Genomic DNA, 72,089 nt, shown 5'->3' on the forward strand with positions numbered 1-72,089 from the left:
ATAGAGGTGCAAACCTCAGTTGTAAATCATCCCAAAATCACTCAGAGAAGTGTAATCAAAACCTAGATAGTGTGTGAGTTTTGAGAGTTTTTTGTAAGAGTTTTGTAATACTCTGTAAATCTATTCTTGTGAGTAATAGAGTTGTTTTTCTCTCAATTTTGTATCTCCCAACGTCCAGGCGATCCTCTCTTCCTAACAAGTGGTATCAGAGCTTGGTTAGAGACGTTGGTTGAGTTTTTGGGTCTACTGAAGTTTTCTCAAAATTCAATTTTGAGTGTACCATTGGATTCGTCTCGTCGAACCGAGTCCAACGCAAAAAACAGCGACTTAAACGGAGTTATAACGAGCCCAGAAAACACGGTCAAAGTTTGGTCAACTCGCCGGAATCTCGCCGAAGAAGACGACCGGTGCCGGAATTTTCGCCGGAGAAGAAAGTCCTGTAGCAATTCACTGTAGCAGCGGCGGCACTGTAGCAAGTTCCTGTAGCAGTACTGTAGCAAGTTCCTGTATCAGTACTGTAGCAATTCTGAAATTTTACAATTTGGTCCCTGAAATTTTCAGAAATTCATTTTTGGTCCCTGAAAGTTTTGAAAATTATAATTTTGCCCCATAAGTGAAATTTGAGCCGCGAAGTGTCTATTCCACCATTTTCAACCGTTCCGGATGTAACGGTGATATCTGTTTTCTAAAATTCAACCCCATTAGTGTTGAAAAATCATTTGTAAGGTGATAATGTCCACAGAAGAGTCAACATCATCTTCTGGAGCTATGATTATGCTCACAGCCACAAACTACACGCTGTGGAAACCTCGGATGGAAGATCTCCTCAGCTGTAAAGATTTGTTCGATCCTATTGAATTGAAGGGTATAAACCCTGATTCTGCCAAAGAGAAAGAGTGGAAGAAATCAAACCGAAAAACTATTGGTCAGATCCGTCAATGGATTGATCATAGTGTCTTCCACCATGTTGCACAAGAGACAGATGCATATGTCCTCTGAAAAAAGTTGGAGGACATGTACCAGGCCAAGACTGCTCGGAATAAAGCCCTGTTGATGAGGCGTTTAGTCAACATGAAGCTCAAAAGTGGAACTTCAGTTGCCGAGCATACCAGTGAGTTCCAGAGCTTGATCAACCAGTTATCGTCTGTAGAGATGCCGCTTGGCGATGAAGTTCAGGCGCTATTGCTACTTAGTTCCCTTCCCGATAGCTAGGAAACGCTGGTCGTAACACTCAGCAACTCAGCTCCGAATGGCAAACTTACCATGTCAATGGTCAAGGATGCCCTATTTAGTGAAGAGGCAAGGAGAAAGGACATGGGCACAGATCAGACCCATGCCTTTGTCATAGAGAATCGGGGGAGACAGCGAATGAGTAGTAAAAATAAATGGAGAGGCAGAAGCAAAAGCAGGGGCAGGTCAGCTGATGGCAGAAAACCAACATATAAATGCCATCATTGTAGATTAGAGGGACATATGAAGAAGAACTGCTATAGATTGAAACAGGAACAAGGTCAAAGCAGTTCACAGCCGAAGAATAAGGGTGAACAAACATTAGTGACTATCTCTGGTGATGTAGCTTATTGTTCAACCCATGATGAGACATGCCTTCACGTCTCACGAGAAGAAATAGAATGGGTGGTAGATACTGCAGCTTCCTACCACGTGACTCCATACAAGGAATACTTCACAACATACAAAGCTGGTAACTTTGGAGCTGTGAAGATGGGAAATTCCAGTTCCGCTGAGATTGTCGGAATTGGTGATGTCAAGATAAAGACAAGTTCCCGGAGCACAATAATTTTGAAGGATGTCCGCCATGTGCCAGATCTTCGGCTGAATTTACTTTCTGGGGTAGCTCTCGACAAACAGGGCTATGATAGTCATTTCAGTAGAGGCACGTGGAAATTGTCAAGAGGCGTTATGATAGTCGCTCGAGGACACATTTGTGGCACACTATACAAAACACATGTGAAGATCTGCACAGACAGCCTTAATGTTGCAGAAAAGGAGGCTTCACAAAATTTATGGCACCAGAGACTCGGTCACATGAGTGAGAAAGGGTTGTCTACCCTAATAAAAAAGGAGCTTATCAATGTAGACAAGGATGCTGCACTAGATCCTTGCAATCATTGTCTGTTTGGTAAGCAGCATAGAGTCTCGTTTAATTCCTCTTCAACGAGAAAATCAGAGTTACTCAGTCTGGTACACTCTGATGTTTGCGGTCCCTTAGAGGTTGAATCAATTGGCGGCAATCGATACTTTCTGATGTTTATCGATGATACTTCTCGAAAGGTGTGGGTATATTTCTTGCGGACGAAGGACCAGGTGTTCGATTACTTCAAACAGTTCCATGTCATGGTAGAACATGAGACAGGAAAGAAGTTAAAGTGTCTTCGATCCGACAACGGCGGTGAATACTCTTTCAGGCAGTTCGATGCCTATTGCAGATCATATGGCATCCGACATGAGAAGACGGTCCCACGTACCCCTCAACATAATGGTATAGCAGAAAGAATGAACCGAACAATCATGGAACGTGTTCGAAGCATGCTCAGTATGGCTAAGCTGCCAAAGCCATTCTGGGGAGAAGCAGTCAGAGCCGCTTGTTATTTGATCAACCAATCTCCATCAGTACCACTGAATTTTGAAGTTCCGGAAAAACTTTGGTCTGGAAAGGATCCATCATACTCTCACTTAAGAGTATTTGGATGTTTGGCGTACGCACATGTATCCAAGGAGCTCAGGCAGAAGCTGGATGCAAGGACCACTCCATGCATATTCATAGGCTATGGAGATGAAGAATTTGGATACAGATTATGGGATCCAAAGGAGAAAAAGGTGATCAGAAGTAGGGACGTGGTGTTCCATGAAAGCCAGACAATAGAAGATATTGAAAAGCCCACAATATCTCAGAAGTCAAATGTTGCTGCTCAGATGCCAGAGACAACAATGGAATCATTCATGAGAAATGAATTTTCAGTGCAAGAAGAAATGCCAGAAGTAGAAGATAATGAGAAAAATGACGGTGCTGAGCAGGGGGAGCCACAACCCAATCTGGCAGACGTTCCAGCACCATCACAAGGTCAAGATGATGGTGGATCTCCTCAGAATGTTCCAGAAGTTCGTAGATCTGAACGAGGTCGGATTCCATCGAGTAGATATCCAGAATCCGAGTACCTTCTACTTACTGAAGATGGAGAACCGGAGAGTTTTCATGAAGCAGTAACTCATAAGGATAAAGAAAAATGGTTGCTCGCAATGCAGGATGAGATGGATTCTCTGCAGAAAAATCAAACTTATGAGATTGTAGAACTTCCACGCGGGAAGAAGGCACTGAAAAATAAATGGGTGTTCAAGCTGAAAAAGGATGGTAGTGGAAAAGTGGTTAAATACAAAGCACGACTTGTAGTCAAAGGATTCCCACAGAAGAAAGGGATTGATTTTGACGAGATATTTTCACCAGTAGTCAAGATGACTTCAATTAGAGTCATACTTGGATTGGTCGCAAGTATGAACTTGGAGCTTGAACAGATGGATGTAAAGACAACTTTTCTTCATGGAGATTTACATGAAGAAATTTACATGGAGCAGCCAGAAGGTTTTGAGGTTTCAGGAGATAACCTCGTATGCAAGCTGAAGAAAAGTTTGTACGGTTTAAAGCAGGCACCTAGGCAGTGGTACAAGAAGTTTGAATCGTGCATGGTGAGTCACGGGTACAAGAAAACTGCAGCAGATGAGTGTGTCTACATTCAGAAGTTTTCTGAAGGAGATTTCGTTGCTCTTCTACTTTATGTAGACGATATTTTGATCGTAGGGAAAGACGCAATGAAGATCAACCAGCTGAAGAAGGAACTCTCTAAGTCTTTTGACATGAAAGACTTAGGACAGGCTCAACAGATTTTGGGAATGCAGATAACCCGAGACAGAAAGAATAAAAGGTTATGGCTATCTCAGGAGAAGTATATTGAACGAGTGCTTTCACGTTTCAATATGAACAATGCCAAACCTGTTAGCATTCCATTAGCTAACCATTTCAAGTTAAGCAAGAGTTCTTGTCCCTCATCCAAGGAAGAGATCGGGGAGATGTCTTCAATACCATATTCTTCAGCAGTTGGAAGTTTGATGTATGCGATGGTGTGTACAAGGCCCGATATTGCTCATGCAGTGGGAACGGTGAGTCATTTTCTCTCGAACCCCGGGAAAGAGCATTGGGAGGCGGTAAAATGGATTCTCATATATCTTAAAGGTACAAAGAATCTATGTCTTTGTTACGGGGGAGCTGATCCAATCTTAGAAGGCTATACAGATGCGGATATGGCCGGAGATCCTGATAGTAGGAAATCTACTTCAGGATTCATTTACACTTTTGCAGGGGGAGCTGTTTCATGACAGTCAAGACTATAGAGGTGTGTTGCATTATCCACAACTGAAGCAGAGTATATTGCTGCCGCAGAAGCTGGAAAAGAAATGTTGTGGTTAAAGCGTTATCTTCAAGAATTTGGAATCAAGCAAAAGGAGTACAAGGTATATTGTGACAGTCAAAGTGCTATAGATTTGAGCAAGAACTCCATGTACCATTCTCGTACAAAACATATTGATATTCGCTATCATTGGATACGCGAGGTAATTGATCGACAACTGTTGAGACTAGTGAAGATCCATACAAAGGAGAATCCTGCGGATATGTTAACAAAGGTGGTGACTCGAGAGAAGTTGGAGTTATGCAGAGACATAACTGGAATGTTCGTGGATTCGGCTGGAGGGGGAGAATTGAAGATTTCCAGCCTACAATATAGAAGCCCACCTTCTAGATATTCAAAGTAGGCAACCTTGAAAACTCATATGGAGGTAGCAAAGTTGATAACGATGACGGCCGCCAACCTTCTCCGTTCACACCATTCCACCGCCATAGAATTTTTACTATAAATAGAGGTGCAAACCTCAGTTGTAAATTATCCCAAAATCACTCAGAGAAGTGTAATCAAAACCTAGATAGTGTGTGTGAGTTTTGAGAGTTTTTTGTAAGAGTTTTGTAATACTCTGTAAATCTATTCTTGTGAGTAATAGAGTTGTTTTTCTCTCAATTTTGTATCTCCTAACGTCCAGGCGATCCTCTCTTCCTAACACACCCAATATCAACGGTAAATATTATCGATTCTGTGTGACACGTGTACGATAAGGATTAAAGGCCATCGAGCCAGGCACAATTACTTTTTCCTATATATACAGAGTTTTAACCTCACTTTGAATTTTGACCTTCATTCACTTTCCTTCTTCGAAAATCAATTCACAAATCTGACACCAACTTAAAGGAAAAAGTCTTCATCAAAACTGGTGAACTACAAAAAATATTCTGATGAAACCCTCAAGTTGGTGTTAAGATATCTCAAGTATAGACCAAGCAAACTTGAAGATCTAGATGAAATAATGATGATTATAGGAATTATCAAACAAATTCGCAATCGACTCAAACTTCGAGATTACACAAGATACTTCGAGATCTTTCGCGGTTTAAGGGAGAGAAGGAAGTTCAAAGAAATGAATGAATATCCAACTTTTCCTGGTGATCCTAGAATAAGTGGCGACCATGGACAATGTTTGAAAGTCACTCAAGGACCACTAAAAACAATTAGGAGTATTTTTCTTTCACAGTTAACACTAAGGAGAGATTGTTAGAACCCTAAGGTCTAGTTTTGTAGTGTAAATTGTGAGACTCACTAAATGTAAAGGGGGTATAAATGGGGGCTATATATATCACCTAAGTCTCCTAGTCAATTAGCCATTGTACAGGAAGTTGTGCAGGAAGTTGCATTTTTATTTTGAGAGTTCATGGGTCAATTTTTGTATTGCAGATCATGTTTTGTTTCTTATATGGGCTTTCTTGTTTGGGCCTGTTATTGTACTCTTTGTCCTTTCATCTTTTCGATGACTTAGGATTATTTATATCAAATTCTATTTTTTCGCCGAAAAAAAAAATTAGCCATTGTACTTCAAACGAGTTTAAGAAGCTGTGAAATTTATTTGTTTTTTCTTTGTCCATTTACTTGCTTCTGTCCGTTTTACTTGTCCGTGTTTGTTCTACACTTATTAATCATTCGATATCTTCTAAACATGTAATCAGGACCTTAAAGCTTGAATCAAGATTAAAGTGTTAATGTTTCTTAATTAAAAAGTCTATGTATATATGTTTTATGTGTTATTTCCTTCGTTTAGTTTATGGGAAGCAACATGTGAATGTTTTCTAACTAACATTATCTATCCTTACGTTTACCTATAGGTTTGTGATAATTTATTGATTCGTATTGTTGTTTCATTAATTTATCTATGCGTTTAATACTTTGTTTTATGGTCAATTACAATTTCTCTACATACTATTAGCCAAAACCTCATGACTAGTAACCATTATTTTAAATAACTATTTATTTATTTTTGTTTTTCTTTTCTTTTATTCTACTTACTAGTTTAATATCCGCAACCTTACGGGTTTGAAACAGATTACTAGTAATTGAATTCATCATTATGGTAACATGCATATAGGAAAGATATTGCACGAGCTACATTTAATCAACATTCTAGCACACGTCATCCACATTGCTTACGGAGTTAATGGGCCAAAATAATAACATCATAAATGGTGTTGATATATGTACGTTTCATCACCTACTCCCCGATCATCCGTTCGATCCATCCAACTTCACGGTAAATCGTCCCTTTTCCGACACCTATTCCGTCATCGATTTACTTAATGCCGTCGATAATGGCCCATCTGGTGGGTTTACACTTCCAGCAGTTTACTCCGCTATTCCGACTAATAGCGAAGATTCTTCATGTGTTATTTTTATCGGAAGACTTCCTTTGGGTTTCAACATATCAGAGTTACATGATGCTATCGGTTCATGTGGGTCTATTACTGAGATGAAGGTATGGTCAGATCGACGATATGCTTTTGTGGAGTATGAATCAGGCGTTATCGCAGATGCGGCTATCAAGAAGATGAATGATGTTTCTCGTTTTGGTAGGATGTTGTTTGTTGGAACTGCATCCCGTAACCTTAAATGTGGATCAAGTTTTGTCTCTCTCAACCGGGTTTGTTCGTCGATTTTAAGGGTTAATCTTTGCGTCAATTACGATATTCTGAACAGGTCACGTGATTAAGCATAGAATAGTCAAGTTTGGTTCGGTCCATGTTTGACATCAAAGAAGGGAGATTTAAGGGTCAATTGAGTTTAAATCTCCAGTCCGGAGTACCGTGAATAACCCCTTGCTAGATGAGGATCTCAGCAGGGGTGGTTAAACATAGACCCACCATCGACGGGTCGTCCGGTTAATGATGGCTCGCGCTGGGTTATAGGATTTGTGTTCGTAAAACGTTACCTGTATATCGAGAATTTTTAGTGGGGTGCTGTATGTCCGGTAGCGCGGGTATAATCGCGCTATATAGATAGCGCTGCTAGTTCGTACCTTAATACCGAAAATAGTATAGGTGTAAATCCCAAAAATGGATCGTCCCCTGCCTTGTGATTCGAGTCCGTTATTTATAGCTACAGTGACGTTTGTTTATTGGAGCCACGTGTTCCATGTTGCTTTCTTGCCTGTACTGCCTGAACGTTTAGGAGAGGGGACCAGGGAACAGTGCTATTACTTTGTGCTGGATGTCTGTACTTTGCAGAGATCGTGTTAAGTATAGGACACGTCATCCTTTTACAGCGCGTGCTAGACATACCTAGCGCACATTTACTTGTGCCTGGAGTGCCATAGTGCGAGGGCTGTGCACACATGCTGCAATTGCGATGCGCAATACGAGCTAATCGGGTATGCCTATCATTAAGTCCCCAGTTCGATATTATGCGCAAGTATTGCGCATGGTGTCGAACTCAGCTACTGTTAACTCTATAACAGATGTGATGTGACAGCTGTCACATCACCCGCTTCATTGCATTGAATTCTAACCTTCTTTCTTACACATATTCTGACACGTGTACGGTACGGAGCATTTACAGCCGTCCTTTTTCATTCTATAAATAGATCTTCCCCTTTCATTTTTCACTTTTCCTTCACTTTCAACTTTCGATATGTCTTCTTGTGCGGATCTTTCCAATGTTGGTTCCATTTCTTCATCTATCACGCCTCAATACGTAGCGCATCTTGCGAAGCGCTATCCTCCATTGGGGTCATTATCACCCATTGTTCCTGGTCGTGTAGACCGAGCCAACCGCTCTCCTGGAGGGAAGGTGGTTGTATATAGCGTAGTTTTTGAGTGGGGGAATCTGCGTATTTCGCCTACAAATTTCTTTACGCGCGTTCTTTCACATTTTAACATTGGTATGGGTCAGCTAAACCCTGATAGCTCCCGTCGTCTTATTGTTTCCCAAATGTAGTGTAGAGTGCATGATTTTATCCCGACGGTGAATTTGTTCAAGAACATATTTCTTTTTGAACGACTCGATACTGGATGGTTCAGTTTTCGCAATAACATTTGTTTTGCCATTGGACCGGTGGAGGAACCTCCGTCAAACTGGAAAGAATGCTACTTCTTCGTGGATAACACGTTTATCCCTCTGGAGTTTTCAAATGTGGGCTCCTAGCAATACGATTTTGATGAGAGTTTATACTCAGCGCCATCTTTAAGTTCTAGCGAGCAGTCAATGCTGGACAAGTGTGTGGGTCGCGCCATACCGTTTCGTGCGTATAGTAATAACATTTTGTATGCGGGTGGTATATCCAAGCATTGGCCAAACCCCAACTACTATCCTCATTTTAGCCGCCATCTTCAAGGTATACAGGACCTTCAACTTACCTTTATTTAATTGCCTCCTTAATGACTTCGTTTATTTTGGCAGCGATATCATTTGGCGAATATCTCGAGTTTTCATCATCCGCGTCTGTGGCGGTGGATCGCATGCCTGTGGGGAAGGGATTTTCAGCTAAGCACCCTGTTATGGCAGATTCTACTTCTGGTTCTTCGCGCAAGAAGAAGAAGAAGGCCTCAGCGCAGTATGCCGATCTGCCAAAACGGTGTTCTCGCGGGAAATTGGTTCCGTCGCGTGATGTCACGCATGTTCAGAAAAAATGAAAAAGATCGACCGCTCCTTCTTCATCAAAACGCACTTGTAATGGTATGTTTTGTGTCTCTTTCTCTACGGGTCACTTATCCCTTTACGTTATTGATCCTTGTTTTTTCGATCAGTTGGTTGTGGACCCAGTGTGAAAGAGAGCGCCGATGGGCCTCATCTGTCCCCTATTCAGGTAGATAGCGATTCTTCTTGGGAAGGAGGGCGCACTAGTCGCATGGGTTCTCCGAAAGGTAAGAATGTCCAAAGTCCTAGTCCCTGTGATGGGTCTTCTGGCGACGAGATGTCCATAATGAGGGACACGTTGATGCGCCTTTGTGGAAAACTTGAGAAGGTGCAGCATGTCAACGAGAAAATACAAAGCAGAGCTAGATCGCGCGAATCGTCGGAATAACGATCAAGAGCAAACTATTCGCGTGCTGAAGGCTCAGTATGCCGATTTAGAGCAGCGAGCGAAGTTAGCTACTCTTGAGTTTGGGGCACTAAAGGCAGGTCTCCCTCGCATAGTGGGCCATGCTTTGAACAGCGATGCCGTGAATGATCGCTATGAGGACGCGTTGAAGGCCATACAGGTTGTTGAGCGCCTTCACTTCAGGGATATTATAAAGGAACATATTCAGATGCCCGCCATTCTCCCTAAAGTGTGACGCCCCGTACAAAACCATCATGTACGAATCGTCAACAACAGGTCCATTACACGGCATAATACTACATGCTGTTTTAAAACAAGTTTTGCATTCATGAAAGGATAACGTTTTACAAAAGATAACGTGACACAAAGGTTGTTATAAAGCCATTATTCAAAATAACATAAGTTGCGAATGTAAAATAAAAGTTCCATGATTGAGACATCTCTAAGTAATGCAGCGGGAGTCTAACACAGCGAGTTTGTAACAACAAGTCTATAACACCAAGACAGCAAGTCTAACAGCGGAAGCAACAACGTCTAAGCACCTGAGAAATACACGCTTAAAACATCAACACGAATTTTGGTGAGCTATAGTTTGTTTGTAATCAGTAATGTAATGTAGACCACGAGATTTCGTATTCAAACATTATGAAAAGTATATCCTTATCCGTGGGCACTCGGTAACTAACTTAACGTAATATTACCCCCTAAAAGTACACTTAGCGAGTGCGTCTGTTTACGAAGTATTAAACACCCTTTGAATGCTAGCGCAACTAGCCCGAGTGGGGATGTCAAACCCTATGGATCCATATCTAAGATTCGCATTCACCGATTCATAAACCAATGTCTAAACGTTACCTAGCTAAGGGGAATCTTTGTGCCGTTATGTCACCCACACATATATGAAGTGTAAGTACTCGTGTCTAGTATGTAAAACATAAAAAGCGCATGTATTCTCAGTCCCAAAAATAGTATAAGTAAAAAAGGGAAGCTATAACTCACAGTGAATGTGAGGTAAAAGTCGATATGAAAAGTATGCAGGTAGTAAGTCGGTCCGAAAGGTCGTCAACCTAAGTCAAAGGTCACTAAGCCATTATATTGTCCCCAAAAGTTTAAAAGTGAATAAATTAAGTCTTAAGTATCATCATCATCATCATTCGTAAAAGCTAAAGTAAGTTTTCAACAAGAATAGAGATCGAAACAAAAGGCTGACTTCGGACAGCTGCTACGACCTCTATACAAATCGAAAAGACGCGTGGTCACTGGCCAAGGCTCCGTATGTGAGTTCTCTAATGAAATGTCCCATTCATATCGATTATAAACGTTCCATATTAATTGATTTCGTTATGAGGTTTTGACCTCTATATGAGACATTTTTCAAAGACTGCATTCGATTTTTAAACAAACCATAACTTTTATTTTATCAATAAAGGTTTAAAAATATTACGAAGATTATCAAATAATTATAATCTAAAATATAGCATTTTCACACTATTATTACATAATGGTTTACAATAATATTACACATCAATTTAAATCTTCGAATGCAGTTTTTAAACATTATTATACAAGCATACTGACTCCAACTCTTGTCCATAAATTAGCATGCAACAGCGGAAGCTCTTAATAGTCACCTGAGAATAAACATGCTTTAAACGTCAAAAAAAATGTTGGTGAGTTATAGGTTTAACCTATATATATCAAATCGTAATAATAGACCACAAGATTTCATCTTTCAATAACATACAATCTGTATAAAAATCATTCATATGTTGAACACCTGGTAACCGACATTAACAAAATGCATATAGAATATCCCCAAAACAGAAATCCATATGTATTAATAACTCGAAGTACTAAAGCATACCATTTTTCAGTATGGGGGAGTTAGGGCCAGTAGATCTACCTTTAGGATTCGCGTCAATTAGGGTGTCTATTCCCTAATTCTTAGGTTACCAAGCTAAAAGGGTGATATTCGGTATTCATAATCCAACATAGAATGTAATTTCAAGTACTTGTGTCTATTTTGTAAAACATTTACAAAACTGCATGTATTCTCATCCCAAAAATATTAGATTTAAAAGTGAGACTATAACTCACTTTCACAGATTTTTACTTCGTCGGGAAGTAAGACTTGGCCACTGGTCGATTCACGAACCTATAACAAATATGTACATATGTATCAAAGTATGATCAAAATATAATTACAACATTTTTATTACGTTTTAATGATTTGAGTTTGTTAAGTCAGCAGTCCTCGTTATTAACCTACAACTAGTTGTCCACAGTTAGATGTACAGAAATAAAGCAATATATATTATCTCGAATCAATTCACAACCTCGTGTATATAAGTCTCAGGCTAGATCACAACTTAAAGTATATATAATATTTTGGAATCAACCTCAACCTTGTATAGCTAACTCTAACATTACTGCATATAGAGTGTCTATGGTTGTTCCGAAATATATATATAGATGGGTCGATATGATATGTCAAAACATTGTAGGTAAACCTACTGGAAGTGACAAAAATTGATCTAGCTTCAAAGGATTCTTGGATGGCTTGAAAGTTCTTGAAGTAGAATCATGACACGAAAACAAGTTCAAGTAAAATTTCCACTCGAAATAAGATAGTTATAGTTATGGAAATTGAATCAAAGTTGGAATATGAGTATTACTTTGTATTAGAAAGATATATTACTGTAAATAAGAAAGATTTCTTAAGCTTAGATGATTACTTGGGTTGGATTAGAAAGCTTGGAAGTAATCTTGCAAACTTGATAGTATTCTTGATTTTATGAAACTATAACTTATAGAATTTATGAAGAACACTAAGAATTTAAAGATAGAACTTAAGAGAGATCAATTAGATGAAGAAAATTGAAGAATGAAAGTGTTTATAGGTGTTTTTGGTCGTTGGTATATGAATTAGATATAAAGGATGTGTAAGTTTGTTTTCATGTAAATAATTCATGAATGATTTATAATATTTTTTGTAATTTTGTGAGATATTTCACGCTAGTAGCCAAATGATGATTCCTACATGTTTAATGACTCACATGGGCTACTAAGGAGCTGATGATTGATTGTATATACCAATAGTATATACATCTTAGAAGCTGTGTATTATACGAGTACGAATACGGGTGCATACGAGTAGCATTGTTGATGAAAATGAATGAGGATGTAATTGTAAGCATTTTTGTTAAGTAGAAGTACTTTGATATATGTCATGAAGTCTTCCAAAAGTGTATTAATACATCTTAATATACTACATGTATATACATTTAACTGAGTCAGTAAGTCATCGTTAGTCGTTATATGTAAGTGTTGTTTCAGAACCTTTAAGTTAACGATCTTGTTAAATGTAATTGATCCATTGTTATTACACTTAAATGAGATGTTAAATTGTTATGTTAACATGTTAACATGGTGTATTAATATATCTTAATATCATATAAATATGCGTAAAATACTATTACAACGATAATCATTACATATATGTATTGTTTCGAAATCCTTAAGTTAGTAGTCTCATCTTACTCGTGTAGTTCATTGTTAATACGCTTAATGATATATGTAATTATCATTTCATGATGTTAAACATAGTTTATTAATATCTTAACATGATACATATGTATTTAGTAAGACGTTGTTGTAACGATAGCCGTTATATATATCGTTTCGCGTTTCTTAATTCACTACTTTCATTTTATGTATATAACTCATTGTTAATGTACTTGGTGAGATACTTACTCATCATAATATCATGTTAAATATATATATATATATATATATATATCATGTTGTTTTTACAAGTTTTAATGTTCGTGAATCGCCGGTCAACTTGGGTGGTCAATTGTCTACATGAAACTCATTTCAATAAATCAAGTCTTAACAAGTTTGATTACTTAACATGTTGAAAACTTTTAATCATGCAAATATAGTTTTCATTTAATATATAATCATGGAAAAGTTCAGGTCACTACAGTACCTACCCGTTAAATAAATTTCGTCCCGAAATTTTAAGCTGTTGAAGGTATTGACGAATCTTCTGGAAATAGGTACGTGTATTTCAGCTTCATTTGATCTTCACTCTCCCAGGTGAAATCGGGTCCCCTACGAGCATTCCATCGAACCTTGACGATCGGTATCTTATTTTGCTTGAGCCTTTTAACCTCACGATCCATTATCTCGACGGGTTCTTCAACGAATTGTAGTTTTTCATTGATTTTAATTTCGTCTAAAGGAATAGTGAGATCTTCTTTAGCTAAGCACTTCTTCATATTCGAGACGTGAAAGGTATTATGTACATTGGCGAGTTGTTGAGGTAATTCAAGTCGGTAGGCTACTGGTCCGACACGATCTAAAATCTTGAATGGTCCAATGTATCTTGGATTTAGTTTCCCCCGTTTACCAAATCGAACAATGCCTTTCCAAGGAGAAACCTTAAGCATGACCATCTCTCCAATTTCAAATTCTATATCTTTCCTTTTAAGGTCCGCGTAGCTCTTTTGTCGACTCTGAGCGGTTTTCAAACGTTGTTGAATTTGGATAATTTTCTCGGTATTTTCTTGGATTATCTCTGGACCCGTATTCTGTCTATCCCCCAATTCATTCCAACAAATCGGAGATCTGCACTTTCTACCATAAAGTGCTTCGAACGGTGCCATTTCGATACTTGAGTGGTAACTGTTGTTGTAGGAAAATTCTTCTAATGGTAGATGTCGATCCCAACTGTTTCCAAAATCAATAATACATGCTCGTAGCATGTCTTCAAGCGTTTATATCGTCCTTTCGTTCTGCCCATCAGTTTGTGGATGATTGGCAGTACTCATGTCTAGACGAGTTCCCAATACTTGATGTAATGTCTGCCAAAACCTTGAAAAAAATCTGTCATCCCTATCAGAGATAATAGAGATTGGTATTCCATGTCTGGAGACAACTTCTTTCAAGTATAATTGCGCCAACTTCTCCATTTTGTCATCTTCTCTCATTGGCAGAAAATGTGCTGATTTGGTGAGACGGTCGACTATTACCCAAATAGTATCATAACCACTTGCAGTCCTTGGCAATTTAGTAATGAAATCCATGGTAATGTTTTCCCATTTCCATTCCGGGATTTCAGGTTGTTGAAGTAGACCTGATGGTTTTTGATGTTCAGCTTTGACCTTAGAACATGTCAAACATTCTCCCACATATCTAGCAATATCGGCTTTCATACCCGGCCACCAAAAATGTTTCTTGAGGTCCTTGTACATCTTTCCTGCTCCGGGATGTATTGAGTATCTGGTTTTATGTGCTTCCCCAAGTACCATTTCTCTCACATCTCCAAACTTTGGTACCCAAATTCTTTCAGCTCTATACCGGGTTCTGTCTTCTCGAATATTAAGGTGTTTCTCCAATCCTTTTTGTATTTCATTCTTCAAATTCCCTTCTTTTACAACCCCCTGTTGCGCCTCCTTTATTTGAGTAGTAAGGTTAGTACGAATAATTATATTCATAGCTTTTACCCGTATAGGTTCTCTGTCCTTTCTACTCAAGGCATCGGCTACCACATTCACCTTCCCCGGGTGGTAACGAATCTCGAAATCGTAATCATTCAATAACTCAATCCACCTAGGCTGCCTCATGTTCAGTTGTTTCTGATTAAATATGTGTTGGAGACTTTTGTGGTCGGTATATATAATACTTTTGACCCCATATAAGTAGTGCCTCCAAGTCTTTAATGCAAAAACAACAGCGCCTAGTTCCAAATCGTGTGTCGTATAATTTTGCTCGTGAATCTTCAATTGTCTAGATGCATAGGCAATTACCTTCGTTCGTTGCATTAATACACAACTGAGACCTTGCTTTGAGGTGTTACAATATATCACAAAATCATCATTCCCTTCAGGCAATGACAATATAGGTGCCGTAGTTAACTTTTTCTTCAACAATTGAAATGCTTTTTCTTGTTCAATCTTCCATTCAAATTTCTTCCCTTTATGCATTAATGCAATTAAGGGTTTTGCTATTTTGGAAAAATCTTGGATGAATCTTCTGTAGTAACCAGCTAGTCCTAAAAAATTAGCGTATGTGTTTCGGAGTTTTTGGGGTTTCCCATTTTTCAACGGTTTCAATCTTTGCCGGATCCACCTGAATACCTTCTTTGTTCACTATGTGACCGAGGAATTGAACTGCTTCCAACCAAAATGCACACTTTGAAAACTTAGCGTACAGTTTTTCTTTCCTCAACAACTCTAGCACTTTTCTCAAATGTTATTCGTGCTCTTGATCATTCTTTGAGTAGATAAGTATGTCATCTATGAAAACAATGAAAAACTTGTCAAGATATGGTCCACACACTCGGTTCATAAGGTCCATGAACACAGCTGGTGTGTTAGTCAAACCAAATGGCATAACCATAAACTCGTAATGACTGTAACGCGTCCTAAAAGCTGTTTTCGGAATATCATCCTCCTTCACCCGCATTTGATGATATCCAGAACGTAAATCAATCTTCGAATAAATCGACGAGCCTTGTAGTTGATCAAATAAGTCATCGATTCTCGGTAGTGGATAACGGTTCTTGATGGTAAGTTTGTTCAACTCTCGGTAGTCGATACACAACCTAAATGTACCATCCTTCTTTTTGACAAAAAAACAGGAGCTCCCCATGGTGATGTGCTTGGTAGAATGAAACCACGCTCTAAAAGTTCTTGTAATTGGCTTTGGAGTTCCTTCATTTCGCTGGGTGCGAGTCTGTATGGAGCACGAGCTATTGGTGCAGCTCCTGGTACAAGATCTATTTGAAATTCAATGGATCGGTATGGAGGTAGTCCCGGTAATTCTTTCGGAAATACATTGGGAAATTCTTTTGCGACGGGAACATCATTGATGTTATTTTCTTCGGTTTGTACTTATTCGACATGTGCTAAAACAGCATAGCAACCTTTTCTTATTAGCTTTTGCGCTATCAAATTACTAATAAGATTTAGCTTCGCGTTGCTCTTTTCTCCGTACACCATTAAGGGTTTTCCTTTTTCCCGTACAATGCGAATTGCATTTTTGTAACATACGATCTCTGCTCTCTCCTTTTTCAACCAGTCCGTGCCAATTATCACATCAAAACTTCCTAACTCTACTAGTATCAAATCAATCTTAAATGTTTCACTAACTAGCTTAATTTCTCGATTTCGACATATATTATCTGCTGTAATTAATTTACCGTTTGCTAATTCGAGTAAAAATTTATTATCCAAAGGCGTCAGTGGACATTAATTTAGCACAAAAACCTCTACTCATATAGCTTATATCCGCACCCGAATCGAATAAAACATAAGCAGATTTATTGTCAATGAGAAACATACCCGTAACAAGCTCCGGGTCTTCCTGCGCTTCTGCCAAATTAATGTTGAAGACTCTTCCACGGCTTTGCCCATTTGTATTTCCTTGGTTTGGGCATTTACTCTTGACGTGGCCCGGTTTTCCACATCCATAACAAATAAAGGCGGCATTACTTGTCCCGACATTACTCGTTGCATTATTTTTGTTAATCACGGGTCCGTAGATTTCACACTTCGTCGAGCTATGACCACCTCTCTTACACTTAGTAAACGTTGTCGTGCAGAACCCAGTCGGGTGGTATCCTTCACACCTCTGACATGGTTTTTGCCTTTTGTTATTATTGTTGGGATGGTTGCTGTTGTGGTTGTTGTTGTTGCTATTGGGACGTTTGTTGTAGTTATTGTTAGGATTGCGGTTATTGTTGCGATTGTTGTTGCTGTTGTTGGGATAGTTGTTGCAATTGTGATTGTAATTGTTGTTGTTGTTGTTGTTGTTGTTGTTGTTGTTGTACTGGTGACTCTTGTCACCGTTTTCCTCCCACTTCCTCTTGAGTTATTTCGTGTTGGCTTCTTCGGCCGCCTGCTCTTTAATTCTTCCCTCAATCTGATTTATGAGTTTATGAGCCATTCGACTTGCCTTTCGTATGGAAGCGGGCTCGTGTGAACTCACATCTTCTTAAATCCTTTCTGGCACCCCTTTTACAAACGCGTCGATCTTCTCTTCTTCATCTTCGAACGCTCCCGGACACAATAGGCACAACTCTGTGAATCATCGTTCATACGTGGTAATGTCGAACCCTTGTGTTCGTAACTCTCTAAGCTCTACCTTGAGCTTATTGACCTCGTTTCTGGGACGATACTGCTCGTTCATCAAGTGCTTGAATGCTGACTACGGTAACGCATAGGCAGTATCTTGTCCCACCTGCTCGAGATAGGTATTCCACCATGTTAACGCAGTACCTGTGAAGGTATGCGTAGCGTACTTTACTTTGTCTTCTTCAGTACATTTACTTATGGCAAACACCGATTTAACCTTCTCGGTCCACCGTTTCAATCCGATTGGACCCTCGGTTCCATCAAATTCCAAAGGTTTGCAGGCAGTGAATTCTTTGTAGGAGCATCCTACACGATTTCTTGTGGAATTAGTTCTACTGCTAGAACCAGAGTTATTGTTGTTATTTTGCATTGCGGCCTGCACGGCGGCTATGTTCGCAGCAAGGAATACATGGAAGTCTTCCTCGCTCATGTTCAAGTTCTGACGAGTAGTCGGTGTCATTTCCTTCAAAAATAGCCAAAAGAATTAAGTTAATCATATAGAATATTAAGAGTAGTCAATAGTATTTCGTAGCATAATATGAACTTATTTATAAAAGCTTTTTCTTAATATTAGCATTTTATAAGTTTTAATTCGGGTAGTACCTACCCGTTAAGTTCATACTTAGTAGCTAAAATACAATTTAACTACTACAATTCTATATGAAAAACTGATTACAATAAATTTCACGTTCAAACTTTTATACTATATTTTACAAATTTACAATACCGCTATTTTACATATAGCATAAAATATAGCACACAATAATTTTGATACAAAACAGTTGTGACAACAATCCTAGTTAATACGCAAGTCGTTCAGCAAAGGCAATAAAAACACGTAATTCATAAGTCCAGAAACAAGTCATGCATTTTGGTTGTACTAATATTATTTCCCATCCTTGGTTATGTGGCAGATAACCATTATAACCGTTAGCTAGGCAGTATGTTGTAACGTTTTCAAAAGGACGAGGGTTTCGTAATGCCCAACAGCCCCGTAACAATCTAAAAACCTTATTTCTCACCCCAACTACCGAATCCGTCACTTGTGGGACGGTTTTATTTAAAAGTTGTAATCCGACGTTCTTTTTCTCACTTTGGTGAGAAGCGAACATCACTAACCCGTAAGCATAACATGCTTCTTTATGTTGCATGTTAGAAGCTCTTTCTAAAGCATGAAGTCCTATGTTGGGATTTGTTGAGTCAAAATAGGTTCTTAACCCGTAGCGTAAAATTTCACTTGGGTTCCCGCATTTAACGCTTTAAAGAAAACATGGCGTAACTTAAGGTCTCCCCAATGTGATATACCCCATCTTTCAAAAGAAAGCCTTTTATAAACTAAGGCATGCCTGGAACGTTCTTCAAATGTTCTACAAACTAATTTTGCCGTAAACAATTGTGCTGACGAATTCTAACCGACTCTAGACAAGATTTCATCAATCATGTCCCCGGGTATGTCTTCTAAAATTTTTGGTTGTCGATCCTTAACATCCATTTTGTGTTTTTATACTGTAAAAATAGACGAGGGTTAGATTCATAAAAGATACTTAACAAATAATACAAGCAATTTTTACATTTATCATAAAAGTACAAGCACACTATATTACATATATTACATCACATGATTACAACTCTTTATTCCGACTCACTTGTTTCTTCTTCTTCGGACTTGGTTTGTTTTGCTAATTTTCTAGGGATATATGGTGCTCCCCTAATACGAGCCGTCATTTTCACAAATGGTTTAGAAAAACCTGGTGGCTTAGTGGTTCCCGGGTTATTGTTAAAATTTAAGAAGTACGGGTGTTTATGATATATATATAAAGTTCATCGGGGTTGTAATCAGGTTTCTCTATTTTGATACCTTTTCCCTTATTGTTTTCTTTTGCTTTTTAAAATTGGGTCGAGGTAATTTCTATAACATCATCGGAATCCTCGTGGGGATCCGATTCATCAGAAAATTGGTAATTTTACCAATATTTTGTTTCTTCGGCGGAAACACCATTGACCATTATTAACTTTGGTCCGTTGGTTGAGGATTTTCTTTTATTTAATCGTTTAACTGTAGGTATTAATATTTCTTCCTCCGAAACCTCTTCTTCTTTTGGTTCCTCCTCGGGATTTTGTGAATCTTCCCAAAATATATTCGACTCTTCATTATTATTAGGTGAGTCGATAGGATTTGTACTAGAAGTAGACATCTATCACATAATATCAAACACGTTAAGAGATTAATATATCACATAATATTTATATGTTAATAATATATAGTTTCCAACAAAAAGTGTTAAGCAATCATTTTTGAAGAAAACACGGTCGAAGTCCAGACTCACTAATGCATCCTAACAACTAGGTAAGACACACTAATGCAAAATTCTGGTTCTCTAAGACCAACGCTCGGATACCAACTGAAATACAGTGGGGACAACCACCGTCCCACCCAGTGCCTTCCCAGCTAACCGCCTGGTGACCACTGAGTGTACCTCAGATACGGATTTTAGGGCCTGCATCTCGGCTACTGCCAACCCTCGTAAGGGATCGCAAGGAGTAAGAGCCAATGCTTCACCACAGGTCACACTGTAGAGCGAATGATTTTATCCCGACAGTGAATTTTTTCAAGAACATATTTCTTTTTGAACGACTCGATAATGGATGTTTCATTTTTCGCAATAACATTCGTTTTACCATTGGACCGGTGGAGGAAACTCTGTCAAACTGGAAAGAATGCTACTTCTTCGTGGATAACACATTTATCCCTCTGGAGTTTTCAAATGTGGGCTCCTAGCAATACGATTTTGATGAGAGTTTATACTCAGCGCCATCTTTAAGTTCTAGCGAGCAGTCAATGCTGGACAAGTGTGTGGGTCGCGCCATACCGTTGCGTGCGTATAGTAATAACGTTTTGTATGCGGGTGATATATCCAAGCATTGGCCAGACCCCAACTACTATCCTCATTTTAGCCGCCAACTTCAAGGTATACAGGACCTTCAACTTGCCTTTATTTAATTGCCTCCTTAATGACTTCGTTTATTTTGGCAGCGATATCATTTGCCGAATATCTCGAGTTTTCATCATCCGCGTCTGTGGCGGTGGATCGCATGCCTGTGGGAAAGGGTTTTTCGGCTAAGCGCCCTGTTACGGCAGATTCTACTTCTGGTTCTTCGCACAAGAAGAAGAAGAAGAAGGCCTCAGCGCAGTATGCCGGTCTGCCAAAACGGTGTTTATGACAACCCGAAAATTTCTGACTAAATTTAAACCTAACTTTTAAATGATTCCGACGATTCACGAACAATTTTATGTATATATATATATATATATATATATATATATATTAATTAAAAACGTTACGTGTTATAATAATTTCTATTATTTAAACGTTTTTAAAATAAACTTTAAAATATAATTGATTTTGAAACACTAAATATTAAATAAATATTTCAAATATATATTTTGAGATATATATATATATATATATATATATATATATATATATATATATATATATATATATATATATATATATATATATATCAATGTAATGAATTAGTAAAAAAAAAATAATACTTATCATGTAGTAAATGTAATAATAATAATAATAATAATAATAATAATAATAATAATAATAATAATATAATGAGACTAAAAAGAATCCTAAACAAATACATCCTTATGTTGACTAAAAATAAAATTATAAACTAGTATACATATAGTCAATTTTGGTACATAAAGTATGTATTTTTATATTTAAATTTTAGGCTATAAATACTCATGAATGCAAGCATTAAACTTGCACCATTTCTCACACTTACAAAGTGTTTCTTTCTTTCTCTCCATTATCATCTTTGTTCTTACACTTCATTATTAGTATTCTTAATCAAGAATCAAACCACTAAAGGTAGTTATAAGCCTACTGAATTATAACATATTATTATTTATACATAAAATACTACGACGAAGTCATGAGCGGGTCATTTCAAAACGGGTTTTATGAGCGGGATAGAGCTAAGGAAAGTATGGGTTATAGCTATGGAGGTTATGGGTATTGTTCGTGAGGTCAACCTAGCATTTGTAATGTCCGTTACATCTGCGTACTTTTTCCTGCAATATTGAGTCACAATATTGATACGTGAGTGATGTTTCCATTTTCAATTATTATTATTATTACTATCGTTATTATCACCAAGGTTATAATCAAGATAACGTGCACTATATATGAACCTCAACGCTACTTAAGGCCTAGGGTGATCCTTGGTACCATTATGGGACGCTTGTGGATCTCGAATGCCAAACATAGATTTTGGTCAAGAGATCCTGGGCCAACCGGTTACAACTGATCATTCAAGTGACTTGTATGATAGCAATGAGATTTGAGATTGTATTACAACGTCTTGTTACAGATTATAACCCGAACTTTCTATAATTGGAAAGTTACTAAAAGTGAAAACTTTCCATAGATAGTAACCTTTTCGAAAATGGAATTTCTTTCAGAAAACCATTATCATTGGTATAGTTACCATACTTATGTCTATTAGACAACATCTGATCATACATTCTATCTCTAGGTTGAGATCCCGGTCACTTATTTCCATTCATTTCATTCCTTTCAATGAATACTTCAACTGCTATTTAAGGTGAGTTTTCATAGCTCCCTTTTTATATATTTTTGGGCTGAGAACACATGCGCAACTTTTATAACTGTTTTATACGTTAGACACAAGTACCAACTGTTAAACTATGCTATGTCCGACTAAGTCCCTACAGTGATATTTTTAATTTCTCGTTAAATGCATTCTTAATTATTGGGGGTAGGCCTATCGAGAGTAACGTCCCCGATACATTTGACTAAGTCTTTGTATTACTTAATAATGAAATTAAACCTACAAGTATAGACACAACTTGTCATTGGGGCAAACTTTGAACGTTTAGTCTAAATATCATGAACTGGCATAACTTTTGGATCTGCGAGATCTACTTCTATATTAAATCTTGTGATCTATATCTATTACTGAAATCATTATTATGATAAACCTATGAACTCACTCAACCTCGTGTTGACACCTTAAAGCATGTTTATTCTCAGGTACTTAAGTATTGCTTCTACTGTGTATTTGCTAGTTGAAAGCAACATTTCAACGAGTCATTCATGGATAATTTGAAAGACTTGCATTTGCTAAACTGATGATAATTGCTTGCTATGCTTGGAGTCTTCATCACATATCATATTAACTAAAGACATTTAATGCGTTGTTCATTATATACAATGTAACTTATTTATCTTCCGCTGCAAAACTCAATATAACGTCTCATATAGAGTCGTTCTCATTTATACAACTGTGATTTGATATAATTAGTCACAAATACCCCAGGCCCTATTTGGGGGTGTGACAGAGATTGGTATCAGAGCAGTTTGTTGTAGTGAACCAGGATTGCATTTTATGTGTGCCTTATACAATTAGGTACCTTAGAAATGTAGGACTACAACTTTCCTTGACTGTAGTGCCTTTAATTGTTGCCTTTAACTGTTAAATGCTACACTATATTTTAGAAACTTTACTTATCTTAGAATGCCGAGCCAATCTAAGAACTCTGCTCACTTTCCTAAGTACTATCCAATTCTGCCACCGCATTTAAATGCAACACCATGATTTCAGAAATTCTTGACATTCCTATGTCATTTATCATGGTTTTGTGTATTACATATGTATTACATGAAACATTATCCATGATTTTTGAAACTCCTATAATTGTTACTATTCATACTCAAACGTATATAACTCCCTGTTATATATCACGTACCTATATGCCTTATGCCTTTATGCATCTGTTTGCGAACCGGAAAATGTCATTGGGTTATCACAATATACGAATTGAAAGTCTTTAATCGAAAGATTATTAGATTACATACTTATCATTTTATGATCTCGACACGTCATACTGCCATTATTGGAGTATAGACAAATCATATCTTATCATATCTATCCCAATAGACTTTGTCTAACACTTTCGCTAAATTTCCTCCGTAAATTACGGAAATCTTTTTGCTATATATACATATACAAGGAGACGAATATATCATACAACATTCAACACCCATTTCATATTAAACCCTAATTCTAAACACATAATATGGATTCTTCGAACTCCTCGAGCTCCAATGGCAGCGTAACAGGAACAAACGAACCAATCAGCTATCATATATTCTGGATGAATTGGGGATGGGTTCGTAGTTGACTCAATCAATGGAGAAGTGAAGAAGGTGATCCTTTTCACCCACCACTTTGTCCTATTGGAGAAGAACCTGAAGCACTTACCGGCGAACCAGTCCGAAACACCATATTCACCCTCATTTCCAGGATATCCTGTCACAAATATATAATATCTAGAATTCTAGATCTTATTCATCCGCTAGTCCGAACTGCCAATCATTCCGGAGTAAGAGAAGAAGTCAACGAGCTTCGCACTCAAGTGGTGGCTCTGGAGAATATGGTGCGAATTCGAATTCTACAAGCATCAGCAGCATCAGCAGCATAACCAGCACCACCAGTACCATCAGCATCACCACCAACAGCATCAGCTTCACCAACAACAACATTCGCATCCCACGCCTCAACATCACACTCGGTACCTCGGATATCAACATCATACGCCCCTAGATACCAAGGAATATTAATAATAACGAGTTAAGATGTATTGACTCATTCTTCCTGAAGAATTATATATGTATACTTTATATATATATATATATATATATATATATATATATATATATATATATATATATATATATATATATATATATATATATATGGTTTAGAACAATAATAAATCTTTTCGTACTAAGCTATTACGTGTGAATCTTAACTAGTATGTACTACTTGGTTAATTCATATCACTAATATTCTATAATGTACATCTTTCGTTAATGACTTAACAATCGTTAATCACTGCTTCAACACAATAAACTCCATTTCATAATAAACCAAGTGTATTACTCAAATACATGATTGATTGTGTTCTTTCATTTTTGATGTACTCGAAACTTTCTAGAAAACATCATTCGTGCCTTACGAATTTCACAAGAATTTCACGAGCACCAACATCATATACCGAGGTATATCAATAACAACAAAAGATGAAGTATTGATTCATAACTTCATTAGCGAAATACTTCGTGACAATTATGAAATCTCTAAAGTTTTGGAGATTATTTATTCTTGTTTCAACCGAAAATCAAATGAGTTTAATATTATATTAACTCATTAATCTATATTATATCTGAAGAATACATATATGAACGTATATTTTCTTTTTTGTACAAACTGTTAATTGTGAAAATATTTTAACGGGTAGGTAAAACCCGAGAAATATTTATATCTCACATTAACATGTTACATTGTACATTCTTCAATTCTGATTCAATAATCAGTAACTATACTACTTACATCCACATATATAACCGTTCACTAAAGAACAACCATTTTCAATTACATATTCTGATTTTGACATATCAGAATTTAAGTAAAGCTTTAGCAAGTGTTATCTTCCTAAAGATCACTACATTCATGAATTATATTCATTCGTATTCTATGATGAATTATCACATCAAACCACTGAAATTATCATTCATTACTTTTGAAATCAACAACACCTATTCGTCAACCATTAGATCCGTTGACGATTACAATCAGCGTTTAATCATCTAAAAACGAAATTTCTTGAAACCATCTCGGATTGATAACCAATGATTCAAATATGGTTGCATTAAATGCAGAGAAAATATTGTAGAAGGTCTTAAGGGCCAAAAGTTTGATGATAAAGAATGGTATAAACTCATATTTGGAACTTGAAAATGGATTGAGAAAACTATGAAGGAAGCTATGGAAAAATCACAAGGACTAAACCTGCCTTCAAAGAATCCAAATGATTCAGTATCTGCTGAAGTCATTAACGAATACCTTGCTCCTGACTCTAAACTTTTACGGACAAATCTTCTTTATCATCCTTCGATATTAGAAATTCTAAGATATCATCGTATCCTTCGCTATAAATATCCTCAATATTTCTGAATATATCTTCATAACAATTCTTGTTCGCAATTAATTATCTCTTTGCGATATCCTTATCACATCATAAAGAAAACTGTTTTAGTTTCTATATTCTGTAAAATTCAAGTTTAAATTATAAATGTTTTGAAGTAGTGTTGGGGATTGAAGCATGAGTTAGTATAATATAATGACGTCAGGCCAACGTGATTATATTACAGTAAGTCATGCTAAATTTTTAATGGAAGATGATGATTCATAGACTTTATAATCATCATTTGCCATGTTACACAACTTTTACATTCTATTTAACCTCTAAACATATCAAGAAAATATTTTTCTTGATGATTCGGTCTTTTCCGGATATTCTGGTAATTTGACAAATCAAATCGTGCTATTACCTTTCCTTTCTACTTTATATATATTATGATCATTTGAAACTTCATACCTACAAATTCTGGACCATTACTCGCTTTACTTAGAGTCGAGAGGAGAATAAAAAGGCTAAGAGCTCTGACATATAAGGGAAAATACAAAGCCCGATAACAACCCCGAAATTACAAACCGTGTATATCAATGCGTATAGCAACATAAAGACACGGGAGAATTAAAAACACTATAACCCCAAGGTAATTGTAGAAGTAAACAGATTCCTCTGGGGGTAAATGAAAAAGAAGAATGACTGAAACGATAGTCAGATAAATATCCAGGATGAGAACTGGATGGATCATATTCACAATCTTTGAAAGTATGAATTTAGGAAGAAAGTATAGAAGTGGTGAGGATAATGAAACGGAAGAAGCTAATTTATAGCAAAATTCCAAACACAGCAATCGAAGCAATTTACCGCATTTAATCAAAGAAATCCTAATTTCCTTAATTACCGGAGAATCAAATTTTTATAAGGATTTCGAAGATTTCTTTAAATCCCTTGAATTCCGGAAATCAACTTTAACCATATCAAAAGTTAAAGCGAACATTTAATTTCCTCATTTAAATCTCTTACGATAGCTTCGTTTATACTCTTCCTATAATCGAATCATTTTATCCATATTATTTAATGATGATATAACTCTAATTTTCAACTCATATTCATCATTCTTGTTGTAAAGAATGACAATCTCTATCAAATTTCAGGACTATGATTTTCACGAACTCCTCTTTGTCTTATCTGCCCCAATATTGTGGCATAAACATTCAAGGTTTTAAATAAGCTCAATATTATTCATAACACATTTCATGTGTTCAGTTTACTGAAATGCTTGTATAGCACCATCATTCCTTTTGAGGATAACTTAGTCAAATAACACTCTTGTTAATCTTTAGATAACTTCCGCAATAATGATAAAATGTACTTCATAGAAGAACCTATAGAAATTATGGTTCATATGATTTAAACGCTTGAAACAGAACAATATTCTATCCGTTGGAATTCACAAAAGGCCCCGAGCATACCTGGGAACGTGAAGACCAAATAAAACAGAAATATCCTCACCTGTTTACTAAAAAACGCCGATTGGTGGCAACAACTAAATTTCGCGACGAAATTTCTTTTAACGCGTAGGTACTATGACAACCCGAAAATTTCTGACTAAATTTAAAACTAACTTTTATATGATTCCGACGATTCACGAACAATTTTATGTATATATATATATATATATATATATATATATATATATATATATATATATATATATATATATATATATATATATATATATATATATTTCAATGTAATGAATTAGTAAAAAGAAAATAATACTTATCATGTAGTAAATGTAATAATAATAATAATAATAATAATAATAATAATAATAATAATAATAATAATAATAATAATAATAATAATAATAATAATAATAATAATAATAATAATAATGAGACTAAAAAGAATCCTAAACAAATACATCCTTATGTTGACTAAAAATAAATAAAATTTAAAAAAAAAGGAAAGTATAAACTAGTACATCCTTATGTTGACTAAAAATAAAATTATAAACTAGTATACATATAGTCAATTTTGGTACATAGAGTATGTATTTTTATATTGAAATTTTAGGCTATAAATACTCATGAATGCAAGCATTAAACTTGCACCATTTTTCACACTTACAAAGTGTTTCTTTCTTTCTCTCCATTATCATCTTTGTTCTTACACTTCATTATTAGTATTCTTAATCAAGAATCAAACCACTAAAGGTAGTTATAAGCCTACTGAATTATAAAATATTATTATTTATACATAAAATACTACGACGAAGTCATGAGCGGGTCATTTCAAAACGGGTTTTATGAGCGGGATAGAGCTAAGGAAAGTATGGGTTATAGTTATGGAGGTTATGGGTATTGTTCGTGAGGTCAACCTAGCATTTGTAATGTCCGTTACATCTGCGTACTTTTTTCTACAATATTGAGTCACAATATTGATACGTGAGTGATGTTTCCATTTTCAATTATTATTATTATTACTATCGTTATTATCACCAAGGTTATAATCAAGATAACGTGCACTATATATGAACCTCAATGCTACTTAAGGCCTAGGGTGATCCTTGGTACCATTATGGGACGCTTGTAGATCTCGAATGCCAACCATAGATTTTGGTCAAGAGATCCTGGGCCAACCGGTAACAACTGATCATTCAAGTGACTTGTATGATAGCAACGAGATTTGAGATTGTATTACAACGTCTTGTTACAGATTATAACCCAAACTTTCTATAATTGGAAAGTTACTAAAAGTGGAAACTTTCCATAGATAGTAACCTTTCTGAAAATGGAATTTCTTTCAGAAAACCATTATCATTGGTATAGTTACCATACTTATGTCTATTAGACAACATCTGATCGTACATTCTATCTCTATGTTGAGATCCCGGTCACTTATTTCCATTCATTTCATTCCTTTCAAGGAATACTTCAACTGCTATTTAAGGTGAGTTTTCATAGCTCCCTTTTTATATATTTTTGTGCTGAGAATACATGCGCAACTTTTATAACTTTTTTATACATTAGATACAAGTACCAACTGTTAAACTATGCTATTCCCGGCTATGTCCGACTAAGTCCCTACAGTGATATTTTTAATTGCTCGTTAAATGCATTCTTAATTATTGGGGGTAGGCCTATCGGGAGTAACGTTCCCGATACATTTGACTAAGTCTTTTTATTACTTAATAATGAAATTAAACCGACAAGTATAGACACAACTTGTCATTGGGTCAAACTTTGAACGTTTAGTCTAAATATCACGAACTGGCATAACTTTTGGATCTGCGAGATCTACTTCTATATTAAATCTTGTGGTCTATATCTATAACTGAAATCATTATTATGACAAACCTATGAACTCTCTCAACCTCGCGTTGACACTTTAAAGCATGTTTATTCTCAGGTACTTAAGTATTGCTTCCGCTGTGTATTTGCTAATTGAAAGCAACATTTCAACGAGTCATTCATGGATAATTTGAAAGACTTGCGTTTACTAAACTGATGATAATTACTTGCTATGCTTGGAGTCTTCATCACATATCATATCAACTAAAAACATTTAATGAGTTGTTCATTATATACAATGTAACTTATTTATCTTCCGCTGCAAAACTCAATATAACGTCTCATATAGAGTCGTTCTCATTTATACAACTGTGATTTGATATAATTAGTCACAAATACCCCAGGCCCTATTTGGGGGTGTGACAGTGTTCTCGCGGGAAATTGGTTCTGTCGCGTGATGTCACGCATGTTCAAAAAAATGAAAAAGATCGACCGCTCCTTCTTCATCAAAATGCACTTATACTGGTATGTTTTGTGTCTCTTTCTCTACGGGTCACTTATCCCTTTACGTTATTAATCCTTGTTTTTTCGATCAGTTGGTTGTGGAACCAGTGTGAAAGAGAGCGCCGATGGGCCTCATCCGTCTCCAATTCAGGTAGATAGCGATTCTTCTTGGGAAGGAGGGCGCACTAGTCTCATGGGTTCTCCGAAAGGTAAGAATGTCCAAAGTCCTAGTCCCTGTGATGGGTCTTCTGGCGACGAGATGTCCATAATGAGGGACACATTGATGCGCCTTTGTGGAAAACTTGAGAAGGTGCAGCATGTCAACGAGAAAATACAAAACATAGCTAGATTGTGCGAATCGTTGGAATAACGATCAAGAGGAAACTATTCGCGTGCTGAAGGCTCAGTATGCCGATTTAGAGCGGCGAGCGAAGTTAGCTAGTCTTGAGTTTGGGGCACTAAAGGCAGGTCTCCCTCGCATAGTGGGCCATGCTTTGAACAGAGATGCCGTGAATGATTGCTATGAGGATGCGTTGAAGGCCATACAGGTTGTTGAGTGCCTTCACTTCTGGGATATTATAAAGGAGCATATTCAGATGCCCGACATTCTCCCTAAAGTGTGTTTTAAAACAACAGGTCCATTACACGGTATAATACTACATGCTATTTTAAAACAAGTTTTGCATTCATGAAGGATAATGTTTTACAAAAGATAACGTGACACAAAGGTTGTTACAAAGCCATTATTCAAAATAACATAAGTTGCGAATGTAAAATAAAAGTTCCTTGATTGAGACATCTCTAAGTAATGCAGCGAGAGTCTAACACAGCGAGTCTGTAACAGCAAGTCTATAACACCAAGACAGCAAGTCTAACAGCAGAAGCAACAACGTCGAAGCACTTGAGAAATACACGCTTAAAAGGTCAACACGAATGTTGGTGAGCTATAGTTTGTTTGTAATCAGTAATGTAATGTAGACCACGAGATTTCGTATTCAAACATTATGAAAAGTATATGCTTATCCGTGGGCACCCGGTAACTAACTTAACGTAATATTACCCCCTAAAAGTACACTTGGCGAGTGCGTCTATTTACGAAGTATTAAATACCCTTTGAATGCTAGCGCGACTAGCCCGAGTGGGGATGTCAAACCCTATGTATCCATATCTAAGATTCGCATTCACCGGTTCATAAACCAATGACTAAACGTTACCGAGCTAAGGGGAATCTTTTTGCCGTTATGTCACCCACACATATATGAAGTGTAAGTACTCGTGTCTAGTATGTAAAACATAAAAAGCGCATGTATTCTCAGTCCCAAAAATAGCATAAGTAAAAAAGGGAAGCTATAACTCACAGTGAATGTGCGGTAAAAGTCGATATGAAAAGTATGCAGGTAGTAAGTCGGTTTGAAAGGTCGTCAACCTAATTCAAAGGTCACTAAGCCAGTATATTGTCCCCAAAAGTTTAAAAGTGAATAAATTAAGTCTTAAGTATCATCATCATCATCATTCGTAAAAGCTAAAGTAAGTTTTCAACAAGAATAGAGATCGAAACAAAAGGCTGACTTTGGACAGCTGCTACGACTTCTATACAAACCGTAAAGATGCGTGGTCAGTGGCCAAGGCTCCATATGTGAGTCCTCTAATGAAATGTCCCATTCATATCGATTATAAACGTTCCATATTAATTGATTTCGTTGCGAGGTTTTGACCTCTATATGAGTCGTTTTTCAAAGACTGTATTCGATTTTTAAACAAACCATAACCTTTATTTTATCAATAAAGGTTTAAAAATATTACGACGATTATCAAATAATGATAATCTAAAATATAGCGTTTTCACACGATTATTACATAATGGTTTACAATAATATTACACATCAATTTAAATCTTCGAATGCAGTTTTTAAACATTATTATACAAGCATACTGACTCCAACTCTTGTCCATAAATTAGCATGCAACAGCAGAAGCTCTTAATAATCACCTAAGAATAAACATACTTTAAACGTCAACAAAAATGTTAGTGAGTTATATGTTTAACCTATATATATCAAATCGTAATAATAGACCACAAGATTTCATCTTTCAATAACATACAATCTGTATAAAAATTATTCATATGTTGAACACCTGGTAACCGACATTAACAAAATGCATATTGAATATCCCCAAAACATAAATCCATCTGTATTAATAACTCGAAGTACTAAAGCGTACCATTTTTCAGTATGGGGGGAGTTAGGGCCCGTAGATCTACCTTTAGGATTCGCGTCAATTAGGGTGTCTGTTCCCTAATTCTTAGGTTACCAAGCTAAAAGGGTGATATTCGGTATTCATAATCCAACATAGAATGTAATTTCAAGTACTTGTGTCTATTTTGTAAAACATTTACAAAACTGCATGTATTCTCATCCTAAAAATAATAGATTTAAAAGGGGGACTATAACTCACTTTCACAGATTTTTACTTCGTCGGGAAGTAAGACTTGGCTACTGGTCGATTCACGAACCTATAAAAAATATGTACATATGTATCAAAGTATGATCAAAATATAATTACAACATTTTTATTACGTTTTAATGATTTGAGTTTGTTAAGTCAGCAGTCCTCGTTAGTAACCTACAACTAGTTGTCAACAGTTAGATGTACAGAAATAAAGCAATATATATAATCTCAAATCAATCCACGACCTTGTGTATACAAGTCTCAGGCTAGATCACAACTCAAAGTATATATAATATTTTGGAATCAACTTCAACCCTGTATAGCTAACTCTAACATTACTGCATATAGAGTGTCTGGTTGTTCCGAAATATATATATAGATGGGTCGATATGATATGTCAAAACATTGTATTTGTGTCTATGGTATCCCATGATTACATAATATATGTTAGAATACATGTATAATACAATATAAGTTAGTTAAGTTATGATTTGTATAAATTTGTTACAAATTTCACGTAGCTACAACAAGCAAAAATTATCCAATCTTGTTTTACCCATAACTTCTTCGTTTTAAATCCGTTTCGAGTGATTCAAGTTGCTATGGTTTAATATTGAACTTAAGTTTATGAATCTAAACAGAAAAAGTATAAGTTTATAGTCGAAAATACAAGTTACAAGTCGTTTTTGTAAAGGTAGTCATTTCAGTCGAAAGAACGTCGTCTAGATGACCATTTTGGAAAACATACTTCCACTTTGAGTTTAACCATGATATTTGGATATATTTTCATGTTCATAAGCAAAATAATTTTCCCAGAAGAATAGCTTTTAAATCAAAGTTTATCATAGTTTTTGATTATCCAAACCAAAACAGCCCCCGGTTTTACTACGACGGCGTATATCCGGTTTTACGGTGTTCTTCGTGTTTTCAAGTTTTAAATCATTAAGTTAGCATATCATATAGATATAGAACATGTGTCTATTTGATTTTAAAAGTCAAGTTAGAAGGATTAACTTTTGTTTGCGAACAAGTTTAGAATTAACTAAACTATGTTCTAGTGATTACATGTTCAAATCTTCGAATAAGATAGTTTTATATATATATGAATCGAATGATGTTATGAACATCGTTACTACCTCAAGTTTAGTAGGTAAACCTACTGGAAGTGATAAAAATTGATCTAGCTTCAAAGGATTCTTGGATGGCTTGAAAGTTCTTGAAGTAGAATCATGACACGAAAACAAGTTCAAGTAAGATTTCCACTCTAAATAAGATAGTTATAGTTATGGAAATTGAATCAAAGTTTGAATATGAGTATTACCTTGTATTAGAAAGATATCTTACTATAAATAAGAAAGATATCTTGAGCTTAGATGATTACTTGGATTGGATTAGAAAGCTTGGAAGTAATCTTGCAAACTTGATAGTATTCTTGATTTTATGAAACTAGAACTTATAGAATTTATGAAGAACACTTAGAACTTGAAGATAGAACTTGAGAGAGATCAATTAGATGAATAAAATTGAAGAATGAAAGTTTTTGTAGGTGTTTTTGGTCGTTGGTATATGGATTAGATATAAAGGATGTGTAAGTTTGTTTTCATGTAAATAATTCATGAATGATTTATAATATTTTTTGTAATTTTGTGAGATATTTCATGCTAGTTGCCAAATAATGGTTCTCACATGTTTAATGACTCACATGGGCTGCTAAGGAGGTGATGATTGAGTGTATATACCAATAGTATATACATCTTAGAAGCTGTGTATTGTACGTGTACGAATACGGGTGCATACGAGTAGCATTGTTGATGAAAATGAATGAGGATGTAATTGTAAGCATTTTTGTTAAGTAGAAGTACTTTGATATATGTCATGAAGTCTTCCAAAAGTGTATTAATACATCTTAATATACTACATGTATATACACTTAACTGAGTCAGTAAGTCATCGTTAGTCGTTATATGTAAGTGTTGTTTCGGAACCTTTAAGTTAACGATCTTGTTAAATGTAATTGATCCATTGTTATTACACTTAAATGAGATGTTAAATTGTTATGTTAACATGTTAACATGGTGTATTAATATATCTTAATATCATATAAATATGCATAAAATACTATTACAACGATAATCGTTACATATATGTATTGTTTCGAAATCCTTAAGTTAGTAGTCTCATCTTACTCGTGTAGTTCATTGTTAATACGCTTAATGATATATGTAATTATCATTTCATGATGTTAAACATAGTGTATTAATATCTTAACATGATACATATGTATTTAGTAAGACGTTGTTGTAACGATAGCCGTTATATATATCGTTTCGCGTTTCTTAATTCACTACTTTCATTTTATGTATATAACTCATTGTTAATGTACTTGGTGAGATACTTACTCATCATAATATCATGTTAAATATATATATATATATATTGATAATGCTAAAAACGAACATATATTTCATAGCATTATTCCTCAAGAAAGACAAGCTTTTAGTTGCAATTGTTCTATTTACAAGTGATATTCGTTTGTATAATAAAAGGTGAAGACAACAGACAGATTCGACGAATTGAAGACGCAAACGACCAAAAAGCTCAAAAGTACAAAAGACAATCAAAAAGGTTCCAATTATTGATAAGAAACGTCTCGAAATTACAAAAGTACAAGATTCAAAACGCAAAGTACAAGATATTAAATTGTACGCGAGGACGTTCGAAAATCCGGAACCGGGACCAGAGTCAACTCTTAACGCTCGACGCAACGGACTAAAAATTACAAGTTAACTATGTATATAAATATAATATAATATATAATTAATTATATTAATTATATATATATATATTATATATATAATAAAAACCGTCGGCAGAGAAAACTCCAAGATGTGAGCTGTAATTTCTATCTCCGCGACTCGCGGAGTGTGAAGGCCAAAAGGGCCGCGAGTCGCGGAGCCCCAAAAATCACAAATCCCTATAAAGCAAACCGAATTCTGATCAAAATTTCATATTCTATTTTCTCTCTTCTCTATCTATACGATATATATATATATATATAATTTATATTTTAATTTTAATTTTAATTATAATTCTAATAATAAGGGTATGTTAGCGAATGTTGTAAGGATGTAAGTCGAAATTCTGTCCGTGTAACGCTACGCTATTTTTAATCATTGTAAGTTATGTTCAACCTTTTTATATTAATGTCTCGTAGCTAAGTTATTATTATGCTTATTTAAAACGAAGTAATCATGATGTTGGGCTAATTACTAAAATTGGGTAATTGGGCTTTGTACCATAATTGGGGTTTGGACAAAAGAACGACACTTGTGGAAATTAGACTATGGGCTATTAATGGGCTTTATATTTGTTTAACTAAATGAAAGTTTGTTAATGTTAATATAAAGATTTACAATTGGGCGTCCTTATAAATTACCATATACACTCGATCGGACACGATGGGCGGGGTATTTATATGTACGAATAATCGTTCATTTAACCGGACACGGGAATGGATTAATAGCCACTAGAATAATTAAAACAGGGGTGAAATTACATTCAAGGGTAATTGGTGTAATTGTTAACAAAGTAGTAAAACCTTGGTTTACACGCAGTCGATAACCTGGTGTATTCATTAAACAAAGTATTAAAACCTTGTTACAATTCGAATCCCCAATTAGTTGGAATATTTAACTTCGGGTATAATAATAATTTGACAAGGACACTTGCAATTTATATTTATGACTGATGGACTGTTATGGACAAAAACCAGACGGACATATTAAATAATCCAGGACAAAGGACAATTAACCCATGGGCATAAAACTAAAATCAACACGTCAAACATCATGATTACGGAAGTTTAAATAAGCATAATTCTTTTATTTCATATTTAATTTCCTTTATTTTATATTTAATTGCACTTCTAATTATCGTACTTTTTAATTATCGCAAATTTTATTTTATCGCATTTTTATTATTCGCAATTTCATTATCGTTATTTACTTTACGCTTTAATTTAAAGTCTTGTATTTATTTTATATTTTACATTAGGTTTTAACTGCGACTAAAGTCTTAAAATCGACAAACCGGTCATTAAACGGTAAAAACCCCCCTTTATAATAATAATATTACTTATATATATATTTGTATTTTTATAAAAGTAAACTAATATAGCGTTGAGCTTTGTTTAAAGATTTCCCTGTGGAACGAACCGGACTTACTAAAAACTACACTACTGTACGATTAGGTACACTGCCTATAAGTGTTGTAGCAAGGTTTAAGTATATCCATTCTATAAATAAATAAATATCTTGTGTAAAATTGTATCGTATTTAATAGTTTTTCCTAGTAAAATATAAACTATTTTATATACACCTCGCATGACATCATATATATATATATATATATATATATATATATATATATATATATATATATATATATATATATATATATATATATATATATATATATATATATATATATATATTTCATGTTGTTTTTACAAGTTTTAACGTTCGTGAATCGCCGGTCAACTTGGGTGGTCAATTGTCTACATGAAACTCATTTCAATAAATACAGTCTTAACAAGTTTGATTGCTTAACATGTTGGAAACATTTAATCATGCAAATATAGTTTTCATTTAATATATAATCATGGAAAAGTTCAGGTCACTACATCTAACTGCTGTCCAATTTTTAGATCCTAACTCGATGTCGTTTGACAGTGGCGACGGTTCAAGCGCGAGTAGGTCATAATTTTGAGCACATCGTTACAAAGGCGTAGTGATTTTCGGAAGGCTATAAATCATAAACCGTATATCGGATTTAGGCGAGTCCTAAATGAAAAGTCATCTACTCGAAACGAACTATCTAAAAATAAATTTTTGAGAAGTCCTAGGAGTCTAATCAGACCCCGAAAAAGAGCAAACAAGTGCTCCAGTGGGTTTCTTGGTGCTTGATGCTCATCACGGTTCTCATCCTTGATGCGTGTAAGCTTCAAGTGTACAACTCTTTGATGTTTTAGAATCACTTTGACCAAGTTTCAACCATCAACACACAACTAAGAGTAAAAGCTAGCATTCTACAAGTTTTGAACATCAAGGTTGTCTCTTTATTGCATAAACACAATAAAGCTTCAACCTTTGTCCTTTTGACACAAGTTTATGCATCTTCATCATAGATGATGATGAAGACTTGATTTTTATCACCATAAAAATCATAAAAAGGTTCCAAGTAAGTGAGATCTATAATAATAACTTAGATCTCAAGTATTAAGAAATCCTAAGCTAGAAAGCTTGGATCTTTACAAGATTAATGAGACCATAAGCTAGAAAGCTAAGATCTAGTGAAAGTAATGAGACCATAAGCTAAAAAGCTAAGATCTAAACAAAATAATGAAACCCTAAGCTAGAAAGCTTGGATATTTAATGTTCTTGATGATCCTTGAAGCAAAAGGCTAGATCTTCAAGTTTCATGAAGATCATAAACATAAGTTTTGATCTTTTTAACAAAATAAAGGGATCATAAGCTAGAAAACTTAGATCCAACAAAGCAATGAAGATTCAAAGCTAGAAAGCTTGAATCTTTCATGTTCTTGAAGGATTCAAATCAAAGTTTGAATCTTCAATATATAACAAGATCAAGAAGCTAAAAAGCTTGATCCTTTAGTGATGATGATGATGTCGAAAATAAGAAGAAAAGAAGAAGAAGAAGAAGAAGAAAATTTCACACTTTTTAGAGTGAGAAAGACTAGAGAGAAAATTAGAGAGTAAGTGTGTGTAAAATGTGAATGAGATCAAGTGTGAAATGGAAGGAAATAGCTTGGTATTTATAGTGGTGAGGGGTAAGGGTGGCCGTGGGGTTTAGGGGAGACAAGGGGGACACCTTTTTTCTTTTTGGTTAGTGGTGGTCTAAAGGTGGTGCTTATTGTTAGAATCCCATGCAACATTTGTGATTATGGTTAACAAAAATGCTAGTATGTTGGCTCTTATAAATGGGTTTTTGTCTTACATTTATATGGGTCATAAACTTATTAAAATTGGGCTAATTAAATGGTCCATTAGCTAGAGTAGGGTGGGCTAAAGTCCAACAAGGTAGAAAGTCCAACAAGACTAACTAGTGAGCATAAGTAATTACTAAGCGTAATTAAGCAACCAAAAACCCAAGTAATTGTTATTAGGAAATAACAATTAGTATTACATAGTCGTAATATTTCAATTACGACAAAAGTTAAACGTGTATCAAAATATATAGCTCGTTCTAAACGTCAAGTGACACTAAAGGTCATAAAAGCATTCGGGGATCAAGTTAAGTAACTAAGTACTTAATGGCACGTTGTATAGAATTAACGAAAGTAATTAACATGAAATAAGATCCCAGAATATAAACCAACACAGTACGCACAAATACGCAGTTTCGCATAAAGTAACAAGCACAAAAGTAAGTCGAAAAAGTCGGGTCGTTACATAAAGCTATCCTGGTTCGCCTCATACCTGAGGCGTGCGAGGTCGCCAGGAAAGCTTGTATAGCCCTGCATCATATTCCTATTCCCCGACTGGAGGAGTTGTCACGTGATCTGCGAGTGACGGCGTGAAATTTAGTGAATTCTAAGTTGTAGACTTACTTTGTAATGTAATAATGCGTTATGGCGTGTGTAATATTTTGTAACATGTGTATTTTTTGAAAATAAAAATATACCATTTTGATGTAAGTTTATGATACATTGATTTCTCATATTATTGCTTTGTTATCGATAACGTTGTTATATTCACTCTTGGCGTGTCATCGCTAATATTTATGTGCATTGATGTGCACTCAACACACACTTAGATCGCGTGCCCGTAATCGCGTCTAAGACTCTTCCAAACTTTAGTTTGGGACTGTGGTCAAGCGCGACTAACGCGTTTTCGTTTATGGTCATGACTTGAAGATCCCTAGGTCTGCTCAGGTGGAACTAGGTCAACCCAATGACCGTCACTCTTCGGTAAATAGTCTAGTCTATCGTCAAACAGACTTCTGCCACGCGGGAGCTAGAGAAAGTCATCCCTTAAAGAGGCAGGAACGCGCTAGTATATTACCGTACATGTGCAGCTTAAGTCAAATAGTTATTCCGCTTCTAAAGGTACGAGAAATAATCGACTGAAAATGACTTGTTGGTTTAATATAATTGAAAAGACGATTTTTACAATAACGCAGTACACCGTCGACCTACAAAGGCGCGTTGTTTAGTAATTACATGTAAATCTAGACAAAGTAGGTGAGTGATCAATTCTACTAATTCCTATATTACATGTAACATTTCTTAAGCGCGGTAGCATGCCAGGTCCGCTTAATTGGATTGCCCTTGAGCTCTGCCAGTTTGTAAGTTCCGGTGTTCCTGATCCCAATGACCTTGTAAGGTCCCTCCCAGTTTGGTCCTAACTTTCCAGTGTTTTGGGCCCTGCTCGCTTGATTGTCGTGCCACACAAGATCTCCTACTTTGTATGTTCTTGCCCGCACACGCTTATCGTAATATTTTGCGATATGTTGTTTGTTGGTCGCTTCACGAATCGCCGCCTTTTCTCTGCGCTCTTCTGCGTAATCCAAATTGATGCGCAGCTTTTCATCATTTCCTTCGTTACTGTATGACAACATTCTTTCAGTTGGGACAGTTATCTCTGCTGGGATCACCACCTCAGAGCCGTATACCAAACTAAATGGAGTTTCTCCCGTGCTGTTCTTGTACGTTGTTCTATGCGCCCACAAGACTTTTGGCAATTCGTCCACCCATCCTTTGCGCTTCATTCCTAGCCTTGCTTTGATAGCGTGCACAATATCTCAGTTCGTAACCTCACATTGACCGTTGGCCTGTGGGTGCGCGACGGAGGTGAAACTCTGCTTAATGTTCAAGTCTTGACACCAGCTGCGGAAGGGGTTACCTTCGAATTACGTACCATTGTCGCTGACAATTTCGTTTAGGATTCCAAACCTACATACAATGCTTTCCCAGAAAAAATCACTGACCCGCTTACTGGTTATGGTGCGCAGGGGCTTCGCTTCTACCCATTTGGTGAAGGAGTCAATAGCGACCACCAGATATTCCGCATTCCCAGCGCCTTTTGGGAAAGGTCCCACTATATCAATAGCCCATTTGCAAAATGGCCATGGTGATGTGATTGATATCATAGGATGCTGGGGCACCTTGCTAACCGGCCCGTGTAATTGGCATTCTTAACAAATCATTATCCTTTCTGCTGTGTGAGCGTACATTCTTGGCCAGTAATATCCTAGTAGCTTAATTCTTTCGGTGACTGTCCGGATGCCTGAGTGTAACCCGCATGATCCTTTGTGAATTTCATCAATGATTGTCGCAGCTTCCTTTGGTCCCATGCATCGCAGGGTCGCGCTGAGATAGGATTTCCAATACAGGACATCTCCTCGTAGCTCGTAATTTGGCGCTTTCACTCTGATCTTTGTTGCTTCTTTCTCGTTCTCCGGTAGGGATCCGATCTGCAGGAATTCTATAATATCCGTCATCCAAGTCCTTTCTTCCTCTTTAAGTGACGCAATTGTCACGTCTGGCTCAGTAAAATTTTTGAAAATTTGTTCTACTAGTATCTTGTTTTCCAAATGATTGAACGTCAGGGCTACCAACTTGCTGAGTACATCTGCCTGTTGGTTTTGACTTCTTGGTATTTGGCTGATCCTAAAATCGGTGAATGCATCCGCTAAAGAGTGAACCAGAGCCAAGTATGACTGCATGGATTTGTCATTGGCGTCGAACGTGCCATTTATCTAATTAGCTACCAATTATGAGTCCACATAAGCTTGTAGTTTCTTCAATCCTATTTCCTGGGCTATCCGCATTCCTGCGAGTAACGCTTCATATTCTGCCTCATTGTTTGTTACTATGAAGTTGAACCGCAGCGCATACGTGTGCTCTTCTTGATGCGGGCCAGTGAGGATCAAACCTGTACCGGCACCTTCAGAGCTTGCTGTGCTGTCAGTATATAATTCCCACAATTCAGGGGAGGGTGCGGGTAGTTGTTCAGGATCACAGATTGTCGGCATATCAGCGGCTGTCTCGGCCAGATAGTATTACATTACCTGACCCTTAATAGCATTTCTAGCGAAATACGCAATTTCATGCTCGCCTAGCTCTATTGCCCATTTGGTCAATCTCCCCGATATTTCTGGCTTAAAGAGTAGTTTTCAAATAGGTTGGTCAGTGAGCACCGTAATCGGGTGTGCTTGAAAATATCTGCGCATGCGGCGGGAAGTGATGACGAGCGCATATACCAACTTTTCTATGGGGAGGTAGTTTAACTCACTTCCCGACAGCGCTTTGCTGACAATGTATTTAGGCATTTTCACATCTCCTTGTTTAGCGACGAGAACGGAGATAACAGCTTCTTTAGATACGGCAAGGTAAAGTATCAAAGTTTGGCTCGCGATAGGGGCTGTCAGCGTAGGGAGATTTTTGAGGAGCGCTTTCATTTCTTAAAATGCCTATTCTGCCTCATCAGTCCATTTAAAGTCTGACTTTTTGGCGCAGTCTTTCAATGTATGAAAGAATGGGAGAGATCATTCTGCGACCTTAGATAAGAATCGTGTTAATGCGGCTAACTTTCCATTGAGACTTTGAACCTGCTTTTTTGTTTTAGGAGAAGGCTTTGGACTCCTATTTCCAGCCCTCGCGGAGTTACGATGTGTCCTGAGAAGTTTCCTTCTTCTTCCCTAAAGCTACACTTAGAAGGTTTAAGCTTCATATTAATGCTCCTGAGTGTGTTAAACGTTTCAAGGATGTCGGCTAGCAATTACTCCTCAGTGTTGCTTTTAATGACGAGGTCGTTCACATACGCCTCAAGGTTGCACCCAATTTGTTTAGCGAATGCTGTATCTATGGTGCGATGATAGGTAGCACCCGCGTTTTTCAATCCGAAGGGCATTTTGGTGTAGCAGTATATCCCCTGGTCTGTGTGGAAAGTGATATTCTCTTCGTCTTCCTCAGCCATTTGTATTTAGTGATACCCTTTGTAGGCATCTAGGAAGCACTTAAACCAGAAAACGGTGAGCGATTCGACCTACCAGTCTATCTCTGGTAACGGATAATTGTCTTTGGGGCAAGCTTTGTTAATATCTTTAAAATCGATACAAATCGCCATGTTCCATCGGACTTGGCCACTAAGACGGGGTTAGCCACCCACATTTGGTAGTTCACTTTGCGTAATATGTTAGCTTTGACCAGCTTGTTGACTTCTCTGCGCAACCATTCACTTCTTTCAGGCGACATTGACCGCTTCTTTTGTTTGATAGGGGTCAAATTGGTACTAGCGCGGAGATAATGATGCGTTATCTCTTGTGGTTCCCCGATCATATCGGCGTCGCGCCAGCAGAACACGTCTGAATTGGAAATGAATATATTCCTCAGTTTCTCTTTAGTTTCGTGTGTGACATTCCCCCTATCATTAGCTTTTGTTCCGGATACTCGGGGTTAACTACGATCCACCATTCATTCGCTCCTTTCTCTTCGGGGGTAGTGTCCTTTTTATCGATAACAGATGTGCACAAGGCATCCAGCGGTGTTGATTCGAGGTGGCGACTCCTTGTTCTGTTGGAAATTGGACCATCCCATGGATTGTGGATGGTATAGCGCCAAACTTTTGGCTGGAGGTTCTTCCCAGTATAGCATTGTATCTAGAATACGAGCGTACTACGCAGAACTCTACGCTCTTGGTGCGCTTTTTTAACGTGTCCTTGCTGTCTCTCAGCTCCAACCTCAAGTCTAAAACTCCGATAGGACATGCTGACTCTCCTGAAAACCCGGATAAGGCTGTGGTAGGAGGCTTGATAGTCTGCCTAATCGCAGGAAGTGTTGAATGCTCGGACGGCGGGGAAAGATATATCTGTCGCCTTCAAGCTTATGCCAACACCAACTTTGCGCTTAGTTCCTAGCTACTGTTAGCAGTTGGCCATTGAATGCACTTATTCTTTCGGATGGCGCCAAATGATCAAGCATAGAATAGTCAAGTCGGGTTCAGTCCATGAATGACATCAAAGAAGGGGGATTTAAGGGTGAATTGTGTTTAACTCTGGTCCGAAGTACTGTGAATAACCCCTTGCGAGTTGAGGATCTCAGCAGACGTGGTTAAACACAGACCCACAATCGACGGGTTGACCGGTTAATGATGGCTCGCGCTAGGTTATAGGGTTTATGTTCGTAGAACATTACCTGTATATCAAGAATGTCTAGTGGGGTGTTGTATGTCCGGTAGCGTGGGTATAATCGCGCTATATAGATAGCGCAGCTAGTTCGTACCTTAATACCGAAAATAGTATAGGTGTAAATCCCAAAAATAGATCGTCCCCTGCCTTGTGATTCGAGTCCGTTATTTATAGCTACAGTGCCATTTGTCTATTGGAGCCATGTGTTCCATGTTGCTTTCTTGTCTGTACTGCCTGAACATTTAGGAGAGGGGACTAGGGAACAGTACTATTACTTTGTGTTGGCTGTCTGTACTTTGCAGAGATCGTGATAAGTACAGGACACGTCATCCTTTTACAGCGCACGCCAGACATACCTAGCACACATTTACTTGCGCCTGGAGTGCCATAGCGCGAGGGCTATGCACACATGGTGCAAGTTTGATGCGCAACACGAGCTAATCGGGTATGCGTATCATTATCACAGTTCTGCGCTTTTCTGATTGATCACCGACCTTTCTCTTATCGCAAATTGGTTGAGGTGTTAACCCGCAAAGCTGTCGTTGCTAATCAGATTATTAAATGGGGTTCTTTTGGGTATATTGTGGCTTATATTGATGATGAACACTTGAACAAATTATGCTCCGGCTACCCTAGTATGGATGTTTTACTTTCAATTGCCCCATTTTCTAACCGGGCCAATAGGTTTTTTCGATTCACCTGGATTGAAATCTCAGGCATACCGGTTAAATTTTTCTCGAAAATCAACATTAACGAATTAGCTTCTGGCTTTGGAAAAGTGTTGTTCGTCTCACGTTCTTCTGCTGATTTGAAGCAAATTGGAGCAACTTTTTTGTTTATTGAGTTAGAGAGTCCATCACAACTTGTTAACGTCATCAAGGAGGTTCGTAACAACCTCGGTTCTGAATCTTTTTCATTAATGTTAATGAAGTTGATCCTAAAGATTATTCTCGTGTTTTTGATGATGATTTCCCGTCGATTGCTCTGTCTAATTCCAATCGGGCCATTTGTGATGGAGACGTCATTGCTGAAGGTGATCGATTGCTTGATCGTTTGTTCCAGTCTAATCAAGGGAATTCAGGTTGTTTTGGGTCAAATTCTCCTGCTTTTTATCCTGTTAATTTAGAATAGGTGACTCACAATGTGAAAAAGCAAATGGATGCGGCGTGTAATGATGTTTTGCCGGAACCTGTTTCGAAGTCGCCGATTGACGTCCCTCTTGCTGTTGATTGTGAAGCGGATAACATAATCTTGGACGAGTCAAATCTCAATTGTGTTTCGTCTCCTGTTGGTATCAATAAGGGTACCAAGACGGATGATTCGGTCTTGGCTTTTCCTTGTAAAGGATTAGAATGCGAGAAGAAGTGTTCTCGAGCTTGGAGGTTCTCTTTAGATCATAAGGTCGAATTCGAGTGCTTGTCGAAAAGGGGTAAGTTGATCTCGGGTGACACTTCGATGTGTCAATGTGGCAATGTTTGTTTTATTGGTTGCAAGTTGTCTCGAAGAAAGACCTTGGTGCAACCAATTGTTTGATATCCGGAGAGATTCTAATGTTTTATTGCCGGTTGAGAAGTCTTCTTATAGGGAATTATTGGTTGGTTCTATGCCAATTTGCACTCCGGTTGTAGATTTAGATAATATTCGTGATATTGATAACGAGGTGGCCACACCTCCCATTTTGTTTAAAGGGTCTTCATCTTCAATGGGTGTGAACGGCGTGACCGCTTCTGAATCGGTCCCGGTGTCGGATAATGTTATAGGCACATCGGTTGATTCTAGGTCGTTCGCATCCAAGTTTGGTAAATCTTGTGATTCTTCGGACTTGGTATCTTTGGATTTGCCCGCGGGTGATAGAAATCCCGTGAGCGAGTCTTTAGAGGCTTTCTCCAAGGTTATGGATAATATGGAGGGCGTCTATAAGAGTATCGTTAGTAATTCTAGCGATCCACCCGATTCGGTGCGTGTTAGAAAACCAAGGAATGGGAGAAAGAAGAAATTGACTCATGAAGAGGAGATGGAATCCTTTGGCGCGTTTATCAAAGACGCTTAATGATCTTGTGTTTGTTAGAGGTTCTTCGATAATTAGATGGTTTTAAATCTCCCGGTCGTCGTCTAAACTGGCTTCCATCTTTTTTATAGAGCCTTTGATATCTTATGTTGTTGTCATAGCGAGCTTAGTTTTTTGGATTTTGTTTTGTTCGCTCGGTTCTTGGTTTGTAAGTTTGGAGAAGGATTCATTTTTTAATGATCCTTCTTTTTGTTATAAAAGTTTTTTTGTTTTTTCGCCATTAAAGAAAAATAAAAAAATCATAAGTATCGTGTGCAAACTCATGAGCCCGTCGATCGTAATTTGCTCGTTTGGCAAGATCAATGAATGATTAAAAATCTTCAACATAAGCCACTTCAATAATCCCGATGTACTTCAAAGCCTGACAAAAAACATGTAAAATATCCTATATCCCACATCGTCTTGATGGTCCTTGGATTTATAAACAACTGACAGATTGACATAAGTACCAACGTCAAAACCCATTCGCATGTAGAAAGAAATTATCGACCAATGACTTGAGTAAGGGCCTGTTTACCTTTTTTCTCATTAAGTTCTATATGGATATAGATGACAGTATGGATGTAGATGACTATATGCAGTAATGAGTGAATTATTAATGTTGTTTACTTTTTTTACTGAATAAACAGTCTGAATATTAAAATTGACTATTTTACCCCCTTCTTATATGTAATATGTAATTATATTAGAAATATCCGATTACTTTATTTTTATTTTTACGATACTCATATTTTTATTATACAACTATACACAATGTAACTATCATTAGTCATCCACATTATCTCATTATGTACTTCGTATTACCGTATAATATATATCATCCTTATCCACATATATATTATGTACATCATGTTAAGAAAGCCCTGAGTTTTCTAGAATCTTCCCAGTTCACCTAACCATTTTTTTTTCTACCATCTCCTCAACAACAAAACACGGTACGAAATTCGATTATATAACTTTTGTTTCTCTCTGTTGCTTATATGATAATTAAAGGCAAATAGAAATATCAATTTCTATCAACTATATATATGGTAATTGTATTCTTTCGTTTCTTGCTTTATTTTCTAAATTCTTTGTTAAAATTATAATCTATAAATACGTAATAAATCAATCATAGAAAACAACCAGTTATGTCATATGTTTAGCTTTACCAAAAATTTATTTGACTATATCTGCCATTTAGATGTCACCGGAAGTTATTATATTCTGGTGATGGTTCCGGAAAAATAGGCAGTATGAGTTTGGAAAAGGTAGCATATATCATCGAAGAAGAGCCTAGGAGTTTTAAAGGAGAAGCATGGGAAGGTAGTACTGGAAAAGGTAGGGAAAAAGAGTGCTAGATGGGGACAAGTGTGGTTTTCCAAATTAATAATTAATTCACCTAGGCAAGTATTTCATTAATTCATGGTGCAAGTAAACACACATTAACTGACCGAATAAGAAATTCTATTCACCTCAGTCCATTAATACATTAGTACCAACATCATAAAAGTACTCTTTCTCATGAAGTAATCCTTTTGTCTCTTTTTCTACAGTCTACGTAACTTCATTCTTTTAATTTTTTCTTTTATTTTTCAAATGAAATTTATTTATTTCAACTATTTTCTTATAAGTAAACTTACTACATATATATATATATATATATATATATATATATATATATATATATATATATATATATATATATATATATATATATATATAGATTTGTATTTTCTCTATATACTATTAGCCAAAGTCTCATGAATACCAAACATTATTTAATAATTTTTTATAATTACCTATTTTCTTTTCTTTTTCTTCTACATATTAAATCTTTTTATTTTTTTCCTTTTATTTTTTAAATGAAATATATTTATTTCATTTTTTTTTAAATTTAGTACATGCATTATATATATTTATTCCTTCACCTTACATTATATAAAAGATTTGTAAGAATCGTCGATATCTGAATTGTAATTATAAGAGCGAAATCAATTTTCACAGCAATGTGTGTCGTCTCTTATTGAGTTTAATAATTTATTACTTAATAAGTCAATGTTTGACATATAAAAATGAGTTATTATACACATTAAAGTTTTCACACGTATAAAAGTATAGTACCACTAAAAAGTTATCAAAATTACAATTACAATGATGATTATTAAATATAGTACCACTAATTTGGAATACGTATTCCAAATTACAATTACAATGATGATTATTTCATGTCATTTTAGAAATTGTTGGGTCCTAACACTAATACTAGATCGTATAACTTAGTGATATATCTAATAAGTCGAACACATATAATTGCAGAATAGTTGAAATGAAAAATCACGTTTCAAGGAATTGTATGTATTACTCCGTATATATTTTGTATACACAATTATAATAAAAAAGTTTGATTGCAATTGCTGTTGATATATTGAATGGTTGGTGAACACAAGTTTGTCTTGACAATTGGATGGAGTTGTTGACAATGGATACAGTTTTTTAAGCTACGTATCATGTTCTATTATTTTACAATATAGCCATTCAAGAAGTAGTATAAATTGAGCTCAAGTCATGCTCATTTAAATCATCCAAAATCATTTCTTTCTTTCATGTACTAAAAGAGTTAAATAGAGAGTTTGTGAGTAATCTTCTAATTACAAGAGATATAAAGATTAGTGATTATCCTTGTAATTAGAGAGAAGTGTAATTCATATTATTCTTATTAGTGAAAAGTTTTCTTTCCTTGCCCGTGGTTTTTACCCTATTGGGGTTTTTCACGTTAAATATCGGTCTCTCTTTATTGTCGCTATTTCATTTATTACTAGCGGTTTGCTATAATTCGGTGTCGCTTTTCTTAACAAGTGGTATCAAGAGCTAAGGTCTAATATCTAGTGTGTATTAATCTACTTATCGTATGCTCTGTGGTTGCCACGGGAGTGGATCGTCCACATCAGAAAATAAGTAAGATTATTTTCACTCGGTAAAAGTCCTTGGGTGTTATTTCAAGAAAAATAGTATTGTTGAAAAGAAGATTGTAATTATAGCAATGTCTACGAAATTTGAAATTGAAAAGTTCAACGAGAGTAACTTCTCGTTATGGAAACTAAAGATGAAAGCTATCATGAGAAAGGATAAGTGTTTGGCGGCCATCAGTGGACGTTCCGCCGAAGTCACTGATGAAAAATGGGAAGAGATGGACGGCCAGGCTATCGCAAATCTTCATCTGGCACTAGCAGATGACGTTTTGTCTAGCATTGAAGAAAAGAAGACGGCGAAAGAGATTTTGGATCACTTCGTAAAATTGTACGAGACCAAATCACTCCACAATAAGATATTCCTTAAGAGGAAACTTTATGCGGTATGCATGAATGAATCTACTTCAGTTAATGAGCACATTAATTCTTTGAATACTCTATTTTCTCAACTCGCTTCATTAAGTTGCAATATAGAGCCAAAAGAACGTGTTGAACTTTTACTTCAGAGTTTACCTGACTCGTATGATCAACTCATTTTTAACTAAACCAATAATGTTCTCTCGGAGTATCTAGTCTATGATGAAGTTGCGGCTGCTATTCTAGAATAAGAAAATCAGCGCAATAACAAGGAGGACAAACAGGCCGGTTCACGACAAGTGGAGGCCTTGGTGGTGTCAGGAGGGAGATCAACGGAACGTGGCCCAAGTGGGAGTCACAATCATGGTAAACCAAAGTCTAAAAAGAAGAAGACCTATACATGCTACAATTGTGGCAAGAAAGGTCACCTGAAGAAGGATTGTCGAAGTTTAAATAACTCAAATCCTCAAGGAAATATTGCAAGCACTTCAGATGATGGGACTGCTTTGGTTAGTGAGGCAGTGGTAGCAAATAAAGGCATAAAGACATTTGTTGATGTCTGGTTATTTGACTCGGGAGCTACTTTTCACATGACCCCTAGAAGAGAATGGTTCAAACAATATGAATGTATCTCAGGAGGATCTGTATACATTTGCAATGATCATGAACTAAAGATCATTGGAATTGGAGATATCATTTTGAAGATGCATGATGGTACAGTTCGTACTATTCAAGGTGTGCGACGCGTGGAGGGTTTGAAGAAGAACTTATTGTCTTTAGGACAATTGGATGATCTTGGTTGTAAGATGGTGATACATGAGAAGATCATGATAATCAAGAAAGGCGCGGTTGTACTTATGAAAGGAGAAAAGGTGGGTGCTAATTTATACATTCTGAAAGGCGAGACGGTACAGGAATTGGAAGCATATGTTGCTTCGAATATTTCAAGTGATAAAGCTGCTATAACATGGCATCAAAAGCTTGGACACATGTCTGGACAAGGTATGAAGATTCTTGTTGAAAGAAATCTTATTCCTGGTCTTACAAAGGTATCGCTACCTTTCTGTGAGCATTGTGTAATCAGCAAGCAGCATCGCCTGAAGTTTAACACATCAAATTCTAGAAGTAAATTGGTTCTGAAATTGATTCACTCTGATGTGTCGCAAGCACCAGTTCAATCCCTAGGAGGAGCAAAGTATTTTGTATCATTTATTGATGATTACACTAGGAGATGTTGGGTGTACCCAATCAAGAGAAAGGCGGATGTGTTTGAAGTTTTCAAAGTTTACAAAGCGCGGGTTGAATTTGAATCTGGTAAAAAGATCAAGTGTTTGAGGACAGATAATGGAGGAGAGTACATTGGTCATGAATTTGATAAGTTCTGCAAACAAGAAGGTATCAAAAGGCAGTTCACGACGCCATACACTCCTCAACAAAATGGAGTGGCAGAGCGGATGAACAGAACCTTGTTAGATAGAACAAGGGCGATGTTGGCAACTGCAAGCCTGGGGAAATCATTCTGGGCAGAAGCAGTAAGTACTGCCTGTTATGTGATAAATCGATCACCATCAACTGCAATTGAGTTGAAATCACCGATGGAGATGTGGACTGGAAAACTAGTTGATTACTCCGACCTTCATGTATTTGGAAGTCCTGTGTACGCAATGTACAATTCTCAAGAAACGACAAAGTTGGATCCAAAGTCCAGAAAGTGTTTGTTCTTGGGGTATGCTGATGGAGTTAAGGGGTATCGCTTGTGGGACCCCACTGCCCACAAAGTAGTCATCAGCAGAGATGTTGTCTTTACGGAAGACAAAGATCTTAAAGATGTTAGCACTTCAATAGAAATTACACCAATACAAGTAGGAAATGAATTTCATAAAGATTCTTCTGAAGCAGTACCAGAGCACGATGAAAATCAAGTAGTCGTTGATGAAGCTCCACCGATTCGTATTTCTAATCGGGAACGAAAACGTCCAGGGTGGCACTCGAATTATATTATGGAAAGCAATGTTGCATATTATCTTCTAACAGAGGAAGGAGAGCCAACAACTCTTCGCGAGGCACTGAATCATTCAGATGCATCTCAGTGGATGACAGCTATGCAGGAAGAAATTGAAGCTCTTCAAAAAATAAAACATGGGAACTTGTGCCATTACCGAAAGGTAGAAAACCTATTGGAAATAAATGGGTGTATAAGATCAAGCGAAATGGCGATGATCAAGTGGAGTGGTATCGTGCAAGACTGGTGGTTAAAGGATATGCTCAGAAAGAAGGTACGAACTTTAATGAAATATTTTCTTCTGTGGTTCGATTTACAACAATTTGAGTAGTTCTAGCGATGTGTGCTACATTTGATTTGCATCTAGAGCAACTAGATGTGAAAACTGTATTTCTTCATGAAAATCTTGAAGAAGAAATTTATATGCTTCAACCAGAAGGTTTTGAACTACAAGGAAAAAAGAACTTGGTTTGCAGGTTAAAGAAATCTCTGTATGGTCTCAAACAGGTGTCGAGATGTTGGTACAAGAGATTTGATTCTTTCATAATGAGCCTTGAATATAACAGAATTTATGCAGACCCTTGTGCATATTTCAAGCGATTTGGGGACAACGATTTTGTCATTTTGCTGTTATATGTAGAAGACATGTTGGTTGCAGGCCCCAACAAAGATTGTATTAATAAGCTGAAGGCTCAATTGGCTAGGGAGTTTGAAATGAAAGGCTTGGGTATCGCAAACAAGATTCTAGGGATGCAAATTCACCGAGACAGAAATAATAGGAAGATTTGGCGTTCTCAAAAGAATTATTTGAGAAAAATCTTGGAGCGTTTTAATATGCAAGATAGTAAGCCAATCTCAACCCCACTTCCTACTAATCTCAAGTTATCCTCCTTTATGTGTCCTAGCAGTGAATACAAGATGAAGGAGATGTCTCAAGTACCGTATGCATCAGCAGTGGGAAGTTTAATGTTCACAATGATATGTATAAGACTAGACATTGCACATGCAGTGGGAGTAGTTAGTCGGTTCATGGTGAATCCTGGTAAAGAGCATTGGAATGCGGTAAAGAGGATCCTTAAATACATCAAGGGAACCTTAGATGTTGCATTATGTTATGGGGAACCGAAACTTATTGTCAAAGGGTATGTTGATTCAGATTATGCAGGTGATATCGATAAAAGTAAATCTACCACTGCATATGTTTTCACACTTTGTGGTGGAATAGTAACCTGGGTTTCAAAACTGCAGTAAGTTGTTTTCATGACCCGTCCTAATCCATCCGGATGAAGTCCACCTCGATTATAAACGATTCATAACAGTTGATTACATCGCGAGGTACTTGACCTCTATATGATACATTTTACAAACATTGCATTCGTTTTTGAAAGACAAACATCGAAAGTTGACAAGCATGCATCACATTTCATAATATATCAGACTATCAATGACTTAATAATAATCTTGATGAATTCAACGACTCGAATGCAATGTTTTTTGAAATATACTATGAATGACTCCAAGTAATATCTTTAAAATGAGCAAATGCACAGCGGAAGATCTCTTTCGTACCTGAGAGTAAACATGCTTTAAAGTGTCAACCAAAAGGTTGGTGAGTTCATTAGTTTAACATAAATAATCATTTCATAATTTTAATAGACCACAAGATTTCATATTTCTATATCTCATAAACATACGTCCCATGCATAGAGACAAAAAATATCATTCATATGGATTGAACACCTGGTAACCGACATTCACAATATGCATATAAGAATATCCCCATCATTTCGGGATCCTCCTTCAGACATGATATAAATTTCGAAGTACTAAAGCATCCGATACTTTGGTTGGGGCTTGTTGGGCCCGATAGATCTATCTTTAGGATTCGCGTCAATTAGGGTGTCTGTTCCCTAATTCTTAGATTACCTGACTAAAAAGGGGCATATTCGGTTTAATGATCCAGCCATAGAATGTAGTTTCATTTACTCGTGTCTATTTCGTAAAACAGTTATAAAAGCAACACATGTATTCTCAGCCCAAAAATATAAAGGGTAAAAAGGCAAATGAAACTCACGCATATAAATATTGTAAAATAGTTAATAAAGCATTTGCATGTATTCTCAGCCCCAAAAATGTAAAGAGTAAAAAGGGAATCAAATGAAACTCACAATACTGTATTTTGTAGTAAAAATACATATGACGACATTGAACAATGCAGGGTTGGCCTCGGATTCACGAACCTATATCATTTGTATAATCATTAATACATATAATCGTAATCGAACAATTTCATATATTATAACGTTATATATTATTTAATTAATTTGTATATATATTTGAAAATGTTTATTTCTTATATAGTTATATATATATATATATATATATATATATATATATATATATATATATATATATATATATATATATATATATATATATATATATATATGAAATACCTAATTTGTTTTATATGGTTACTTAAAAAAAATATTTTAATATAATATATTCATACTTATATGTAATATTATTTATAAGTATTTTTATATACTTGATAATATAATAATTATCATACTTATATGTAATAATTAAAAATACTTATAAGTATGAATATATTATATTCATACTTATATGTAATATTATTTATAAGGTAATAATTAAAAGTTGTATTTGATTATATTTATAATGTTAATAACAACATTACTTATAATAGTAATTATAGTAAGAATCATAGTAATAATAATGGTGATATTAATAATATTATTTGTAACCATATTGATTTTACTGTTAATGATAGTCTCGACGATGATTTTTAGTACCTACATAATGATGATACTCGTGATAATAATATTACTTATGTCAATATTAATATTTCTATTATTTGTAAAAAGATATTAATACTACTAATTAGGAAAATGATAATAATTTGTATTACTATAATAATAATAATAATAATAAACATATTCATCATAATGGTAACAATATTAAATTTACTATAACAATATCATAAGTAATATTTATACTAATAATAATAATAATAATAGCTATAATATTTATAATTATGGTAATAATGACAATCATGATACTTATGATAATAGTTATAATGCTAATAATAGTTATGATACTAATAATAGCAATATTAATATTGATAACACTAATAATCATTGGTATTCATAATACTTAACAATAATAATAACACTAATACTTAATAATAATGCTATTAATAACAATAATAACCATAACAATAATAATTTATATTAATAAAAATAACAAATATAATAATAATAATGATTTTTAAGATTATAGAACTACCTTAGAAAGCTCCTAAAAAAAACTGCCACCTGCCGGGCTCGAACTCGAGACCTCCAGCTTACACCCCTCGTCCCATAACCATTTAGCTGAGTCTATTTTTCTGAAATAAACCCCCCTCCAATTATATATAACCCATTATCAGTTCTGTCCCCAATCATCTTCTTCTTCAATATATAAACTCGACCAATACTCAAATTACTCATAACACAAAGGTTTATATTCTTAAAAATAATTAGGAACATCAATATTAAGTAGTTGTATCATTTGAAAAACAAAAAAAAATTAAAACTGAAAAAAATTCAGCTGCCTGCTGTCGCTGTATCTAAGAAAAAAAAAATGATTTCGCAAATCGTTATGTTATAGATAAATGTTATAACACAAATAAGTTTGTAAATTGTTTATAGAAACTAAATGAATCATCAATTGATCAACAAACAACATCCAAATTACGAATTTGACATTTTAAAGAACTAGTTGACTTTTATTTCTAAACGTTTGACTCGAAAATTCGCAATCGTTACTAAGAATTGAGGATTGAAATTCTGTAGATAGTTTTAGTAATTGAATCCTAACACAACTGCATTCTTGGATTTTGTTAATTGATTCGTTTTTGAATTTGGCCAAAAAAAAATGTAACATACAGAGGTATTCGTAAAATAAAACAAGAAATAGATAAATTTGATAATTGATACAATTATTGGAAGTAGACTGAATTTAAATCTCATAGTTGAGATGATTGATTGATGTCGAAGAAAAAAAAATATAAATGAACGAGACTAGGATGGAGAAGGTCACGAGTAAAATAGAAGAAGAAGAAAAATAGAATGAAGATAAAAAGAAGACATGACCTGCGTTTATATCTGTCTCCTTTTTTTTTAAATATTAAATATTAAATATCTTAATAATAATTATACTTGTTAACATTACTAATAATAATTATCATAATAATACTAGTGATTAATAATACCAATGATAATATTGTTAATAATAATAATATTATTGATAAAGATAATAATATGATAATATTAACAATAATGATAATTTAATTTGATCATGATAATCTTATTAATGATACTAAAGTAATATTAGTTATAATGATATTAATGATAACATAATAACTTATACTTTTCTATAATAATATTAATAATAAGATTATTAATATTAACATTTATAATTAAGGTAAGGTTATTAGTATAACTTTTATATTTTAACTTGTAATTAAATTTAATATGAAAAATTTATATCTTATAAACTATCTAATAATTAATGAGTACGTTATATATCATATGACAACATTTAGATATAGAATATTTATATAAAATATAATACCAATTATTAATAGGAATCATATACATATACATATAGCTTCATAATAATATCATATACATGTTTATATATATTCATTTTAATTGTACTCAATTATTCTGTTTTTATTTTTATTTTATTATTAGTTTTTTTTCATTTTTAATTCTAATTAATTTAAAGTGTATTTTTATTTATGCAAAATATTATATATAATACTTTTATTTATATAAATATATGTACATTTTTTATTTATTTATAGAAATAGTTCGTGAATCGTCGAAAATAGTCAAAGGTCAAATGAATACATAAACACAGTTCACAGTTTTTGAGACTTTAACTTTACAAACTTTGCTTATCGTGTCGAAATCATACAAGAATAAAGTTTAAATTTGGTCGGAAATCTCCGGGTCGTCACAGTTGTAGCCACATCAACAACAGAGGCGGAATATGTAGCAGCTACTCAAGCTACTAAAGAGGCAGTATGGTTGAAGATTTTGTTGGATGAACTCGGGCACAAACAAGAGAATATCACTCTATTTTGTGACAACCAGAGTGCTTTGCATCTTACAAGGAATCCTGCATTTCATTCAAAGACAAAGCATATACGAGTTCAGTATCATTTCGTTCGTGAGAAAGTGGAAGAAGGAACCGTGGATATGCAGAAAATTCATACTGACGACAATGTGGCAGGTTTTCTAACAAAGTCAATCAACCGTGACAAGTTTGTTTGGTGTCGTTCCTCGTGCGGCCTAGCGGAAACGTAAGCAACATCATTGGCAAGGAAGGATTATTGTGTAACAACCAGGAATTTTCCAACGTTTATTATTAATATTTATTATTAATACTTGCGCTTTAATAAATGTATTTATATACATTTACTTGTTATCGTATTTGAATCTCCATGGCCCGACTTGTCTTTGTGACGTGCGTACTTTTCACGAATAATATTTTTGAATATTATTTACATTCATGATTATTTATTATTAACCATTTTTAATTAACTAAGGTTAGTAGTTAATTACTTGGGCTTTTATTTACTTGTTGGTTACTTGGACTTGGGCCTTAATTAATGGATTTGGACTAGTAAGCCCACCCTACACTCATAATGGACTTGTAAGCCCATGTATTATGCTAGTATTACATTAAACATAAGCTTGGATTAATTAAGCTAAATAAGGGACAAAGTACTTCAAGCATGCTAGCATCTTTCTCCATACACTTTAACTTATACCTCATTCTAGCTAACACCATTATCCCACACTAGAAAGCAAGTTTTGACTTCCCATTTTTGCTTGTAAAACCGTCGGCCTTCATACCCCATGGAGAGAGTTTTATTTTTCAATTTTTGATACATATACTCTTGTATTTCATTTCCTTTACACACACTTACATACAACACTTCATTTTCTCTCACTTCTCTCTCAAAATATTGTAAGTAACAACATTATTTTCTCTTCTTTTCTTTCTCTAAAAACCAAAATCTATCATCATCTTTTACTTGATTCATTAGTTGTTTGTTTGTTGGTTGTTATTCAAGATCAAACTTCCTAGTTTGCATCTTCATGCATCTTGGTTACTTCCATCTCTTGTTTGATGAAGAACCAAGAACAAGAACCTAAAACTTGTTAGTTTGTGGTTCTATACTTAAGTGTTTTCAAGATCTAGAGTTCATAAACTTGATGATCTTCTTTGTTTTCATGTTTGTAGACTTAAATCCTAAGATTCAAACTTTGATTTGAATCTTCCTAAGTATGAAACAAACATGAAAATAATACTTGTAGATCTAGTTTATTTTCTTCATTTTTACTTACTTTGAAGTTGTGATTGTTGTAAGCATGGTCAAGTATTACTAGTTAATCTTGATCTCATATTTCTTGAAACCAAAGTTAACTTTGTAAGTTCAAGAACATGGAAGTATAACTTTCTAGTTATAACTTCATATACTTATGAAAGATCTAAGTTTCTATAGCTTATGGTCTACTTATTTTGTTGTAAATAAAAGCTTATAAGCTTATATACATGTTACAAGTTGAAAATCTAAGTTTCATAACTTATGGTTTCATTAAAGGGTAGATCCAAGTTTTGTAACTTAGGATCTAACTTAAGAACACTAGATCTAGACTTTCTAGTCTAGAATCTTTAAAATCTAGCTAAGATCTAAGTTCTACAACTTAAGATCTTGATTATTTAGTTTACTTTCAAGTTTGTAGCTTTGTATTACCAGTAGAACTCATGTATGTGTCGGATCTAAGATCTTGATGCAACTTTGGTTCATCAAACTTCATACAACTCTTAAGTGAGTCGTGTGATAATGCTAAAAACGAACATATATTTCATAGCATTATCCCTCAAGAAAGACAAGCTTTTAGTTGCAATTGTTCTATTTACAAGTAATATTCTTTTAAATAATAAAAGGAGAAGAAAAAAGACAGATTCGACGATTTGAAGACGCAAATGACCAAAAAGCTAAAAAGTACAAAGGACAATCTAAGTGGTTCAAATTATTGATGAGAAACGTCTAAAAGTTACAAGAGTATGAGCCGCAAAACGCAAAATACAAGATATTAAATTGTACGCAAGGACGTTCGAAAATCCGGAACTAGGACCAGAGTCAACTTTCAACGCGCAACACAACGAACAAAAAATTACAAGTCAACTATGCACACGAATATAATATAATATATAATTATATATATATATATATATATATATATATATATATATATATATATATATATATATATATATATATATATATTATAAAATATTAAGCAGCCCACGTTCAAATTACCTGGATGAGCTGGATACAAGAGCTCCGTGATCGCGGAGATATAAAGGAGAAAAGCTTCGAGATCGCGGAGTAAACTAGGACACAATTGGCCTATAAAGTCTCGAGCATTCTGCCGAATCCTTTACCCCTTTTTTCTTTCTTTCCTCTTACGTAAAAATATATGTATATAATTTTAATTTTAATTTTAATTTAAGTTTAATAATAATAAGGTTATGTTAGCAAATGTTTTAAGTTTGTAAGTCGAAATTCTGCCCGTGTAACGCTACGCTATTATTAATCATTGTAAGTTATGTTCTACCTTTTTAAATTAATGTCTCGTAGCTAAGTTATTATTATGCTTATTTGAATTGAAGTAATCGTGATGTTGGGCTAAAATATTAAAGACGGGGTAATTGGGCTTTGTACCATAATTGGGGTTTGGACAAAAGAACGACACTTGTGGAAATTAGACTATGGGCTATTAATGGGCTTTATATTTGTTTAATTGAATGATAATTCGTTAATTTAATATAAAGATTTACAATTGGACGTACCCATAAATAACCATATACACTCGATCGGACACGATGGGCGGGATATTTATAAGTACTAATAATCGTTCATTTAACGGGACACGGGAATGGATTAATAGTTAATGGACTTATTAAAACAGGGGTGAATTACATACAAGGAAAATTGGTGTAATTATAGTTTAAGTCCCCAATTAGTTGGAATATTTGACTTCGGATATAAGGATAATTTGACGAGGACACTCGCACTTTATATTTATGACTGATGGACTGTTATAGACAAAAACCAGATGGACATATCGAATAATCCAGGACAAAGGACAATTAACCCATGGTAATAAACTAAAATCAACACGTCAAACATCATGATTACGGAAGTTTAAATAAGCATAATTCCTTTATTTCATATTTCATCGCACTTTTATTTAATGTCATTTTATTTATTGCATTTTTAATTATCGTACTTTTTAATTATTGCAATTTTATTTACCGTCATTTTATTTATCGCACTTTAATTAGCGTTATTTACTTTACGCTTTAAATTAAGTCTTTTATATTTTTAATATTTTACATTAGGTTTTAACTGCGACTAAAGTTTTAAAATCGACAAACCGGTCATTAAACGGTAAAAACCCCCTTTTATAATAATAATAATACTACTTATACATATATTTATATACAAATATAGTTTTAAAAATATAGCGTTAAACTTGGCTAGTTCCCTGTGGATGAATCGGACTTACTAAAAACTACACTACTGTACGATTAGGTACACTGCCTATAAGTGTTGTAGCAAGGTTTAGGTATATCCACTTTATAAATACACTTGTGTAAAATTGTATCGTATTTAATAGTATTTCGTATTAAAAATATAACTATTTCGTATACACCTCTACGCACATCAAGTATTTTTGGCGCCGCTGCCGGGGAAACCTAAACGCCGAAAGTGCAACGCTATTAAAAAAAGGATTTTTATTAAGTCGTAATCTATTTCTGTAAAAATATACGTTTTAAATATTAAAAATACAAGAAAAAGAAAAATATATCTATATTTTTAAGTTTAGTAAAATTAAAAAGTTTATATTTTTTATTTATTGTGAAAAAGTTATAAAAAAGTAATAAGATATATTTATATTTTATATATATTAAAAATTGAAAAATTAAAAAGTAAAAAATAAAGCAAAACCTACGCGATCGCGTAGCCTGCACTGACAGGTCTGATCCTTAATTTGCACAAATTAGGGTTTAATTTAAATTTAATTTTTATTATTAAACCTAATTAGGGTTTTTAATTAATAATTAGTTTTTAAGTTTAGTTTTTAATTAATGTTGTATTTTTAAGTTTTAATTAGTTTTAATACTTTATAAAGTTAATACTTTTTAAATAAAAATATAAAAATTATATTTTTATAAAAATTATATTTTTATAACTTTAAGTTTTATTTCTATATTTCGTATCTTTTGTAAGATTTGTATAATTTTCGTTCGTAATTAGTTCGTAACTTAGTTTTTTTTGTACCATAGTTATTTGTATTTCTAGATCTTTAAGTTTTACCGTAAAATCCCTTAAGTACTTTTTCTTTAGACTAAGACTTAGGCGCTTTAAAATTTTACGACGTCGCTTATCGCTTTAGTTTTTAATATATTTTAGTACCTATTTAAGTTATTGCCGTTTCGGATATAAAATTTCTTTTAACTTTTAATACCTTTAGACGCATATTTTAATATTTAGTTTTTAGATTTTTAAGTTTCGACGCGCTACTTTCTTATTTTTATTTTTCGACCTTTTATTTTTCGACGTTTTTCAACGCGCTCTTTTTCTTTCTTATTTCTCGACGCTCTAGTTTGTAGGACATAGAATTTTCTATTTCTTCTCTAAAATTTCTTTAAATTTCGACGAAAAATTATTTTAAGTAGTTAAATTGATAGACATCCAAAATTTTCTGGTTCGTAGTAATAGTTGAATTTGTTAGTGGCGAGTTGTGGGCTTCCGATTTAAAGGGTCCTGGTTACCTGCTGCATCTATTGGCTATTCGAAACGTGGGCAGAATCAGAAAAGTCTATTAATTTGATAACTTATATAATTTTTATTTTTATAACTAATAGGATATTCAGTGAATGCACCGAGCAAAACGTTCACCACCTTTCATACGTTCACCACCTGTAACTCGATCAAGACATCTAGTCAATATTGTCGCCGTTGATTTTTCTTTAGAATCGTCATCCAGTCGACCAAGTACTCAAATTGAAATTTCCGATAATCCATTTTTTGAACCCGACCTTACAATTGAGAATCCGGAGGATATTCAGGGACAATTCAGAGATCCTGAACCACTAATCATTCATCCTGAATCACAAATCACACATCCAGAGATTGTCGAGGAAGAAACCATTAAATCAGAATCCTCTAGTGATTCAGATTCAACAAATTCAATCATGGAAAATCAGGAACCTCTAAGTATGGAAGACCGAATGCGAGCTAAACGCACTGGCCAAGGTCACGCAATTACTCAACCAGACATTAATGCGCCAGAGTATGAAATCAAAGGACAAATCCTACACATGGTAACTAATCAATGTCAATTTAGTGGTGCGCCGAAGGAAGATCCAAATGAACATCTTTGAACCTTTAATAGGATTTGTACTCTATTTAAAATTAGAGAAGTGGAGGTTGAACAGATATATCTCATGTTATTTCCCTGGACTTTAAAGGGAGAAGCCAAAGATTGGTTAGAATAGTTACCTGAAGGGGCGATTGATACATGAGATGTTTTAGTTGAAAAATTTCTTAAACAATTCTTTCCGGCATCTAAAGCCGGGAGACTTCAAGGAGAAATAGTTACGTTCACACAGAAGCCAAATGAAACTCTATATGAGGCATGGACAAGATTTGGAAAGTTATTGAGAGGATGTCCGCAACATGGTTTAGACACTTATCAAATAGTACAAATATTCTACCAAGGATGCGACATCACTACAAGAAAAGACATCGACAGAGCAGCTGGTAGTTCCATTATGAAGAAAACCGCAACTGAAGCTTACAAAATTATTGATAACACTGCTTCTCACTCACATGAGTGGCATCAAGAAAAAGATATCGTTAGATCATCTAAAGCGGCTAGAGCCGATTCTAGCCATGAATTTGATTCCATTTTCGTTAAGATAGATGTTGTCGAGAGATGAATGGAAAAGATGACTAAAGATATTCACTCAATAAGAATTAGTTGTGAGCAGTGTGGAGGACCACATTTGACAAAAGATTGTCTCAGTATTGAACAAACAATGGAACAAAGAGAGAATGTTTCATACATGAACCAAAGGCCTGGAAATAATTATCAGAATAATTATCAACCGCCAAGACCAATCTACAATCAAAATCAGAATTATAACCGAAATGTTTCATACAACAACCAACAAGGTCCTAGCAATCAACAAGTATCTAACAATACTTACAATCAGCAAAGACCTATTTTTCAAAATAAACCACCACAAACCGATGATAAAAAGCCAAATATAGAAGACATGATGTCGAAGCTAGTTGAATCTCAAACTTAATATTTTACATCTCAGAAACAAACCAATGAACAAAATGCTCAAGCATTTAGAAATCAACAAGCTTCTATCCAAAATTTGGAACAAGAAGTAAGCAACCTAGCAAGGTTGATAGGTGAAAGAAAATCGGGAAGTCTACCTAGTGATATAAATGCTAACCCCCGGAATGAAACAGCTAAAGCCATTACCACAAGAAGTGGTATTACACTTAAACCACCTAAAATACCTGTAATTTTTGATAACACTATTCCTACTCCACAAGAACTACAACCTGAGCAAGATAAGGAAAGAGAACCGGTAGTTGAAAAGGTTAATGAAGATAACACAGTTAAGGCTAAACCTTATGTTAAACCATACCAACCACCACTTCCTTACCCGAGTAAAATGAGAAAAGAAATACTTGAAGCAGAGCAATCCAAATTCTTGGATATGTTTAAACAAATAAATGTAAATCTTCCTTTCATTGATGTGATTTTAGAAATGCCAAGATATGCTAAATTTCTGAAAGATCTAATCACAAATATAAAGAAAATGGAAGAACTCTCGGCTGTTACTATGATTGCTAATTGTTCTGCAGTGCTGTTGAATAAGATACCAGAAAAATTATCAGATCCTGAAAGTTTTACAATTCCATGTTTTCTGGGTAGTCTTAGTTTAATAGAAGCATTGGCAGACTTAGGTGCTAGTATAAATTTAATGACGTATTCACTATACGCTAAACTAGACCTTGAAGAATTGAATCCAACACGAATAAGCATACAACTAGCAGATCGATCAGTAAAATATCCTAGAGGGATAATGGAGAACATGCTAGTTAAAGTTGGTACTTTAGTATTTCCAATAGATTTTGTTATTCTGGACATGGAAGACGATTCTCGAGTTCCTCTCATATTAGGAAGACCATTCTTAAACACGGCTAAAGCAATAATAGACGTGTTTGGTAAGAAACTGACCCTAAGTATAGAGGACGAGAGTGTTACCTTTTCTGTTGATAGAGCCATGCAATAACCGCAATCTGCAGATGATACATGTTATTATATTCAAACTATAGATTCACATGCAGAATTGTTAGAAGAATTTCCAGAATTACAAGGAACAGGAGAATGTTTTTTAGGAGAAGGAACTGAACCAATTGATGAAGCTAAAATGTTAGCCGCACTTATGGCTAATGAATATGAACCAACAACAAAAGAAATTCAAATGCTAAAAGAGGAAGATAGATATCGATACAAATCATCGATAGAAGAACCACCGACATTACAGTTAAAACCACTTCCAAACCATTTGGAATACGCTTATTTACATGGTGAATCTGAATTACCTTTAATAATATCGTCTTCTCTTATTGAAAATGAAAAATCTCAACTCATTTCGGTGCTAAAAGCTCATAAACCAGCTATTGCATGGAAAATTCAAAATATTAAAGGAATAAGTTCTTCGTATTGCACACATAAAATCCTTATGGAAGAAGGTCATAAAACCTATGTGCAACGCCAACGAAGACTAAATCCTAATATGCAAGATGTTGTTAAGAAAGAAATTATTAAACTGTTAGATGCAGCTTTAATTTATCCAATCTTTGATAGTCCATGGGTAAGCCTAGTTCAATGCGTACCTAAGAAGGGTGGCATGACTGTCATCACAAATGAAAAAAATGAGCTTATTCCTACTAGGACTGTAACAGGATGGCGTGTTTGTATTGATTATAGAAAATTAAATGACGCCACCAGAAAAGATCACTTTCCCTTACCTTTTATTGATCAAATGTTAGAAAGATTAGCAGGAAATAGTTACTATTATTTTCTTGACGGTTTTTCCGGATATTTTCAAATTCCAATAGCACCCGAGGACCAAGATAAAATCACGTTCACGTGCCCTTATGGTACTTTTACTTACAAAGGCATGCCATTTGGACTTTGCAACGCCCCTGCAACCTTTCAAGGGGTGCATGATGGCGATTTTTCACGACATAATAGAAGAATGCATGGAAGTTTTCATGGATGACTTTTCAGTCTTCGGTGATACTTTTGAAACATGTCTAGTTAATCTTGAACGAATGCTTATTAGATGCGAACAATCAAATCTAGTACTTAATTAGGAGAAATGCAATTTCATGGTTAGAGAAGGCATCGTTCTTGGACATAAAATTTCAAAAGAAGGAATTGAAGTGGATAGAGCTAAAGTAGATGTAATTGCTAAACTTCCACATCCCACCAATGTTAGAGGAGTTAGGAGTTTTCTAGGACATGCCGGTTTTTACCGACGTTTCATAAAAGATTTTTCTAAAATTGCCACTCCTATGAATAAACTCCTAGAAAAGGATGCTCCATTCATCTTTTCAGATGAATGCATCAAATCTTTTAATATTCTTAAAAAAAAACTCACTAGTGCGCCGATCATGATAACTCCAAATTGGAATCTACCTTTTGAACTTATGTGCGATGCAAATGATTTTGCAATGGGAGCCGTTTTAGGACAAAGGATTGAAAAACGATTTTCACCTATTTATTACGCTAGTAAGACGTTATAAGGAGCACAAACGAATTACACAACTACTGAAAAAGAACTCCTTGCCATTGTCTTTGCTTTTGACAAATTTCGTTCATATCTCGTTCTAGCTAAAACGGTGGTCTATACCGACCATTCTGCTCTTAGATACCTATTTTCAAAACAAGATGCCAAACCACGATTAATCCGTTAGATCTTACTCTTACAAGAGTTCGATATTGAAATCCGAGATAAAAAGGGAGCAGAAAATCTCGCCGCTGATCATCTTTCTCGTCTTGAAAATCCTGAATTAGAAGTTCTAAATGAATCGGCCATACAAGATAACTTTCCTGATGAATATCTACTGAAGATAGATTATAATGAAATTCCATGGTTTGCAGACTATGCAAACTACTTAGTATGTGAAATCCTTGAAAAAGGGTTGTCGTACCAAAAATGAAAGAAATTCTTTAGTGATATAAAGCTCTATTTCTGGGAAGATCCACATTTGTTTAAAAGTTGTCCCGATGGAATAATACGCTGATGTGTATTCTGAGATGAAGCTAGTCAAATTTTAAACCATTGTCACACAGGACCAACAGGAGGGCATTATGGGCCTCAGCTCACAGCAAGAAAAGTTTACGATGCTGGATTCTATTGGCCTACAATTTTCAAAGACGCATACCTTCTTTGCAAATCCTGTGATGCATGTCAAAGGGCCGGAAAAATAAGTCAACGTGATGAAATGCCACAAAATGTCATTCAAGTATGTGAAGTATTTGACGTTTGGGGTATTGACTTTATGGGTCCATTTCCAAAATCTCATAATAATCTCTACATTCTCGTTGCTATTGATTATGTATCTAAATGGGCGGAAGCACAAGATCTCCCAACTAACGATGCACGAGTTGTAGTCAACTTTTTAAAACGTCTTTTTGCAAGGTTCGGAACACCGAAAGCTTTAATAAGTGATCGGGGTACTCATTTTTGTAATAATCAACTTGAGAAAGTTCTTAAAAGATATGGAGTAACTCATAAAATCTCAACCGCTTATCATCCACAAACAAGTGGACAAGTTGAAAATACCAACCGAGCTTTAAAACGTATTCTAGAGAAAATCGTAGGATCAAATCCAAAGGAATGGTCCATGAAATTGGAGGATGCACTCTGGGCTTTTAGAACAGCCTACAAAACTCCAATTGGAACCACACCTTTTAAACTCATTTACGGAAAAGCATGTCACCTTCCAGTAGAAATTGAGCACAAAGCATTTTGGGCTTTGAAGACATGTAATCTTGATTTGCATGAAGCCAGACGTCTACGATTAAGTCAACTAAACGAATTAGAAGAATTAAGTCATGAAGCAAACGAAAATTCGTTAATCTATAAGGAAAGAACGAAGAAATGGCATGATAAAAGAATCAGAAGTTCAAAAGAATTTAAGGAAGGAGACAGAGTCCTTCTTTTCAATTCACGATTCAAGCTATTTCCTGAAAAATTGAAATCAAGATGGTCTGGACCATTCATAGTCAAAAGAGTTTTCCCGTACGGAACAGTAGAATTAATAAATTCAAATGGGGTTGAATTTAAAGTTAATGGTCACAGAGTTAAACATTACATAGATAATCCAATGGAAGTTGAAGATGAAGTTAATCACAATTTCGACACCACAGCTAATTAAGTGTGGGAAGATTCGAATTTTTTTTAAGGATAATATATATTTCTTTTAGATTTAGATATTCTGTTTTCATGTAGTTTCCGAGAATGGAATCCGAATGGTCTTTCCCTAGCAGACCCTAAAGAACTAGTCTTCTCCCTCCATTTTGAATTTTTATTTTTTTAGGTTTTACGAGATGAAGAATTCCTTTGATCTGTACCATGGTCTAATGCTACACGCTATGATTACTAAACGTAATAATGACACACTTCCGAGTGAATTGGTATCCTTCATAAGAGCCAAAATGGATGGAGTAAGAAAAGAACTCAGGAAAGATCATCATAAGATACATTTTGGTAAAGGAAAATCAAAATCCGCAACAAAAAGAAGAGCACGACACCTTGAAAGATGTTATAAATGCGGAAAATGGTCACACGAAGGTAAATGTTCGAACAATCAAACATATTCAAATACCAAATTTGTTACTCTATGCAGAGAAGGACCGTTTATATGTTTAGAAGAAAAGATATTGAAGAATCGAGGTTACGCTTATGTAGCTATGGAAAACCAAATCACACGACTCTCCTATGAGTCGGCTAAAGTAGGTCTTTGAGAATTCTTTCTCACAGGTAAGTATGTACAGTTTTTATTTTTATTTTATTGATTTTAACCTTTTGATAATAAACGCTGAATCGTTCGCTATAAAGTATTAAATTGGTATTCAATAAAATTAGGTATGCGTAACCGAAATTATTGATATCATACAAAAATTCATTACATCACTGCGAAATTTACCGTTTATTCTTAAGGTATAAATATCTTTAATCAATCAACCCAAAATATTTCAAAAATTCGTCAAGAGTAAAACTTGGTTATGGAACCGAAATTACTTTACCGAAAAGAGGGGCGTGTATTTTTGATAATATTTGATTGACTAAAGTGGGATAAAAGACCAAAAAGATTTTTAATTTTAATTTTTTCCTTGTTTTTAAAATTAATATATAAATATTAAATTAATATCGTAAATTTTTAAAATTAATATATTTAAGTTTTTAAATATTTAAAAAAAAATTAATGTTTTTAATGTAAGTTTGTAAAATTAATGTATAATGATATTAATTTGAATTTTTAATTTTATGCATTTTAAATTTAAGTTTGGTGTAAATTTAAAACAAAAATTTACTTTATTTCACTAAGTTAAAAATATGATTTTTAAAATTCGTCGTGAGTTGAAGACTAGGTCGTTGAACCGAAATTGCTTTACCCAAGGGAGGGACGAGAAATTTTATTATCATTATTTTTAATCTTATTTGATTTAAAGTATGCCAAAAACATTTGAAAAAACTCAAAAATCTTTGCCTTTAAAACAACGCTTAAAAAATGACAAATTTTAAAATTTTGTCGAGGGACGGACTAGGACAACGATCCGAAACGACCTCGTCCTAAATAACAAGGAAAATAAAATTTTAAAATTAATTTAATTATTTGTTTTAATTAGTTAAAGATTTTTATATAAAAAAAAAACTTCGAGATCGCGGAGCTGTAAGGGCAAATGCCTTCGAGATCGCGGAGTTACAAAAATTCAGAAAGGATAAACTGGTCGACAGACCAGTTTCTTCACACACACACCACACACATTCTGCGAAAAACCCACGAAAAAAACACCCCAAAATCACAATTTTACTCCGTTTTTCATCAAATTTGTTGCTATATAACGATGTGGAGATTCCTACCTAGAACCCTTTCAAGAAGAATGGTAATTCCTACATCCAAACACCCTTTAATTTCGAATTTGTAGTGTTCTTGATAGAATTTTTACCTAATTTGAATGTGATGATTTCTAGCTTGATTATAGTTAAATTGCTTGTATATTATAGTTGAATAACCTAGATTGATGCTATTGAACATGATTTGAAGCCAAAAACTTCAAAAGTTTTAGAAATCTAGGGTTTGTGTTCTTGAGTAAAATTGGGGCTTTTTGATATAAACGAGTTATGGCCGATTTTTGTTATGAATTGATGCTAAATTAAGTAGTGTAACATGTTTGAGGTATTAATTGATCCAAACTTTGATTACAAACATGATTTTTGAGCCAATTTGTTGACTTTTTAAGTCAAAATTGAATGAACTTGATTAATTTGATATGAATGCCAATTGGAACTCGTTTAATTGTTATAATGATTCTTTTTGACATGTTTTAGAAGTTACATGCTTATGGACATTGTATACATTCTCATATTTGTTTATTTGAAAAAGTTTAGAATTAATAAAAATATGAAAATGTGTATAAATTTGATTCTAATTAAACATGCCATTTTAGTTATTTTTATTTGTTATTTTGCTAACACCAATGCATTTTTGGATGCACAAATTTCTTTTTGTTTAATATATTTTGCAGAATGAACGAGGTGAATCTTCATCCGCGTCACAAAACTTTAATACTTATAATGAAGATGACGAGGATCAAGATTTCAGTGAACAATACAAACAAAATCGACCGCACCCTTTTATTCCATTGTCACGAGCAGTTGAAGCAAATCTATACCCGAACTTAGTTTTTGATAGATTTTGGACAGAGTATCCAAAATTCCAGCAGAACTTAAACATTCTGCAACCCAAGAGTGTTGAAGTACCCAGGTTAATAGATTGGGCACCGTTAGAAATAGTGTGATTGGCCGAGCCAATAAGAGAATTACTTACACAAAGGTATGGTAACTCTACTTTCAATGATTGGATTAGTCTATTCACTATACGTAGACCTGTGTATAAGGAATGGTGCGTTGAGTTATTAAGTACTATTGAACTAAATGATGAAGTAACTTGTTTAACGGATAGAAGTTTTATTAGATTATTATTAGGAGGAATAATGTACCGTATATCTTTATTAGATATGGCTGAAGCTTTATGTATTTATACGCCTGAAGAACTATTAACTAATGATTGTAGACAGTTGATAAGTAATAGTAGAAGGGTTGATCAGGATTTTGATATGAATGAGTTGTGGAGTAGAATGACTAGCCATAATCGTTTTCGTGGAGGTCATTATTCTTATATTGATATAGATAGAGCTGAGCTTAGGGTAATCCATAGATTCATTTCCAACTCTATTACACAAAGGGGTAGAAATAAAGATAAAGTGAATGAAAATGATTTATTTTATCTGATGTGTATTAGAGACCCACAGAGCTTTGTAAATATTCCTTATTGTGTGGGTTATTATTTGTCGAAAATGATAAAGGGAATGCGAAACAATAGTATTATAGGAGGTGGTATTTTTGTGACTTTAATTGCCGAGTACCTCGGTGTGGATATTACTCGAGGAAGGGAGTTAGTACAAGTACCCCTTCCTCGTGATCAGATTGATATGCGGGAATATGCTGGTGCAAAGGTTTTATTGAAAAGAAATAATGTTGCACAGCCATATCAAGGGAGTCATCCACAGGTCGAAAGAGGTCAACAACAAGGTAATGCTGGAGGGGGGAATCAGATGACAGAAATGCAAATTTTTATGGCTCAACATGAGTATGAAATGGCTAGACAACGAGCATTTCAAGATTGGCAGTATCATCAAAACCAAATCATAAGTCATTGTGCACACATAAATGCAAACTATATTCCTACTCCAATGCCCGTATTTCCTCCCTGGACTATACAGACCAGACCACCGTACCCTACATATGACCCAGCTCAAGCATTCTACAGCATATACGGCTATGAATGGGATCCCTACTGGCACCATCCTCATCAACCCTAATTTTCTTTTATGCTTATTTTTATTTATTTGGTAACTTGTAATTTTATACTTTTAATATTTCTTTTGATACTATAATAGTTTTTATAATTTTCTAACTTTTATTATTAGATTTATAATAATTTTTGAATGTGGGGTGATATACCCAACTTCAAAATTATGTATATATATGTTTGTAGTTTATCTCATGTACAAAACAGGGTAAAACAGCGCATTTTCAAAGACTGGCATTAAGTTCAGCAAAAACAACTAATTTTGACGACAAGATGCAAAATATATGTGAAATAACAACTGCAGGAATGAACAAATGATGTGCACCATTTATCATTCAACAAACAAACGCCAATATGTTTGGAAACTTTGGTAAAATTTAATCATTTTTCTACGCTAATCACCCTCAATAATTTAAATTGTTACTGATTTCTTGCAAATGAGGGCATTGCAAGATCTTAAGTGTGGGAAGGGGTTAAATTCTTTCGGATTTTTAAAATTTTAAATTTAATCAATTTAAACACTAGCTACAACACTAGTAATGCAGTAGTTGTATTAGAATCTAGTGCTCTCTGATAATAAAGAACAGCCATAGTCTTATATACTGACTACCCAATTCTAGTAAAATTTTTCAAAATTTTCAATTAAATGAATTCAAAATCATGTGTATACAAATTTATGAACGATAAAACTAGGTGTTAACACCGAAATTATTGTTACCTCGGAAAAGACATAAATTGAGAAACAACCCAAAATGTTAAGATTCATTTAAAATGGAATAGAGGAAAATAAAAAGGAAAAGAAAGGAAAATAAAAGCCAAGTGTGGGAAAAATTTACTAAGTTCTTTAAAACATATATCACATATTTTGTACAAGCTTATTAAAGATACTTTTGTTTTGGACAATTTTATCAGTTTTACCCAATTTCTTATAATATATTTAAAAGAATTGACCCACTTGATTTAAAAGGAAGTAAAGTCTTCCGATAAAAAGACACGCGCTTCTTGATTTAAGTCGGGAAGTTGTCATCCAGACCAGTTGTAGAGTCTACGAAAAATCTTGAAAAGTTTTCTCGAAAATCAGCTAGAAATCCACGGACCTCAATATCAAACAGGGTCGCCAAGTGGTCAGACTTATCCTAACCATGAGAGGATCTGTCTCGTACAATGGGGGGCACCGTGTAAATTATCTTATAAGACTAATGAATCAGATCCCCAGAAAGGATAATCTCCTTAAAGATCAAAAATCAGCTTTTAAGACTGATATTACTCAATCCTTGAGATTAACCTTAAAGATTGAGAATTCAAACTTATGGAATTCGATGATATCCAAACTCGAGCTTGAACGAGAAAATATTTTGATCAAATTACAAACTGATTTGTTTTCTGAAAACCCATTTTCAATGCGTTCATTACCATTGAACGTAAAATCTTAGGAATTCACATGGAATTCATTAGGTCACCTGAACCAAATCGGGTATCAACCGTAAGAACGGTGGTTGCATAGCATGGTCAAAGACAGGACCTTGTGCCAGACCAAAAAACTATAGGGTGATCTTTACTATTGTTCCTACAAAGGATAGTAATTGCATCCGACACGATATAGACCATAATCAAAAGCATGTCACGGGACATTGCCTTAACAGTTGCTTGTTCGACACTTTCCTTTATAACCGGATGGTAGTTTACCGAAAGGTAATATACGGAACAAGTATACTGGACGTGTTGCTTTCCTAATACAAGGTTAGCAAGTAGATGACACAAAACCGCAAGTTTTGAGCTAAAATTTTAAATATGAAACCCACACAACCCACAAAACCAATTTGCAAATACCGGTGAAGGGTTATTCCGGAAAACTTATCTAGGGTAAAAGTTAGACTGAATTTTCAAAAGATCAAATGTTTTCATAAAGATCTAATTTCCTTAAAGGATCTAAATTTTTATAGTCATGTGGGACTGTAAACCACAACGTTACTATCATTGTTCATACCGCCAAATCGAAATCACTGATGTACAAAGTGTGAAGAATAAAGAAGTGATTCTAGTATTTTTATTTCAAGACTATATTGCTTGAGGACAAGCAACACTCAAGTGTGGGAATATTTGATAATGCTAAAAACGAACATATATTTCATAGCATTATCCCTCAAGAAAGACAAGCTTTTAGTTGAAATTGTTCTATTTACAAGTAATATTCGTTTAAATAATAAAAGGAGAAGACAAAAGATAGATTCGACGATTTGAAGACGCAAATGAC

The 72,089-nt window shown here is 34.9% G+C and overlaps 1 protein-coding gene across 1 annotated transcript; it reads right to left on the bottom strand.

The window, feature by feature from the left end:
• Nucleotides 1-40,109: 40,109 nt before the first annotated feature.
• LOC139901415 (uncharacterized) lies at nucleotides 40,110-40,640 on the bottom strand. The gene has a single exon (XM_071884133.1). It carries the CDS (start codon nucleotides 40,638-40,640, stop codon nucleotides 40,110-40,112), a length of 531 nt encoding a protein of 176 aa, XP_071740234.1.
• Between the last annotated feature and the right edge of the window lie 31,449 nt (nucleotides 40,641-72,089).

Source organism: Rutidosis leptorrhynchoides, chromosome 3, assembly GCF_046630445.1.
Source record: "Rutidosis leptorrhynchoides isolate AG116_Rl617_1_P2 chromosome 3, CSIRO_AGI_Rlap_v1, whole genome shotgun sequence".
Classification (NCBI taxonomy): Eukaryota; Viridiplantae; Streptophyta; class Magnoliopsida; order Asterales; family Asteraceae; genus Rutidosis; species Rutidosis leptorrhynchoides.

What these genes read in the sequence shown, in the direction of transcription:
- LOC139901415 (XM_071884133.1), bottom strand. Translation starts at nt 40,640, where the DNA reads ATGCAGTCATACTTGGCTCTGGTTCACTCTTTAGCGGATGCATTCACC.